This window comes from Ranitomeya imitator, chromosome 4 (genome assembly GCF_032444005.1).
Source record: "Ranitomeya imitator isolate aRanImi1 chromosome 4, aRanImi1.pri, whole genome shotgun sequence".
Classification (NCBI taxonomy): domain Eukaryota; kingdom Metazoa; phylum Chordata; class Amphibia; order Anura; family Dendrobatidae; genus Ranitomeya; species Ranitomeya imitator.
This window is the reverse complement of record NC_091285.1, coordinates 202552281-202624369: the sequence shown is the minus strand read 5'-3', so window position 1 is coordinate 202624369 and position 72089 is coordinate 202552281. Positions and strand designations below refer to the sequence as shown.

The following is a 72089-nucleotide window of genomic DNA, read 5'->3' as shown; positions in this document are numbered from 1 at the left end:
AATTTTCAAAATTTTCGCCAAATTTCCTTTTTTATCACAAATAAACGCAGAATTTATTGACCTAAATTTACCACTAACATGAAGCCCAATATGTCACGAAAAAACAATCTCAGAACCGCTAGGATCCGTTGAAGCGTTCCTGAGTTATTACCTCATAAAGGGACACTGGTCAGAATTGCAAAAAACGGCAAGGTCTTTAAGGTCAAAATAGGCTGGGTCATGAAGGGGTTAAAGGTTCCCTAGTTTAAAAGGGGCACATTACCAGCATTCTCTTCTCGGCCAGAAGCCGGTCACCTTTCCCAGAGTACTTAACAAATGAGCTCAGGAGCCCTCCGCTGCCGCCGATCCCGGCTCTTCCCAGAGTACCTAGTTCCCCTCAAGGGGCTTCACCTCTGGTGTAATCCTTGATAAATGCCCCGGTCTTAAAGGCACATGACCAGTATTCCTGGTCTTAAAGGCACATGACCAGTATACCCTGGTCTTAAAGGCACATGACCAGTTTTACCTGGTCTTAAAGGCACATGATCAGTATGCCCTGGTCTTAAAGGCACATGACCAGTAGGCCCTGGTCTTAAAGGCACATGACCAGTAGGCCCTGGTCTTAAAGGCACATGACCAGTAGGCCCTGGTTCTTAAAGGCACATGACCAGTAGGCCCTGGTTCTTAAAGGCACATGACCAGTATGCCCTGGTCTTAAAGGCACATGACCAGTAGGCCCTGCTTTTAAAGGCACACGACCAGTATTCCCTAGTCTTAAAGGCGCATGACCAGTATTTACTGGTCTTAAGAGCACATCATCAATCCGAAGCTGGTCACCCTAACTGAGCTCTGGAGCCTTCCGCCGCTGATCCCAGTTTCTTTGAGTACCTAGTCCCCCTCAGTGGACTTTGTCACTAACCGCAACCCATGGTTTCTCTGACCAAGAGATTGAATCCCTCTGTAAACACTCTTTGGCTCAGAGTGCTCGCAGGACCGATATACATGGTCTCTCTCCTACATGGGAGCCGTCGGCTAGCAGAGGCCGCAAGTACTCTAGAAAAATGTACAGGCGTCTAGAAAACGGAAGTTTTCATTTCCTGATCTCTCCCCTATGATTTGTTGAGAACAACGCTGAATATGGATCGGATATTGCCTTGGATTGCCAGAGCTTCAGAAAAAGAGGGACTCTCCTATTTATACCATCAACAAATTGACGAGCGATTCACTGGACAGAAGCCTCTAAGTGGGATGCCATACCTGGTCTGATTTTTATGGGCAACGGGTCCCTTAAAGGGCACCCCCACACCTTTAACAGACGAGCACATGCAGTGTCGCCTCCATGTATCCTCTTCTGCATCCAGGCCTAACGCCAGACAACCTGCCCTATCCACCCGGGGACATCAACTCTGGGGATGTACAGAGGCACACATTTTCGGCGTCAGAGCACCCCCCCTTTGTATCACCACTATTTAGCGGATGATGCAAGAAAGCGGACGATTCCTTTCCACGTCCCTGTTAAGAGGATGGTGGATCGAGGGTTCCTAATTTTCTTCTCTGTTTGACGATGGCAAGAGACCTGCTGGTTGCAGCCCCGCATTCTGCCACTTGGCAGACTAACCGGGTAGAATTTCTTGTGGTATACCTACCAGTATCCCTGCCCGATGTATCATCAATTAAAATACCTCCTTCCTTAGCAGCCACATGGGTTGCTTGACCAATAGTCTCCTGGTCAGAGACCTTAACTACTTCGATTCACACAAGTAACCTTTCCCCGAAGACAGTATAGCTGGCCAATCAAATCTGAGCGGGAGACTAACAAGGGATCGTATCTTTTCTACAGACCCAACCAGCAGTGGAAGCGTTGTCCAGGACAGTCTAGATCTAAGGGATCTTGGTTCCAAAAAGGAGGGTATGAAAAGTAAGACCATTCCTGGACCTCAAACTTCTAACAACCTTTGACAAGGTCCTCCTTTTTCAGATGGAGTTCCTCTGCTCAGCCATCTACAATAATCTCTTCGTCTTTCCACTCGTGAACAGCATTCTCAAGTCACGACCTTGCCCTTCGGCCTGGCTACCGCACCAGAGTGGTCGCAAGGGTCATGGCGGTTGTCATGTGCTTCTTGCACCCTAGAAGCATGGTTGTCCTGCCCTATTTGGTCGACTTTCTAGCCGCTCTTCAAGGACGACGCTGAGTCGTCTATATCACTTGCAATACCCTCTCACTTGGGCTAGCAGCTAAACTTAGACAAGTTTTTTCCTCATTCCCAGCCCAGCAGATCCTTTTTTGAGGATGATCTGCACAACAAGGATGGTAATTCTCTCTCGAGTCAAGGTCGTGGCCCTTCAACAGGGAGCTCGTGCACTTGATCACTCATTCCCTCGGTTCATTCAATTCGCTAGGAGGGTTCTGAGGAAAAAGATGTCAATGGAAGCAGTGTCTTTCGCTCCGCTCGTTTTCAGCAAGCCAATCAGGCTTTCAAAGGGTAGTCTCTGAGCTCCTTCCTCATCCAGAGCCTTCTCCTGGTCCAATGGTTATTAGGGAATACCAATGCCAGTCTTCTTCTCCCTATCATTGCTCTGGGGATCCGAACGGTACGGCTAATCCTACAGCAGGACCACTGCCTTTAGGCGGGTCAACCATCCGTCTTCAATTGGATAATGCCACGGCTGTGCCATACGTCAACCATCTAGCAAGTACCCACAGTCAAGCGCCATGGCCGAGGTACCTTGCACTCTCTGATGGGCCGAGATCTATCATTCGGTGATCTCAACAGTACATATCCCTGGAGTAGAACACTGGGCGGCTGACATTCAGCCGTCAGGGTTTCTCCTCAAGTGAGTGGGAACTTCACTCGGAAGTCTTCCATCAGATCTGCCTTCACTGGAGTACTCCAGATGTAGGTTGGATGGTGTCCAAGCTGAACGCCAATGTACTCCAGTTCATGGTTTGGCCTCGAGATCCAAGTCCATCGCAGTGCATGCTCTGTTCTTCCATGGTACCAATTTCCATAACTCTTCCACTATGACTGAGATCTTTTTGGAAGCAGGAAGGGCCCCAGTGATCCCGGGAGACCCGCACTGACCATGTCAGGTTTTCTCACTTGCGGTACTAGTATTTTGGCGACAAAACTCGAAATATGGACTTTCTCGCAGGGACCCTTCACCTGTAGTTCTTCCCTACTGTGTACCGTTAGATCTGTGGGACCTTAATGGTCCTGGGGATCTTACAGTAGACTCCTTTTTTGATCCGGACAGACTTTACTATCAGGGAAGGTCACTTCCCTTTTTTCTCTGCGTTCTTGTCATCCTAATGAGTCTTCAGAGCTCGCCGCTCTGTTCTTTCAGACTTTTTACCTTATTACCATTACGAGGGAAGGGGATGGCAAGGTTGTCCTCAAGCCATCCCCTTCCCTCGTTGCCAAGGGGGTATTGTATTCCCACTGTTGAAGGGGCTTCGTCCTCTCATCTCTTTCGGCTCCAGTCCACAAAACAGAATGGGTTCTCCATAATCTGGAAGAAGTGAGTGCTCCGAGTGGGTACATATCGAGGACGGCGTCCTTCCAAAGGTTGTACACTTTACTTGGGCTTCTCGATGGTAAGTAGGCTTCCTGACGGTCACAGGAAGGGTTTAGCCGTTTCATCGGCCATGTTAGCCTGGTGGATTCTTTTCACCATCCAGGAGTCCTTCCGTTCTAGATGTCAGCCTATCTCCCTGTCTGAGGGCTCTAGGCACCAGACGTCGGCAAGCACGACCGCAAGCTTGCGAATTCCTCCAGTCCGCATGCATTCTTGAAGCACTATAATTCACACACTTCCACAGATGTGAGTCTGGGCAGGCGGACTTTGCAGGCCGCGGTGGCGCACTTGTAAGTAGCGGCTACACGGCCTGATCTGATGTTGTCCCCACCCAGGGACTGCTTTGGGATGTCCCATGGTCTGTGTCCCCCAATGAGGCGAAGGAGAAATGGGGATTTTTGTGTACTCACCGTAAAACCCTTTTATCCGAGCCATTCATTGGGGGACACAGCTCCCTCCCTATTATTAGTTTGTGCTTGTTTTTATCATTTGGTATGTTATACTCTCATATATAATGTGACATGCTATACGCTTATATGTTGTTATTGATCTCCTACTGCTTTTGCACCGAACTGGTTAGCTGGGAGCCAGCAGGAGGGTGTATACTGCAGGGGAGGAGCTAACTTTCTTTGTATCACTTAGTGTCAGCCTCCTGGTGGCAGCAGCATACACCCACGGTCTGTATCCCCCAATGAATGGCTCGGAGAAAAGGATTTTACGGTGAGTACACAAAAATCCCTATTTTTATTGCAAAAACTAGTTTTTGCATCATCATATTTTGAGAACTATAATTTTTACATATTTTGTTCAGCACAGTCGCGTGAAGGCTTGTTTTTTGAGGGACAAGTTGATGTTTTTATTGGTAGCATTTTCGGACACCACATTTTTTGATCTATTTCTATTCTGATTTTTGAAGACAGAATGAACAAAAACCAGCAATTCAGGAATTGTGTTTTTTATGCCATTGTGTGTGTGATAAAAGGCAGTTTTATTCTTTGGGTCAGTACGATTAGTGATACAACATTTATATTTTTTTATATAAACTATTTTATAGAAAGTATGATTATTTTTGTATCGCTGTACTCTTTGAGCTATAACTTATTTTTAATCTGATGGAGCTGTATGGTGTTTTTTTTTTTTTTTGCGGGACAAGATAATGGTTTCAGAGATACCATTTGTATTTACATTTGTCTTCTTGATCGCCCTTTATTCCACTTTTTGTTTTGGCGATATGATGAAAAAGTATTTTTTTTTTTTTTACGTTTACTGAATAGGTTAACTAGTGGGACAGTTATATGGGGCAGGTCATTAGGGACGCAGCAATATCTAATGTTACCTTTTTCACTTTGTTTTACATAAAAATAGATTTCTTTATCGCTTCATTGGGGGACACAGGTAACCATGGGTGTATGCTGCTGTCGCTAGGAGGCTCACACTATGCAAATAAAGAAAAATAACTCCTCCCTGGCAGTATACACCCTCCGACAGGCACCAGGCAACTCCGTTTTTGCTTAGTGTCTGTAGGAGGCAGACTTGGATCTAACACCAGATCCGCATTTCTTTTTCTTTCCAGGATTGTGTGTGTTTATTAATCTTTTTCCCTTTCATTTCAGATACACTTCTGGGGGCTACAGGGTGCAGTTCTTCTCACCCTGAGTCTTCGCATTAAGCGACCGAGAGAGCTGTGGCATCACCCACATCGCACCCTCTCGGATCCGCTGGGCAGGACTTTGTTTCATGTCACCCTCAGGTGTTCATGTTTACTTTCGGTATTTCGGTGGCCAGTCCTTGCCTTTCACCCCTCCCCCCTCATCTCCCTCTCCTCGGAGTGGGCTGAGAGGAAGACGGTGGTCACCTGCGGTGACCTACCCCCTTTTAAGGGGTTGACGCCGTCTTCTGCGCCGGTTGATATAGCGTGAGGAGGACCACATCTCCCAGGACCCTTTCTGCTATCAAGGGATCCTATAGTAAATAAATAGCACGACAGACCTCAGCATTATATATCCTCATATATCAAATATGAACCACAAACTATACGCTGAGCCCGAAATGGGGGACTGTGACAAGACTAGTCGCTATATGACATAACTGAGCAACATTGGTCCACGGGGACCAAGAACAAACGACCAAACAGTCAATATATAAATATAAATGTAGAAAATCTTTATTCAATTTAAAACAAAGAACATGAAACAACAAAGAAACAAGTGGGAGGAAGTACCGCATGGTGTACACATCTACCTCACCGATGCATAAAACACCACAGGCGCACGGTACCAGGGAGGGAGGACATCCGCATAAATGGTAAATTAGTTGTAACAAGGAAGCTAAAAATATCCGCAGCCACAGGGGCCCAACATAAGTAACACTGCGGAGCAATGCTTAAGGGTAGACAGAGATCACCTATTCATACATAATTAAGCCCAAATTGGTGCATACAATGAAACTCCGCTACAGAAAGCAGCACCACAGTACATGCAGTATATTAACCCCTTTACCCCCAAGGGTGGTTTGCACGTCAATGACCAGGCCAATTTTTACAATTCTGACCACTGTCCCTTTATGAGGTTATAACTCCGAAACGCTTCAACGGATCCTGGTGATTCTGACATTGTTTTCTCGTGACATATTGTACTTCATGATAGTGGTAAAATTTCTTTGATAGTACCTGCGTTTATTTGTGAAAAAAATGGAAATTTGGCGAAAATTTTGAAAATTTCGCAATTTTCAAACTTTGAATTTTTATGCAATTAAATCACAGAGATATGTCACACAAAATACTTAATAAGTAACATTTCCCACATGTCTCCTTTACATCAACATAATTTTGGAACCAATTTTTTTTTTGTTAGGGAGTTATAAGGGTTAAAAGTTGACCAGCAATTTCTCATTTTTACAACACCATTTTTTTTTAGGGACCACGTCTCATTTGAAGTCATTTTGAGGGGTCTATATGATAGAAAATGCCCAAGTGTGACACCATTCTAAAAACTGCACCCCTCAAGGTGCTCAAAACCACATTCAAGAAGTTTATTAACCCTTCAGGTGTTTAATAGGAATTTTTGGAATGTTTAAATAAAAATGAACATTTAACTTTTTTACACAAAAAATTTACGTCAGCTCCAATTTGTTTTATTTTACCAAGGGTAACAGGAGAAATTGGACCCAAAAAGTTGTTGTCCAATTTGTCCTGAGTACGCTGATACCCCATATGTGGCAGTAAACCACTGTTTGGGCGCATGGGAGAGCTCGGAAGGGAAGGAGCGCCGTTTGACTTTTCAATGCAAAATTGACAGGAATTGAGATGGGACGCCATGTTGCGTTTGGAGAGCCACTGATGTGCCTAAACATTGAAACCCCCCACAAGTGACACCATTTTGGAAAGTAGACCCCCTAAGGAACTTATCTGGATGTGTGGTGAGCACTTTGACCCACCAAGTGCTTCACAGAAGTTTATAATGCAGAACCGTAAAAATAAAAAATCATATTTTTTCACAAAAATTATATTTTTGCCCCCAATTTTTTATTTTTCCAAGGGTAAGAGAAGAAATTGGACCTCAAAAGTTGTTGTCCAATTTGTCCTGAGTACGCTGATACCCCATATGTGGCAGTAAACCACTGTTTGGGCGCATGGGAGAGCTCGGAAGGGAAGGAGCGCAGTTTGACTTTTCAATGCAAAATTGACAGAAATTGAGATGGGACGCCATGTTGCGTTTGGAGAGCCACTGATGTGCCTAAACATTGAAACCCCCCACAAGTGACACCATTTTGGAAAGTAGACCCCCTAAGGAACTTATCTGGATGTGTGGTGAGCACTTTGACCCACCAAGGGCTTCACAGAAGTTTATAATGCAGAGCCATAAAAATAAAACAAAATTTTTTTCCCACAAAAATTATTTTTTAGCCCCCCAGTTTTGTATTTTCCTTAGGGTAACAGGAGAAATTGGACCCCAAAAGTTGTTGTCCAATTTGTCCTGAGTACACTGATACCCCATATGTGGGGGGGAACCACCGTTTGGGCGCATGGGAGGGCTCGGAAGGGAAGGAGCGCCATTTGGAATGCAGACTTAGATGGAATGGTCTGCAGGCGTCACATTGCGTTTGCAGAGCCCCTAATGTACCTAAACAGTAGAAACCCCCCACAAGTGACACCATTTTGGAAAGTAGACCCCCTAAGGAACTCATCTTGATGTGTTGTGAGAGCTTTGAACCCCCAAGTATTTCACTACAGTTTATAACGCAGAGCCATGCAAATAAAAAATATTTTTTTTTCCACAAAAATTATATTTTAGCCCCCAGTTTTGTATTTTTCCAAGGTTAGCAGGAGAAATTGGACCCTAAATGTTGTTGTCCAATTTGTCCTGAGTACGCTGATACCCGATATGTGGGGGGGAACCACCGTTTGGGCGCATGGGAGGGCTCGGAAGGGAAGGAGCATCATTTGGAATGCAGACTTAGATGGATTGGTCTGCAGGCGTCACATTGCGTTTGCAGAGCCCCTAATGTACCTAAACAGTAGAAACCCCCCACAAGTGACCCCATATTGGAAACTAGACCCCTCAATGAACTTATCTAGATGTGTTGTGAGAACTTTGAACCCCCAAGTGTTTCACTACAGTTTATAACGCAGAGCCGTGAAAATAAAAAATCTTTTTGTTTTCCCACAAAAATTATTTTTTAGCCCCCAGTTTTGTATTTTCCCAAGGGTAACAGGAGAAATTGGTCCACAAAAGTTGTTGTCCAATTTGTCCTGAGTACGCTGATACCCCATATGTTGGGGTAAACCCCTGTTTGGGCACACAGGAGAGCTCGGAAGGGAAGGAGCACTGTTTTACTTTTTCAACGCAGAATTGGCTGGAATTGAGATCGGACGCCATGTCGTGTTTGGAGAGCCCCTGATGTGCCGAAACAGTGGAAACCCCCCAATTATAACTGAAACCCTAATCTAAACACACCCCTAACCCTAATTCCAACGGTAACCCTAACCACACCTCTAACCCTGACACACCCCTAACCCTAATCCCAACCCTATTCCCAACTGTAAATGTAATCTAAACCCTAACCCTAACTTTAGCCCCAACCCTAACTGTAGCCCCAACCCTAACCCTAACCCTAGCCCTAACCCTAACCCTAGCCCTAACCCTAGCCCTAGCCCTAGCCCTAACCCTAGCCCTAGCCTTAGCCCTAATGGGAAAATGGAAATAAATACATTTTTTTTTTATTTTTCCCTAACTAAGGGGGTGATGAAGGGGGGTTTGATTTACTTTTATAGCGAGTTTTTTAGCGGATTTTTATGATTGGCAGCCGTCACACACTGAAAGACCCTTTTTATTGCAAAAAATATTTTTTGCAATACCACATTTTGAGAGCTATAATTTTTCCATATTTTGGTCCACAGAGTCATGTGAGGTCTTGTTTTTTGCGGGACGAGTTGACGTTTTTATTGAAAACATTTTTGGGCACGTGACATTTTTTGATCGCTTTTTATTCCGATTTTTGTGAGGAAGAATGACCAAAAGCCAGCTATTCATGAATTTCTATTGGGGGAGGCGTTTATACCGTTCCGCGTTTGGTAAAATTGATAAATCAGTTTTATTCTTCGGGTCAGTACAATTACAGCGACACCTCATTTATATCATTTTTTTATGGTTTGGCGCTTTTATACGATAAAAACTATTTTACAGAAAAAATAATTATTTTTGCATCGCTTTATTCTCAGGACTATAACTTTTTTATTTTTTTGCTGATGATGCTGTATGGCGGCTCTTTTTTTGCGGGACAATATGACGCTTTCAGCGGTACCATGGTTATTTATATCTGTCCTTTTGATCGCGTGTTATTCCACTTTTTGTTCGGCGGTATGATAATAAAGCGTTGTTTTTTGCCTCGTTTTTTTTTTTTTTTTCTTACGGTGTTTACTGAAGGGGTTAACTAGTGGGACAGTTTTATAGGTCGGGTCGTTACGGACGCGGCGATACTAAATATGTGTACTTTTATTGGGTTTTTTTTTTTATTTAGATGAAGAAATGTATTTATGGGAATAATATATATATTTTTTTTTTCATTATTTTGGAATATTTTTTTTTATTTTTTTTACACATTTGGAAATTTTTTTTTTACTTTTTTACTTTGTCCCAGGGGGGGACATCACAGATCAGTGATCTGACAGTTTGCACAGCACTCTGTCAGATCACTGATCTGACTTACAGTGCTGCATGCTTCACAGTGCCTGCTCTGAGCAGGCTCTGTGAAGCCACCTCCCTCCCTGCAGGACCCGGATCCGCGGCCATCTTGGATCCGGGGCTGGAGGGAGCAGGGAGGGAGGTGAGACCCTCGCAGCAACGCGATCACATCGCGTTGCTCCGGGGGTCTCAGGGAAGCCCGCAGGGAGCCCCCTCCCTGCGCGGTGCTTCCCTGCACCGCCGGCACATCGCGATCATCTTTGATCGCGGTGTGCCAGGGGTTAATGTGTCGGGGGCGGTCCGTGACCGCTCCTGGCACATAGTGCCGGATGTCAGCTGCGATAAGCAGCTGACACTCGGCCGCGCTCCCCCCGTGAGCGCGGCCGATCGGCTATGACGTACTATCCCGTCCAGGGTCAGATAAGCCCAGGGCACCTCGACGGGATAGTACGTCTAAGGTCACAGAGGGGTTAATAATGGCCATGGCGCGGCGCTTACCTCCCAGGGAGGAGTGCTCCGCTTCTTATATTCGAGGTAAGCGCCGCGCCATGGCCATTATTAATATACTGCATGTACTGTGGTGCTGCTTTCTGTAGCGGAGTTTCATTGTATGCACCAATTTGGGCTTAATTATGTATGAATAGGTGATCTCTGTCTACCCTTAAGCATTGCTCTGCAGTGTTACTTATGTTGGGCCCCTGTGGCTGCGGATATTTTTAGCTTCCTTGTTACAACTAATTTACCATTTATGCGGAAGTCCTCCCTCCCTGGTACCGTGCGCCTGTGGTGTTTTATGCATCGGTGAGGTAGATGTGTACACCATGCGGTACTTCCTCCCACTTGTTTCTTTGTTGTTTCATGTTCTTTGTTTTAAATTGAATAAAGATTTTCTACATTTATATTTATATATTGACTGGTCGTTTGTTCTTGGTCCCCGTGGACCAATGTTGCTCAGTTATATCAAGGGATCCTGATGCATTCCTCATCTTCAGGTAGGAAGATCTTCAAGCAACAGCATCCCCCCCCTCCCAGGCCCTGCATAGTCGCAATCTCCATGCAGGGGCACTTAACATTATCCAGCAGCACTCGCTGCTGCACGGGCGCTCCGTTACCGGGCTAGAGGATTCGGGGGCCATCGGGTCCCTTATGCTCAGTTCCACTCTCGCCCTCTCCAGCTGGCCCTTCTGTCAGTTTGGGACAGGAATCCACTCTCAGACTGCCCAGTTCGCCTCCCTCTCGATGTGAGACAGTCTCTCACTTGGTGGACGCTATCTACTTCCATTCTGCACGGGAGATCGTTTCTCCCCTCCGCTGGCAGGTCATCACCACCGATGCCAGTCTCATGGGGTGGGGTGCGGTCTTTCTCCACCGCAAAGCCCACAGGCGCTGGACTGCTCAAGAGGCACGCTTCCCGATCAATCTCTTGGAAATCAGAGATATTTTTCTAGCCCTCCTTCGCTGGCAGCCCCTCCTCTCGGGAAAACCGGTCCGCGTTCAGTCGCACAATGCCACAGCTGTGGCTTACATAAACTATCAGGGAGGTACTCGCAGCAAGCAAGTCATGACGGAGGTGGCAAAAATTCTGCGGTGGGCGGAGAACCACGTTCTCTCCATATCAGCTGTCCACATCCCAGGGGTGGACAATTGGGAAGCCGACTTTCTCAGCCGTCAGGAGCTCATGTCAGGCGAGTGGGCTCTTCTCCCCGCTGTCTTTGACCAGATTTGCCAAAGGTGGGGAGTGCCGGACGTCGACCTAATGGCTTCCCGAGCAAAGCACAAGGTTCCCCAGTACGTTTCCAGATCCCGTGATCTGAGGGCTGTCGGCTGCGACGCTCTCGTGATCTCGTGGGCCCAGTTTCAGATGCTTTACCTGTTCCTGCCTCTTCCCTTGCTTCCAAGGGTTGTAAAGATGATAGTCAGAGGGGTTTCCTGTTCTCTTAGTAGCTCCAGATTGGCCCCGCAGGGCCTGGAACGCGGAGCAAGTGAACATGTTATCGGATGTACCTTGGAGGCTCCCAGACCGTCCGGATCTTCTATCGCAGGGTCCCCTCTTCACCAGAGTTCTCGGTCTCTGAATTTAATGGTATGGCCATTGAGTCCGCGATCCTGAAGGACGCAGGTTTTTCTCAATGTGTCATACAAACCATGATAAGAGCTAGGAAACCGGCATCTTCCCATATCTACCATAGATGTTGGAAGACCTTTTTCCGATGGTGTGACATCAACGGTCTATCCCCTATGGTTTTTTCCCTTCCTTCGCTTCTCGGATTTCTTCAGTCGGGTCTAGAGTCGAACCTCTCCCTGAACACGTTAAAGGGTCAGGTTTCTGCCTTATCAATTCTCTTTCAAAGAGACCTTGCTTCTCTCCCCCATGTGAGAACCTTCCTTCAGGGGGTTGCTCATGTTGCACCTCCTTACTATCCTCCGGTCGCTCCTTGGGACCTCAACCTTGTGCTCGGCGCCCTCCAGTGTACACCTTGTGAACTGATTCGGGGCATCTTTTTCGTTTTTTTCCTGGAAAGTAGCTTTTTTGGTCACCATCACCTCGATCAGGAGAGTTTGCGAGTTGGCGTCGTCGTCCTGTCGTTCTCCCTTTCTGGTCCTTCATCAGGACAAAGTTGTCCTTTGGCCTGTCCCTTCTTTTCTACCAAAGGTGGTTTCGGCTTTTCACATGAATGAAGATATCGTCCTTCCTTCTTTGTGCCCTTCCCCAGTTCTTCCTTTGGAGAAATCTCTCCACAATTTGGATGTGGTCAGGGCTATCCGAGTCTACCATAACTGCTCCTTTTCGTCAGCCCGACCCTCTGTTTGTCATCTCGGAAGGTCGTCAGAAGGGGCTCCCCGCCTCAAAGTTCACAATTGCTCGGTGCATCCGTTTGGCGGTCCTGGAGGCATACCGTGTTCAAGACTGCCTCCCCCTGGGGTGAGGGCTTACTCTACCTGGGCTGTGGGAGCTTCTTGGGCAGTTCGTCACCAAGCTACGGCCTCGCAGGTTTGCAAGGCCTCAACTTGGTAGTCCATCCACACCTTTTGTGAAATTCTACAAGGTGCGCACTTGGGCTTCTGCGGATGCAGGCCTGGGTAGGAAGATACTGCAGGCGGCGGTTTCGCACCGGCCGACCTAGTTCTCTATTCTTATTATCCCGCCCTGGGGACTGCTTTTGGGCGTCCCATGGTTACCTGTGTCCCCAATGAAGTGAGAAAGAAAGAGGGATTTTTGGTTCTTACCGTAAAATCTTTCTTGGAGCCTTCATTGGGGGACACAGCACCCTCCCTTTATGTTGTACTGTATTGGCCAACGTGCCGTTGTTGTGGATTGGTACATAGGTTGAGTTGTTTACACTTGTTCCTACTACTGCTTTTGCACCAACTGAGTAGCCTGGTGCCTGTCGGAGGGTGTATACTGCCGGGGAGGAGTTATTTTTCTTTATTTGCATAGTGTCAGCTTTCTAGCGACAGCAGCATACACCCATGGTTACCTGTGTCCCCCAGTGAAGGCTCCAAGAAGGAGATCTTACGGTCAGAACCAAAGAAAAAAAAAAAAAAAAAAATAGAATATATATATATATATATATATATATATATATATATATATATATATATATATATATATATATATATATATATATATATATATATATCTCTATCTATATCTATCTTGTGTGTGTCCGTGCGTAATGGTGCGCTTTCGACCAGTCACTGGAAAGCAACAAAAAAACGATAGAAATGTGAAATCTGCTCCAAATAAAAGAAAAGCTCTCCCAGTTTCATACCTATTCAGTGCAGTTCGATGTGGGCTCCATTTGTTGCTTTACACACATCCAAATGATGGTGAAGTTCCTGCCACACACTGGTAAGGACTAGTGATGAGCGAGAGTACTCATTGCTCGGGTGGTCTCCGAATATTTGTTAGTGTTCGGAGATTTAGTTTTCATCGCGGCAGCTGAATGATTTTCAGCTACTAGCTATAAGTACATGTGGGGGTTGCCTGATTGCTAGGGAATCCCCACATGTAATCAAGCAGGCTAGTAGCTGTAAATCATTCAGCTGCCATGATGAAAACTAAATCTCCAAACACTAACAAATACTCGGAGGTCACCCGAGCGTGCTCGAGAAAACCCGAGTAACGAGTACACTCGCTCATCACTAGTAAGGACGTCTGGTGTAAGTGAATAACGTCTGTGATTCTATCAAGTGATTAATTTCGTTGATATGTACAATGTACACATGTTGCTTCACATAACCCCAAAAGTAAAAGTCTAAGGGCGTCAGATCCGGGGATTGTGGTGGCCATGGCTTGACAGAACCCCGGCCAATCCACCGCTGGGGGAATGTTCTATCCAGAAACTCATGAACAATGGTGGCGTAGTGTGAAGGAGCGTTCTGTTGAAAGATGACACCTTCTGGAAATTGTGGCACTGTATACAATTCCAACATGTCAAGATAAATGTTTGCTGTCACAGACCGCTCCGCAAAAAAAAAAAAATGGGCCTATCATGCCACACCACACGTTTACTTTATCGGTGTTACGTTCGTACTCAATGTAGGCATAAGGATGTTCAGCAGCCCATATTCGGACGCTATGGTGATGATCATGTCCACAGATATGGAAGGTCGCCTCATTGCTAAACACAATCTTCTACAAAAATCTTGCATCATTGTTGATCTCATTAAGCATATCTGTAGCAAATCTGCATCGTTTGGGTCTATCCACCGGTTTGCTAGCGTGCAACAGCCACAATTTGTACCCTGTAAAACAGAGACGTTTCTTTAACACCTTATGAACTGTAGTCTTGCTTAGGTGTAATTGTCGAGCACACACACACGCACTTATTTTTTAGGGCTCCTTAGGTAGCTATCCCATAGAGCCTCTACAGACTTGTCACTGACTGATGGCCTACCAGAACGGGGTTTCTCCACCAAGCTGCCGGTTTCCTTCAACTGCTTATCCCACCGAGTAATGCTATTCCTATGTGGTGGCGCTTTGTTATAAACGTGTCGATATTCACGTGGCACTTTGGTAGCGGATTCGAATTTAGCGAGCCACAGAGCACATTGAACTTTCCTCCAAAATGTAAACTATAAATAGATCCTGTGACTGGTCAAAAGTGCACCATGACTTTACAGACGCACTGTATGTATATATGTATGTATGTGTGTGTGTGTATATATATACACACACACATACTAGATGGTGGCCCGATTCTAACGCATCGGGTATTCTAGAATATGCATGCCCACGTAGTATACAGCACAGAGCCACGTATATATATATTGCCCAGCTACGTAGTATATTACCCAGCCACGTACAGTGGGGCAAAAAAGTATTTAGTCAGTCAGCAATAATGCAAGTTCCACCACTTAAAAAGATGAGAGGCGTCTGTAATTTACATCATAGGTAGACCTCAACTATGGGAGACAAACTGAGAAAAAAAATATCCAGAAAATCACATTGTCTGTTTTTTTAACATTTTATTTGCATATTATGGTGGGAAATAAGTATTTGGTCAGAAACAAAATTTCATATCAATACTTTGTAATATATCCTTTGTTGGCAATGACAGAGGTCAAACGTTTTCTGTAAGTCTTCACAAGGTTGCCACACACTGTTGTTGGTATGTTGGCCCATTCCTCCATGCAGATCTCCTCTAGAGCAGTGATGTTTTTGGCTTTTTGCTTGGCAACACGGACTTTCAACTCCCTCCAAAGGTTTTCTATAGGGTTGAGAGCTGGAGACTGGCTAGGCCACTCCAGGACCTTGAAATGCTTCTTACGAAGCCACTCCTTCGTTGCCCTGGCGGTGTGCTTTGGATCATTGTCATGTTGAAAGACCCAGCCACGTTTCATCTTCAATGCCCTTGCTGATGGAAGGAGGTTTGCACTCAAAATCTCAGGATACATGGCCCCATTCATTCTTTCATGTACCTGGATCAGTCGTCCTGGCCCCTTTGCAGAGAAACAGCCCCAAAGCATGATGTTTCCACCACCATGCTTTACAGTAGGTATGGTGTTTGATGGATGCAACTCAGTATTCTTTTTCCTCCAAACACAACAAGTTGTGTTTCTACCAAACAGTTCCAGTTTGGTTTCATCAGACCATAGGACATTCTCCCAAAACTCCTCTGGATCATCCAAATGCTCTCTAGCAAACTTCAGATGGGCCCGGACATGTACTGGCTTAAGCAGTGGGACACGTCTGGCACTGCAGGATCTGAGTCCATGGTGGCGTAGTGTGTTACTTATGGTAGGCCTTGTTACATTGGTCCCAGCTCTCTGCAGTTCATTCACTAGGTCCCCCCGCGTGGTTCTGGGATTTTTGCTCACCGTTCTTGTGATCATTCTGACCCCACGGGGTGGGATTTTGCGTGGAGCCCCAGATCGAGGGAGATTCAGTGGTCTTGTATGTCTTCCATTTTCTAATTATTGCTCCCACTGTTGATTTCTTCACTCCAAGTTAGTTGGCTATTGCAGATTCGGTCTTTCCAGCCTGGTGCAGGGCTACAATTTTGTTTCTGGTGTCCTTTGACAGCTCTTTGGTCTTCACCATAGTGGAGTTTGGAGTCACTGTTTGAGGGTGTGCACAGGTGTCTTTTTATACTGATAACAAGTTTAAACAGGTGCCATTACTACAGGTAATGAGTGGAGGAAAGAGGAGCCTCTTAAAGAAGAAGTTGCAGGTCTGTGAGAGCCAGAAATCTTGATTGTTTGTTTCTGACCAAATACTTATTTTCCACCATAATATGCAAAAAAAATGATAAAAAAAACAGACAGTGATTTTCTGGATTTTTTTTTCTCAGTTTGTCTCCCATAGTTGAGGTCTACCTCTGATGTAAATTACAGACGCCTCTCATCTTTTTAAGTGGTGGAACTTGCACTATTGCTGACTGACTAAATACTTTTTTGCCCCACTGTATGTCACAGGTTAAAAAATAAACATACTCACCTAACGATCCGAGGGCTCCTTGTAGTTGAACATACTCACCATTCTGGCCGTTGCTCCTCAGCGTCCCGTCTCTCCGCCTCCTGGGATCCAACGGCGCTGTGCCGATGGGCGCGCGGCTGCCGCCATCTTCCGTTCCCAGGATGCATTGCGAAATTACCCAGATGACTTAGCAGTCTCGCAAGACCGCTAGGTCTTCTGGGTAATTTCGCAATGCATCGCAGGGAAAGGAAGATGGCGGCCAGCGCGAGCAGCTCACCGGATAACGGAGGGTGAGTATAGCAGGTTTTTGGTTTTTTTTAACTATTTTTAACATTACTTTTATTTACTATCGATGCTGCATAGGCAGCATGAATAGTAAAAGGTTGGGGGCACACAGGGTTAATAGCGGCATAACACAGTCCGTTACCGCCGGCATTAAACCTATGTTAGAGGTGACTGGAGGGGAGTATGCGGGCGGACTGTGCCCGTCGCTGATTGGTCGCGGCAGCCATGACAGGCAGCTGGTGAGACCAATCAGCGAATGAATAACCGTGACAGACAGACGGTGATCCTTAGACAAATATATATATTTCCAATTTTTTTAGTTTGTCCTACTATTGGACATTCACTTTCAGCAGCCTGATTGCAGTTATACAGTGGGGAAAAAAAAGTATTTAGTCAGCGACCAATGGTGCAAGTTCTCCAACTTAAAAAGATGAGAGAGGCCTGTAGTTGACATCATAGGTAGACCACAACTACGAGAGTCAAAATGAGAAAACAAATCCAGAAAATCACCTTGTCTGATTTGGCAAGATTTATTTTGTCTGACTTGGCAAGATTTATTTTGCAAAATATGGTGGAAAATAAGTATTTGGTCAAATAAAAACATGCAAGATTTCTGGCTCTCACAGACCTGTAACTTCTTCTTTAAGAGGCTCCTCTGTTCTCCACTCATTACCTGTAGTAATGGCACTAGTGATGAGCGAATATACTCGTTGCTCGGGTTTTCCCGAGGCTCGGGTGATCTGAGTATTTGTTAGTGTTCGGAGATGTAAATCATTCAGCTGAGGCGATGAAAACTATACTAGCCTGCTTGATTACATGTGGGGATTCCCTAACAACTAGGCAACCCCCACATGTACTTAGCCTGGCTAGTAGCTGTAAATCATTCAGCTGAGGCAATAAAAACTATATCTCCGAACACTAATAAATACTCGGGGATCACCTAAACGTGCTTGGGAAAACCCGAGCCATGAGTACACACGCTCATCACTAAATGGCACCTGTTCGAACTTATGAGTATAAAAGACACCTGTCCACAACCTCAAACAATCACACTCCAAACTCCACTATGGTAAAGAGCTGTCGAAAGAAACCAGAAACAAAATTGTAGCCAAGCACCAGGCTGGGAAGACTGAATCTGCAATAGGCAAGCAGCTTGGTGTGATGAAATCAACTGTGGGAGCAATAATAAGAAAATGGAAGACATACAAGACCATTGATAATCTCCCTCGATCTGGGGCTCCACGCAAGATCTCACCCCATGGGGTCAAAATGATCACAAGAATGGTGAGCAAAATTCCCAGAACCACACAGGGGGACCTCGTGAATGACTGCATAGAGCTGGGACCACCGTAATAAAGGCTACCATCAGGAACACCCTACGCCGCCAGGGACTCAGATCCTGCAGTGTCAGACGTGTCCCCTGCTTAAGCCAGTACATGTACGGGCCTATCTGAAGTTTGCTAGAGAGCATTTGGATAATCCAGTACAGTATTGGGAGAATGTCATATGGTTTGAAGAAACCAAAGTAGAACTGTTTGTTAAAAACAAAATTAGTTATGTTTGTAGGAGACAGAATGTTGAGTTGCAACCAAAGAACACCATACCTACTGTGAAGCATGGGGGTGGCAACATCATACTTTGGGGCTGTTTCTCTGCAAAGTGAGCAGGACGACTGATCCGTGTACGTGAAAGAATGAATGGGGCCATGCATTGTGAGATTATAGTGCAAATCTCCTTGCATCAGCAAGGGCATTGAATAAGAAACGTGGATGGGTCTTGCAGTATGATGATGATACCAAGCACACCACCAGGACAACGGAGTGGCTTCGTAAGAAGCATATGAAAGTCCTGGAGTGGCCTAGCCAGTCTCCAGATCTCAACCCCATAGAAAACCTTTGGAGGGAGTTGAAAGTCTGTGTTGCCCAGCGACAGGCCCAAAACATCACTGCTCTAGAGCAGATCTTCATGGAGAAATGGGCAACATACCACCAACAGTGTGTGCCAACCTTGTGAAGACGTACAGAAAACTTTTGACCACTATCACTGCCAACAAAGAATATATAACAAAATATTGAGATTAACTTTTGTTAATGACCAAATACTTATTTTCCACCATAATTTGCAAAATAAATCTTGCCAAATCAGACAAGGTGATTTTCTAGATTTATTTTCTCATTTTGACTCTCATAGTTGTGGTCTACCTATGATGTCAATTATAGGCCTCGATCATCTTTTTAAGTTGGAGAACTTGCACAATTGGTCACTGAATAAATACTTTTTCTCCCCACTGTACTCCATTGCAATGCAGGAGCAATACAATGGATTATAACTGTCAGTGCCACACTGACTCAAGCACCTGAGACCGTACCTTGCCCATGGTCTGAGGGGCTTGACATAGCCTGGTGACCCGGATGTTGTCACAACGACATCGGGAAACCATGACAACGCTCGGACCCCTGTGATGATGCGGGGATGCCGATTGGAGTGCCAAATGTTTATGATCGCAGTAGTTAGGGTGTTACCAGCTGTCAGAATCAGCTGACACCCACTGGCGATTGCGAACGCACAGCCTCTGTACATCAAAAGCGGTAAGTACCAGCCAATAAAGCCGTACTGAGTACGTCCAAAGACGGTAAGGCGTTAATACATATTTATACAGTATCTTTTTGGGCATATCAAATAGATAACATCCAAAAATGTAAGCATTTCACCTACTGTCTCCTTCCCCATAATCCTGTAGAATGTAAGCCCGCAAGGGCAGGGTCCTCGCCCTTCTGTATCAGTCTGTCATTGTTAGTTTGTTTACTGTAAGAGATATCTGTAACTTGTATGTAACCCCTTCTCATGTAAAGCACCATGGAATCAATGGTGCTATATAAATTAATAATAATAATAATTGGTTTGTATTAGCATCTTACTACTGATTGGTTAATAACTCAATCCTCTAACTAATGTGTTATAGGCTTACATTTCAAGCTTCTAGGTTCAGCATATCCTTTGTCACTCATTGCAGCCATGGTTTACACACCTGGGTGAGAGCACTGGGTATTTAAATTTTTTTGAAACGTAGAAAAACAAGATAAAGCCAGCTCACCGAACAGCTACTGCAGGTGCACGGAACTCCGCGTTGATCAACGTAGTCACAGGTGAGAAAAGAAAAAAAACTTGTTCCAGCTCCATATCCGTAAAAATCAAACTCAATGCTTTATTAATTCATTAAAAGCAGTAGATGTGTTGCTCTCCAGATTCACAACAGGGAAAAGTGTGATGCGTTTCGATCACTAAAGATCTTTGTCAAAGCTGAACACAAAGACCACATTTAATTGACTAAGTGCACCAATGGAAAGACCTCCAAATGTCACATGATAAATTACAGGTCCTAAACATATTTAAACAAACAAAATATATATATATATATATATATATATATATATATATATATATATATATACACACACACACATCTCTTACATGTGCACAATAGACAAATCAATTTAAAAACACAATGTATAAATTAAGCTTGACATTAATAGTGATACATTAGTTCATTACGTTTGTTGAGGCCAACAGGAAATCTAGTATTGAGATAATATATCCAGAACACCTCATGTGTGAGGAGGAGCCGCTTAGTATCCCCACCACGTAAGGGCTTATTCACATGTTCTATGCCATATACACGAAAATACTTTGTACTACCGGTATGTTGCATAATGAAGTGCTTTGAAGCTGCCAAAACATTACGACCTGAATCACCGGTATTTCCTATGTCAAATGTTCGGTGATGCGAGTTTTGAGTTTACGTGATGTGCATCCAATATAGGATAATTGACATGCAGTACAATCTATTTTGTAAACCACTAATGTGGTGTTGCAATTGATATATTGTTTAATATTGAAGACATCTGTATTCTCAGAATTATTAAAGGTTTTTGTAATGAAAGCATGTTTGCAAGTTTTACAATTGTTGGACCCACATCTGAAAAAACACGTACAGTCTAACCCATGTTCTATTAATATTTCTATTCGTGGAAAACATGCTTGGCGATTATTTATTACCAATTGTTGGAGCTCTCCTGGCTACCACATTAACTCCCGATCTTAAGATATTGGCCAGATTTTCATCTTCATCCAAAACTGGGTGAAATTTATTTATGATTTTTTTTTTTGATCTCATGAAATTGGGGACTAAATAGAAAACATACAAAGGGTTTTCTGCCAATATCAATTTTGGAATCAGGAAGACCTGTTTTTGGTTTTGGTGCAATAAGATCCTCACGTTTTTTCTTATCAAGAATATTATGTGCTCTGTCTAAAGTCCATTGGGGATAATTATGGCGTTTTAACTTGCTGGCCACCATATCAATTTCTTTCTCTAGATCTTTATCGTTACTGCAGGTGCGTTATATTCTGGTGAATTCACCCAGAGGAACAGACCTCACTATGTTTAGGGTGACCACTTCTCGCATGCAATATAGTGTTCCCACTTAATGATTTGTGATTTGTCTTTGTATAAATTATTTGATTCACTGTACCAGTTAAATTTAGATCTAGAAAATTTATTTCACTGTAATCATGTCTGAGTAAATATAATATTATAGCTGTTAGAATTTAATTAATGGACAAAGTTAGGTATGGCAGACACATCAGCACCCCAAATAATGAGCGTGTCATCAATGTATCTGCCATACCACACCAAACAATGAAGAAAGGGAATTGAAACAGAAAAAATAAATTCATATTCCCAAAAGGCCATGACTAGATTTGCCAAAGAAGGTGAAAATTTAGCACCCATGGCCACACCAGATCTCTGTAAATAATAATTATCAAAACAGAAAAAGTTTTGTTTGTTTAAATATGTTTATGACATGTGATTTATCATGTGACATTTGGAGGTCTTTCCATTGGTGCACTTTGTCTATTAAATGTTGTCTTGACATTATCTGTTCAGCTTTGACAAAGATCTTTAGTGATCGAAACGCGTCGCTCTTTTCCCTCTTGTGCATCTGGAGAGCAACACATCTACTGCTTTTAATGAATTAATAAAGCATTGAGTTTGAATTTTATGGATATGGAGCTGGAACAAGTTTTTTTTCTTTTCTCATATTTACATTTTTTGACAATTTTTTTAATTTTTTAGTTATAGCAATTTGGGGTACTTACAAAACCCTGCTTACTACGCAAAAAAAAAAAGGGCCCCATAAAACAGCTCAATAAATGGAAAAATAAAAGCATTATGCATCAGCACCAATACTTCTACATTTTTTTTAACCACTTAAATAATTTAAATCTATGCAAGTTTGGTATCGCCATAATCATAGACTTGCAGAATCATATTTCCAGGTCACTTGTACCACAGAACCAATAGAGCAATGATAAAACCGAAAAAACCATGGCAGAATTGCTTGGTTTCGTCAGTGGAGAAAATCGCTTTAAGTTCATGCTCAAAACTTTTAACTCTTCACGCTCATGACATTCATTATCCGACAATCCAATCTGGCCATTTATTTCCTAGACAAAATCAACCATAACAGTCAGGACATTTTTGCATAGTCCTCGTGTCCTGTATCCCCATGCCTCCCGCATTCCAAGCTGACTTTCCATCTTCGAGCCTGTCACAGAAGAAGTTACCAGGCTCCATGCTTCTTCTAGCCCTACAACCTACTTCAGTGGCACTATTCCCCCACGTCTCCTCCAGTCCCTCTCCCGAGCTGTCACCACTCACCCAACTAAAATATTTAACCTTTTTTTTTCCCTTTGCCTCTTCATTTGAATATGCTGTCATAACCCCTTTACTTAAAACATTATTCCTTGACCAGAACTGCACTGCTAACTACAGATCTGTCTTTAAGCTCTCCTTTATCTATAAACTCCTGGAACGTTTGGATCACTCGGCTACTCTGCTATCTCTGAGATCACTCACTTGTTAACCCTTTACAATAGAGTTTCCTCTCTTTACCTACTGAAACTGCCCTCGTTAAAGTCTCTATTGACTTACTAGCAGCGAAATCTAATGGCCACTACTCCTACCTATCTGGCAACTCCTTCACTGTATCTTTTGCCGGCTCCTACTCTTCTAATCTTCCCCTTACTGTTGGGGTTCCCCAAGGCTCAGTCCTAGGCCCCCTTTTCTCCCTGTAAGCAAACTACCAGCAGATTTTGTTTCTGGTATCAACTCTATATTGATGAGACACAATTATACACCCCTTCTGACATTATCCCTACCTTAAGGGTATGTTTCCACGTTCAGGAAACGCTGCGTGTTTGACGCTGCATAGAGACGCAGCGTCCAGATGTCACAGCATAGTGGAGGGGATTTAATGAAATCCCGTCTCCACTATGCGTGGTAACACGCATCCGACGGCCCTGCAACTCCGGACATGCGGCGCGTCGCGTCTTTTTAGATCGCAGCATGTCCGTTTACCTTGCGGCGACGCTGCACCGCCGCAAGGTATAACACAGGGCCCTATGTGTGAGGTGCGATGATTCCGGATGTGTGCAATGAACACATCCGGCATCATCGCGTTTCCAGAAGGGGGCGGAGCGAGTTCACCGCTCCATCAAAACCGCCGGCCATCCTGAACGTGGACACGTACCCTAATAGAAAATACCAGGGATTGTCTGTCCACTGTCGCTAACATGTCCTCACTATCTGAAACTAAATCTCTCTAAAGTTAAACTTCTCATGGTTCCTCCCACTTCTAACCTACCTATAACCGATATTACAATTGCCTTGGATGATTCAGCCATAACTACCAAGTAGCAAACTCGCTGTCTTGGGGTTATGTTTGACACAAAACTTTCCTTTATTCCCTATATCCAATTTCTCCCTAGCTCATGTTACCTGCATGTAAAAACATCTCCAGAAACTGACCTTTTCTCACCTTTGAAACTGCAAAAACTCTGTCACACTCATCCATTCTCGTCTGGACTAGTGCAACTCCCTATTGATTGGTCTCCCCCCCCCCCCCAACCAAACTTTCCTCTCCAATCTATCCTGAATGTGGCAGCCAAGGTGGCATTTCTGGCTAGCCTCTACACAGATGCCTCTACCTTGTGCCAGTCATTGCACCAGTTGCCCATTCACTACAGAATACAATACAAAACTTATCTCGCTCACCCATGAAGCAACTGATCTAAGACAGACATCCTCCATAATCCAAACTTCCAACCAATGTCTCCAAGACATTTTTAAATGTGCTTTGAAAACAGGTTCCTTTAGACAGACCTATAATAATAATAATTTTTATATAGCGCCAACATATTCCGCAGCACTTTACAATTAAGCGGGGACATGTACAGACAATAAATTCAGTATAAGTTAAGACAATTTAAACAGTGACATTAGGGGTGAGGTCCCTGCTCGCAAGCTTACAATCTACAAGGAAATGGGACACAATAGGTGAAAAGTGCTTGTTATTTCAGGTCTGGCAATTATAATAAATAGGGATTTTCATATAAAGCTGCATGATCCGGTCATCAGCCCGTGTGTTTAAGTGCAATAGTCAAGTATCAAGTGCAGTTATTGTGTGCATGGAGGGTGTGGAGACAGATGAATAGTAGGGTGCAGATTCACATGCAGATAATATTTGGAAGGAGAGAACAGGACAAAGTTAGTTTACTGAGTAGTTGATGTGGTAGGCTTGTTTGAAGAGATGGGTTTTTAAAGCGCGCCTGAATAGGTCGGGACTAGGTATCAGTCTGATCGTCTGGGGAAGTGCATTCCAGAGAGCTGCAGGAGAGAACTCTTGGAGATGGAGGTGCGAGGTTCGGATTACGGGGGATGTTAGTCTTAGGTCATTTGTAGAACGGAGGGCACGTGTAGGGCGATAGATGGAGATGAGAGGAGATATAAGGCGGTGCAGAACTGTGGAGAGCTTTGTGGGTGAGAGATGAGATTATACTGGACCCTGTAGCAAATGGGTAGTGAGTGTAATGACTGGCACAAGATGGAGGCATCGGTGAAGCGGCTGTCAATCCACCTGAAGACCCTCGCTCTGTAACAAGGGAAAAATAAAAAAAATAATATATCATACCTTCCGATGATCTGTCACGTCCCACGATGTAAATCCATCTGAAGGGGTTAAAATATTTTACAGGCAGGAGCTCTGCTATAATGCAGCTGTGCTCGTGCCTGTAAAACCCCGGGGAATGAAGATAATATAGGTCAATGACCTGTAGTTACCTTCATTCGCGGTGATGCGCCCTCTGCTGGATGTCCTCATATGACCTCGACCCTGGGAACTTTTCTGAATATTTTCCCACACTCGAGGGACATCCAGCAGAGGGTGCATTACCGCGAATGAAGGTAACTACAGGTCATTAACCTACATTACCTTCATTCGCTGGGGTTTTACAGCCACCAGCTCAGCTGCATTAGCAGAGCTCCTGGGTGTAAAATTATTTAACCCCTTCAGATGGATTTACAGCGTGGGACGTGACAGATCGGAAGGTATGGGATATTGTTGTTTTTTTATTTTTCCTTTGTTACAGAGCGAGGGTCTTCAGGTGGATTAAGAGTCTAATAAAATATTACAACAACCTGTGTCTTTATTTCATTAAAAGACTTTGTAATAATGTGTGTGTTTTTTAACCATTTCATACAATTGGATTAATAATGGATAGGTGTCATAATTGATGCCTCTCCATTATTAATCTGGTTTAATGTCACCTTACAATAGCAAGGTGACATTAACCCTTCATTACCCCATATCCCACCGCTACACGGGAATGGGAAGAGAGTGGCCAAGTGCCAGAATAGGTGCATCTTCCAGATGTGCCTTTTCTGGGGTGGCTGGGGGCAGATGTTTTTAGCCAGGGGGGGGGGCCAATAACCATGGACCCTCTCCAGGCTATTAATATCTGCCCTCAGTCACTGGCTTTACTACTCTGGCGGAAAAAATTGCGCGGGAGCCCATACCAATTTTTTCCGCGATTTAACCCTTAAATTTAATAGCTACAGCGCCCAAATTTTGCACATACACACTACTAACATTAGTAGTGTGGAATATGCAAAAAAAATGGGGATATGACATGGTTTACTGTATGTAAACCATGTCTCATATCATGTCTGGTTTAGGAAGGAGAAATGAAAAGCTGGCAATTGAATTACCGGCTTTTCAACATTACCGCGCTGAAGTAAATATAAATATAGAGATTTCCCCAAGACTTGCATTGGGTTTCGTGTTTCGGCCGATCCCCCGACCCCGACTTTTCAAGATAATCGGCCGATTTCACTCGACTCGACTTTTGAGAAAGTCGGGTTTCGCGAAACCCGACTCGACCTCAAAAAATGAAAAGTCGCTCAACCCTAGTCATCACCAATCATTTATACAGGCCGACTGGACACCTGTTAGAGGTAGTGTTTGGCTTCAGTGGTGCGATTTACAGAGCAAGAGAAACACCGCTATTATATTTTACATCTACTCCAGAAAGATAGGCAGTGTTTATTCAAGTATACAAGATGATACAGAATAGGAACAAAACAATAGGAAATATACAATTACATAAAATATAAAAGGGATAATAAAAGAAACTTACTAATCCTGGTCACAGAAATGGCTCAGAGCTTAGTGAAGAGAAGCACTCCTGATATAGAAAATGGACACAAACACAGCAAACCAGGTCTTCCCAGAATGACAAAGATCCAAGCCCAAAATGCTCCCCTGACGTGGGGGCTATTTGTGGGATGTTTTCAAGTCCTTTAGGATTTTATGTGATCCCCAACTAACAAATTATGATTTAAAGGTCCAAGATATTGACTTCCTATTTTCTATCCTGATTTTACCTTCACATAGAGACCAAATATGACCTGGTTTACATAATCTATCTGACAGATATTAAGTTGGAGGGTTTCTAGTGGCCCAACGGCAATGTGAGTGACTGGCTCACTTCCATCCCTTCACTATGACTTTGAAAATCTACAGCTCTGGAACAAATTATGAGACCACCACATCAAAACCCTGTCATGGGCAGCCCAATCTCCAGACCTGAACCCCACTGAAAATCTCTGGAATGTAATCAAGAGAATGATGGATAGTCCTAAGCCATCAAAGAAGAACTGCTTTCATTTTCGCGCCAGAAGCAGTGAAAGACTGGTAGAAAGCATGCCAAGACGCATGAAAGCTGTGATTAAAAATCATGGTTATTCCACAAAATATTGATTTCTGAACTTTTCCTGAGCTAAAACATTAGTATTGTTGTTTCTAAATGATTATGAACTTGTTTTCTTTGCATTATTTGAGATCTGAAAGCACTGTTTTGTTTTTTTAATTTTGACTTTTTCTTTTACAGAAAAAAATACAAAATTTATTGCTTGGAAATACAAAGACTTGTCAGAAGTTTACAGAATAAAAGAACAAATTAAATTTTACTCAAAAATATACCTATAAAGAGAAAAATAAGAAACTGAACATTATACAGTGGTCTCCTAATTTTTTCCAGAGCTGTATATCCCATAAATATTGGATCGATACAAACCCCAATATTCCTATCTGGAGACAAGAGTGTCTACAAAAGATGCTTTGATGAGAACAAAAGTTACCCCTGTGTAAACAGATCTCATTTTGGTTTCCCAGAAAAGATTTTTCCTGTTTAATTACCTGGACACTGAAGGGAGACACTGCTTCATAGGAAATGAGGTGTTATGTCGCTCCATATTTCTCTTTTAATTAGTTACTCTCTCCCTAGCAATAGCTATAAGTAACTTTCCTTCTTCCCCATATGTTCCTTGTGGGGACCTACTTCAAAAGGAGTTTGAAGTGTCAGCTCTTCTCCCTTTAGATGTATTAAGGATTTTTTTCTATGACACCCCCCTATTTCTTTATAGATTGCAACCAGGACCCTCACTCATCCCGTAACCGGTGAACTGTGGGTTACTTTGTGATGTCTTTATTGTACAAACTTAATTGTAAAGTGTTGCAGAATATGTTGACGCTATATAAATAATTACTATTTTCACTATTTCAAGATTCTTTTGTGTCTTTTTTTTTTTTTTGGACATTTCCAACGGTTTTGGACAACGAATTATTATAGAGGGTTTTCCCGTGGTTTTGGTGAATTTCTTTTACTATAAATTTTCCAGTTGTTTTTTTCCACTACACTGAATATTGAAGAAACCGCTAGCATTTTTTTAAGAAAATATGAATGCAAAACAAGCCAAAAGGCATCCAGGTGTCTGGCCGAGTAAAAGGTTAATAGAATACTTGATGCTATTAAAACACAGTGCTAGACTAAGAAAAAAACAAAAAAAACACAAACATCTGCCCCAGTATTGGCGCCACTCACAAAATAGGAAGTACTGTAGAGAATACATGTAATTGCTGACATGTAAGAAGCACTTATAAGTTACCTACATAGCCCTTGCGACATCCCATTTAAAATTTATAGGCATTACTATGGAGTTGGTTCCGTTTTGCAGCTGAAACAACTTCCACTCTTCCAGGAAAGCTTTCTACAGGATTTTAAACTGTCTGTGTGAATGTTTTCCCATTGATCCTGAAGAGCATTTATGAGGTCAAACATTGATGCTAGAAGATAGGCTCACAATCTCTGTTCTAGTTCATTCCACAAGATTGGTGCAGTTCATATTGGTGCTCTGCCGGCAATCAAGTTCTTTCACACCAAACCATGCCTTAAATAAACTCTTCCCATAAAGTTGAAAGCATACAATTGTCTAAAATGTCTTGGCATGCGGACGCTTTAAGATTTACCTAAACTTGTAACTAAGAGGCCTAGGCTAATCCCTAAAAAACAACAGTTGCCACAATAAAGTCAGGCAGGTAATAACGTTCTGGCATTCACCAAACCCAGACTTGTCCATCAGACTGCAAGGTAGAGAAGTGTAATTTGTCATGTCTCCAGAGTCCAGTGGTGGCGTGCTTTACACCACTCCATCCGATACTTATAATAATAATTTTTATTTATAAATAGCGCCAACATATTCCGCAGCACTTGGTGATGTAAGGCTTGCATGCAGCCGATCGGCCATGGAAACCCATACCGTGAAGCTCCTGGTGAAGTTTTTGTGCTGAAAATAATGCACAAGGAGGTATGGACTCTTCAGTTATCGAGTCAGTAGAACGATGGCAACTTTTATACAGTCTCTACACGATGACCCCATTCTAACTTTAATATGTACTTCCAATTTTCAATAATACAGAATCACAGTTGATGATGGTATATTAAGTAGCGAAAAAATTTAATGGACTCACTTATTACAAAGGTAACGTCCTATTACAGGATAAAGCTTGATTTTAGACTGGCCTTTTCCATTTCTTTCACATATGTTAGAAAGACAGGCTAGAGTTGAGTTTTATATACACAGAAATTTTTTAAGTTTTTTTTCATTGTCCTATCAACTGCAGGCTATTACATCTCCTTAGAAAACTGGTTCCCTAATAATTTGCTGATCTTGTAAATTAAGACTAATGTTCCTCTTCCATCAAAGACCTCTTGTATTTATTTCCAAATAAAGAGTTTCACGGTCACTATTGAAGTCTTTTGGGACTCCAGATGGAGAGTATATTAGCCAGCTAAGAACTACAATAAGGGTGTTCCAGGAATATCAACAGGGGGATATATAACTAAGAGCGGTTTCCCTACATGTTATGGCATTTCTGATCTATGTTCAATTCTAATTTAGCATTGCGGCCTTTTCGCTCTTATTTTTCACTGCACGGTAGCTAAACGGAACCATGAAAGAACCATTAAACGGCAGAGCCTTCATACTCAAGATTGGTAGGGATCCTCCCCAATGGTAGGGGGAAAATGCTTTAATTAAATCACAGCAGCCAATATGAACACATCATAACGCTAAGTTCCAATACAAAAAAAAGAAACTGATAAATGAAGGTGTCACTGAAAGTTTCCTATAATAAATGTTTATTTTATACAGATGGATTTCAGAGTAGAGTCTTTACACAGCCGAAGGCCATTCTTCCAGATGGCCTCATAAAAATCAGGTTATTACATCTTGGAAAAAAAAAATCTTACATAAAGAGAAAAAGATATGTGATCTCAAAACTGAATTTTGCATTTCCCCAAATTGTAATTATCCTTATAAAACAGTCATAAATAAAGTTAAACTAGCCTACAGAACAGGTGTAAAAAGTAAGTTCAGTATGATACAGAGCGATTGGAGATGGGTAGAGATGTCAGACTCCCTGGCCAATCACTGTTGGAGCGTAGTGATGGTGCATATGTACATCTAGAGCCGTTCTTATAATGGGACAAAGAATAGAAAGGAATGTGCTGGGCAGGTTAGCATTACTGCCTGCTCTTCAGAGACTCCACTAGCCTGCAATACAAGGAAAACAAAGTCTCAAACTATAAAGTCACCAAAATTAAGCGTTACCTAGGTTATAGACATCCACAGCTAAAATATAGCAGTCAACATATTATACATTGTCCCTTAATATTTGGGTTAACCCATTAACAACTAATAAAGTGCAGTGTCCGTCATAAGGTGCCTCCCCACTGTTTGGTGCGATGAGCCTGCACCTTTTCCAACTCATGACAGCTGATCTGATCAGATGTCACGTACCCCTAACAGCCACAGGTGGAATCGTGATCCACCCGTGGCTGTTAACATGTTAAATACCACTGTAAATCTCTTGACAGCGCCTTTAACATGCACGCCTAGGAAGCGCGTCACAAAACATGTCCATTGGCGCCCGCGTCATGATTGCGGGTTGGTGGACAGTGATCGGCGCTCATAGCAAGTGAGCATTTCTGCTAGACACAGCAGGGCTTAAGCTTCAGCAAGTAAAAAAATATATATTTTTCTTTTAAAATATAGTAAAATATAAAAGTTTAAATCACCCCCCCCCATTTGCCCCATTCAAAATAAAACAAAAATGTTAAAATTATACATTTTTGGTTCAGAATCACCAAATCAATATTTTAAATAAATTAATCTGAACGGTTAAACGGCGTAACACGAAAAAAAACAAAAATGCCAGAATTAAATTTTTTTTGCTCGTCGCAACACTGCATTAAAATACAATATAGGGCGATTAAAACATCGTATCTACCCCAAATGGTATCAATAAAAATATCAGCTCGGCACGCAAAAAATAAGCCCACATCCAGCCCTGGATCCTGAAATAGAGGGATTTTTGGTACTTACCGTAAAATCTCTTTCTTGGAGCCATCATTGGGGGACACAGATAACCGTGGGTGTATGCTGCTGCTGCTAGAAGGCTGACACTATGCAAAAAGGGAAAAAGAGTAGCTCCTCCCTGACAGTATACACCCACCGACAAGTACCAAGCACCTCAGTTGGTGTAAAAAGCAGTAGGAGAAGCGACATAACTCAGAAAGTATAAGTACCAACTCAACTGGGGCACCAGGCCCCAAACACAGTCCCAGAACAAACAAGTAGCGAGGGTGCTGTGTCCCCCAATGAAGGCTCCAAGAAAGAGATTTTACGTTAAGTACCAAAAATCCCTCTTTCTTTATCGCTTCATTGGGGGACACACAACCGTGGAACGTCCAAAAGCAGTCCCAGAACAGGGTGACTAGAAAAAAAACTAAGAGAATGGCTCAGGTTGGCCGGTGCGCAACCGCCACCTGTAGCACCTTCCTACCAAAACCTGCATCAGACGAGGCTTGGGTATGAACCCTATAGAACCTCGTAAAAGTGTGCAAAGACGATCAGGTTGCGGCCTTGCAAACCTGCAAGGCGGAGGCCTAGTGACGAACAGCCCAAGAAGCTCCGACAGCTCTGGTGGAGTGCGCTCGCACCCCCGGAGGGGGCCGTGTCTCATGAACACGGTAGGATTCCGATATCACTGAGCGAATCCAAAGCAAGATCGTGGATTTTGACGCTTGAAGGCCTTTCCGACGACCCTCGGAAACAACAAGGAGAGAATCGGATTGACGGAAAGGGGCAGTTCTAGAAAGATAGACCCAAATGGCTCTGACAACATCCAGTTTGTGAAGAGACCTCTCCAGAGGATGAACTTATGAAGAATCTCAGGGACCGGTCTAAGAACGACCTTATCCTGATGAAGAAACGGGGATCAGCAGGGATAGGGCTGCCAACTCGGAGACCCTCCTAATAGATGTGATAGCAATGAGGAAGGCCACCTTCCAAGAAAGAAGGTAAAATGACACGTCCTGAAGAGGTTCAAAGGGAGCGGCCTGAAGAGCACCGAGAACCAGATTAAGGTCCCAAGGTTCCAACGGGGAACGGAAAGGAGGGGCAAGATGCGCAACTCGCTGTAGAATGGTCTTTACCTGAGAAATGGAAGACAAGTCCCTTTGGAAAAGAATGGACAAAGCGGAGACTTGACCCTTTAGGGTACTGAGGGACAAACCCGAGTCGAGACCTGACTGAAGAAAGTCAAGGAAGCCTGAAAGGGAAAAAGACATCAGAAAGACTTCATTTGTTTCGCACCACCGGAAGAAAGCCTTCCAGTACCTATGGTAAATGCGAGAAGACGCCGGCGTTCTGGCACTGATCATGGTCTGTATGACCTGTGGAGAAAGGCCGGACTCCTTTAGGACCGCGGCCTCAACAACCATGCCGTTAAACTCAGAGACTGAGAACTCTGGTGGAAGAGAGGGCCTTGCGAGAGAAGGTCTGGCCGATCTGGGAGATTCCAAGGGGTATCCGCGAGCATGTTTACTAGCTCTGCGTACCATGGACGCCTTGGCCAGGCTGGCGCTATCAGGATAACAGGAATCCCCTCTAGCTTTATCTTTTTTACTACCCTTGGGATTAGGGGAAGAGGGGGGAACAGGTAGAGAAATTAAAACTGGGACCACGGTATTACCAGAGCGTCGTGGCCGATGGCCAGAGGGTCCCGGGATCTGGCGACAAACTGAGGCACCTTGTGGTTCATCCGAGACGCCATAAGGTCGACGTCCGGAATGCCCCAGCGAAGACAAATTTGATCGAAGACTGCGGGATGGAGACCACTCGCCCACTGCCAGACCTTGGCGACTGAGGAAAATCGGCTGTCCAATTTCGACCCCTGGAATGTGAACGGCTAATATGGCCGGAACGTGACGTTCCGCCCACCGAAGAATCTTTGCTGATTCCGCCATTACTTGACTGCTGCGAGTCCCGCCCTGGTGGTTCAAGTACGCCACGGCCGTGGCATTGTCCGATTGTTGCCAGTGGAGTAGGGCAAGGAAGATTGCTCTGATCTCCAGAAGGTTGATGGGAAGAAGAGCCTCCTGGGTGGACCAGCGACCTTGCGCTGTGTGATGTCGGAAGACTGCCCCCCATCCGAGCAGACTGGCATCGGTGGTGATGACCTGCCACTGAAGGGGAAGAAAGGATCTTCCTCTCAGGACTGAGTAGGACAGAGTCCACCAGGTTAGGGACTGACGAACTTGGAGAGGAAGGCAAATGGGACGGTCCAGGGCATTCGTGGACCTGTTCCAGGTGGATAGAAGAAACAGCTAGAGAGGGCGCGTGTGGAACTGGGCGAAGGGTACGGCCTCCATGGAGGCAACCATCTTTCCCAGGACTCCAATGCAGAACCGAAGTGAGCGGGGAGCAGGGTGTTTCAGAGAACGGACCGCTTTGAGGAGAACGGTGAATTTGTCTTTTGGGAGAAAGACCCGAGCCAAGTTCGTGTCGAACTGCATGCCCAGGAAGGACAGGCGCTGGGAAGGAATCAGAGAGGACTTGTCTCGGTTGATAATCCAGCCGAGATGAGTCAGAGTGTCCAGACAGATTTGGAGACTTCGAGCACAGTCTCGATGAGATGACCCTTTGATCAACAGATCGTCCAGGTAGGGGATAATTAGAATCCCCCTGGAATGAAGAATGGCCATGACAGTCGCCATGATCTTGGTGGAAACCCTGGGGGCAGACGCCAGGCCGAAAGGAAGGGCCGTGAATTGGTAGTGATTGTCTTGAATTGCAAACCGAAGGAATTTCTGATGCAGTACACAAATGGGAACATGAAGGTACGCATCTTGAATGTCCACCGAGCAGAGAAACTCCCCGAGTTCCATGGCGACGATCACTGACCGCAGGGATTCCATCCTGAAGTGGCGGGGTCGGAAATGGCGGTTCAGAAGCTTTAAAGGGCCACTGTCACCCCCCTCCAGTCGTACATTCTAACAAGGTGGCTCTTTTAGTTTTAGGTTCAAGTATACCCCAAATAAAGCGTTTTTATACTTAGCCACAATTCCTGTCTCTAGTCAGGGAGGCGGGTCCTCACTCCCCAGCTCTAACCGCTCCTCTGCCGTCACTCCAATCTTCCTGCGCTTTCGGCGCCACCCCCTCAGCGCTGTGTACGTTTCAAAACCGGCGCCTGTGCAGTGTACTGCGCAGACGCAGTAAGCTCTGGCCGTCTGATGTCCCAGCCAGGCTTGCAGACTGCGCGGGCATTGCGGCTAGCCAACTTTGGAATCCCCGCCCCGCACTGTGTTATGCATTATGCACAGTGCGGGGCGGGGATTCCAAAAGGTGGCTGGCCGCAATGCCAGGCTAGAGACAGGAATTGTGGCTAAGAATAAAAACGCTTTACGTGGGGTATACTTGAACCTAAAACTAAAAGCCACCGTGTTAGAATGCAGCATTACTGCTGCACAAGGTGGCTTTTTTAGTTTATAACGGCTGGAGGGGGGTGACAGTGGCCCTTTAAATCCAGAATCGGACTGAGAGAACCATCCTTCTTCAGGACTACAAAGAGGTTAGAGTAGAACCCGGAAAACCTCTCGTTGGAAGGAACGCAGACGACTACTCCAGCAGCAACCAGGGACGCCACGGCCTGAAGCAAACCGGGTAATTGGGACGGTTGTTTGGGTGGACGAGAGAGAAAAAAGCGATTTTCCGGGAGGGAGGAAAATTCGATTTTGTAGCCGGAGGTAATATTCTCTGACACAGGCGTCACTGACCACTGACAACCAGACGTTCTTGAAGAAAAGAAGCCTGCCTCCCACCCTGGAAAGACTCCCAGGTGGGGGCGACCCGTCACTTAGAACGGTATCTGTTGGAACGGAAACCAGAGGACCTGGAAGGTGGACCCCTGGGCCTCCAACTGGGGGCTTGTTTGTAAGAAGGTTTTCAGCGTTCTCCCGAGGCCGCGGGGCGCTCTTGTTGTGATGAGTCTGAGGCGGCGAAAGGGACGAAAAGGCCGAGGGCCTTTTCTGTTGAAAAAGCATTTTAGCTTGGACTGAGGAAGGGATGTGCTCTTGCCTCCAGTTGCGTCTGAAATAATCTGGTCCAACCGAGCTCCAAAAAGCCTGGAACCCTGAAAGGCTAAGTTGGTGAGGGACTTCTTAGAAGTAGTATCAGCATTCCATGCCTTCAGCCAAACAATGCGGCGAATAGCGACGATGTTGCTACTCGCCCTGGCCGCACAGGCTGCTGCATCCAATGAGGCACTGAGAAGATATTTGCCAGTGTGGGTAATCTGGTCTGCAAGTTCAGCTAGCTCGTTTGGAGAAGCTGAAGCCAAAATGCCCCAGCGAAGAATTTTGGCCCAGGCAGAGACAGTCTTCGCCACCCAGGTGGAGGCGAAACTGGGACAGAGGGAAGCGCCCGTTGCCTCGAAGGCTGATTTGGCTAGTGCCTCAATTTGTCTGTCCGTTGTGTCCTTAAGAGACGCACCATCCGGTAAGGACAGAACCGTCTTAGAAGAAAGACGAGATACTGGCGGGTCCACTTTGGGGGACCCTGCCCACTTAGAAAGAAGATTGGCAAAAAAAAAAAAAAGGATATAGAACGTCCAGATGTTTTCTGCCCGAAAAATGCTTTTCGGGATGCTGCCAGTGCTTAGACAGGGTAGACTCAAACTCCTCGTGGTTGGGAAAGGAGCGAGAGGGACGTTTGACCCGCTTAAAGGAAACGGAAGGGTCCTGGGGAGGAGCCTCGTCCTCTTTTAGTTTGAGTGTTTGAGAGATAGCTGACATGAGGCTATCCACGATAGCCTGCATACTAGAAGTCTAGTCTGAAACGGAGTCAGACCCGGACTGGGAATCCACATCAGACCCAAGGTCCTCCTCCGAAGAGGGGAATTGGGAAGAGGAGAGCAGCTTGAATGCTGCGGAGGGACCTGGAGAGCTGGACGAAGAGCCAGAGTCCTCTTTCTATAACGGCTGGCTGGTTTGTCTCTCTGAGGGTCGTTATCAGGTGCGTGCGAATCGCCATGAGAGATGTTCGGAGCACTGGTGGCTGCAGATAGCTGTGGAAGTCGTTCAAGCGCCTGGACCAGAGACTGGGAAACCTTAGTCAAATCAGATACTGACTGGGACACAGCCACGGCCCGCTCTGGGGGAGGGGGAGTGCACTCATCCCGAGAGTTGGAAGCTTCCTGCGGTGCAGACATGGTAGGAGGACTGCAGGACTGGCAGAAAGGCGACGATTGGCCTACTGACCACTTTTTCTTGCAGCGAGCGCAGGTGTAATGAGTTATGGTAGGTTTGGAGAGGGAGGCTCCAGAAGAGTTGGACATAAGGAGATTCTGAAAACGCTATACTAATAATAACAGGCTTAGGTGAACCTGTAGCAGTATAAGGGAGATACCGAGGAGAGGAGCAGAGATAGCGCCGAAAAACAAGCCTACCGTACCGCAGACAGCAGAGTTATCTGTGTCCCCCAACACCACGATCCCTCCATGCATGGAGTTGCAGAAGCAGGAGTCTCTGCGGTGAAGAGGAGGAGCGTGCCTAAAGATTGACCGCTGAGGTGAGTGAGCCAAAGCTCCTGATAGGGCCGTGCAATAAAGTGGGCGTGCCACATTTGAAAGAGCAGTCTTGAGTGGAGGAAAAAGAACGCAGAGAAAGCGCGCCTGAGGCAGGGGGCGTGGCCAGCCAGGGCGGCGAAAGTAAGACGTCAGGAAGAAAGAGACCCGGTAATCTTAGAATGTACTGCTGCGGGGAGCGGGAGGAGTCTATAAGGGAACAAACCCCCCGAGCGCTGCGGAGTTAAGGGACAATGATCCATTACCTTCCTTGAAATCCGGCTCTACATGATATGAGGATCGTCCAGGGGCCCATGATAGAGAGGGTCGCTGGATCAGAAATCCTTCATCCAGAAGACGCCATCAACCCCTATAGCGCAGGGGGAAGGTCACCACCGTCTTCCTCTCGGCCCTCTCCGAGGAGAGGGGTGAGGGGGACATTTTTGGCTAGGACCGCCACCAGTTAGACTCTGGAGCACCTGTGAGGGTGACAGGGGATAATGTCCTGCCGGCGGTCTGAGAGTTGCGATGTGGGCAACACCACACTGCTCGCTCAGCCGCCTCTCCTGGGAAGGCAGAGTGATAATACCCTGTTTCCCTGAAATGCTGTATCTGAAAGACAAAAAGAGAATGTTACTAAAAACAATAAAACATGTAAAGGAACAAAAGGTAAGCAGCGGATCTGACGATCCAGGTCTGCCTCCTACAGACACTAAGCACAAACTGAGGTGCTTGGTGCCTGTCGGTGGGTGTATACTGTCCCTTTTTGCATAGTGTCAGCATCCTAGCAGCAGCAGCACACCCACGGTTGTCTGTGTCCCCCAATGAAGCGATAAAGAAATGGAGACGCTACGGGTATTGGAAAAAGTAACTTTTTTCTTTTTTTACAAACTCTGGATTTTTTGTCACCACTTAAATAAAAATGAACCTATGCATGTTTGGTGTCTATAAACCCGCAATGACCTGGAGAATCCTAATGGCCCGTCAGGTTTAGCATTAAAGGGAACCTGTCACCCCGTTTTTTCAGATTGAGATAAAAAATACTGTTAAATAGGGCCTGCGCTGTGCGTTACAATAGTGTATGTAGTGTACCCTGATTCCCCACCTATGCTGCGAAATACATTACCAAAGTCGCCGTTTTCGCCTATCAATCAGGCTGGTCAGGTCAGGTGGGCGTGGTGACATCGCTGTTTCTTCCCCAGCTTTCCGTTGGTGGCGTATTGGTGTGCGCATGTCCAAGTGCCCGAATCCACTGCGCGCAGGTGAAGAAAAAGCGCGCGATCTGCGCTATTACCCTTGGCATCGGTGGGGGCGGCCATCTTCCTGAGGCCGCGCGTGCGCAGATGGAGTGCTCTGCTGCACGGGGCTTCAGGAAAATGGCCGCGGGATGCCGCGCGTGCGCAGATGGAGATCGCGGCGGCCATTTTCCTGAAGCCGAGATGCAAACTCGGCTTTGGGAAAATGGCCGCCGCGATCTCCATCTGCGCACGCGCGTCATCCCGCGGCCATTTTCCTGAAGCCCCGTGCAGCAGAGCACTCCATCTGCGCACGCGCGGCCTCAGGAAGATGGCCGCCCCCACCGATGCCAAGGGTAATAGCGCAGATCGCGCGCTTTTTCTTCACCTGCGCGCAGTGGATTCGGGCACTTGGACATGCGCACACCACTACGCAACCAACGGAAAGCTGGGGAAGAAACAGCGATGTCACCACGCCCACCTGACCTGACCAGCCTGATCGACAGGCGAAAACGGCGACTTTGGTAATGTATTTCGCAGCATAGGTGGGGAATCAGAGTACACTACATACACTATTGTAACGCACAGCGCAGGCCCTATTTAACAGTATTTTTATCTCAATCTGAAAAAACGGGGGTGACAGGTTCCCTTTAAGTAAATGTGGTTACAAAAAAAAAAAAAATTGTGGAATTGCACTTTTTTGCAATTTCACCACACTTTGAATTTTTTTCACGTTCTCCAGTAGACTATTTGGTAAAACCAATCATGTTGTTCCGAAGTACAACTCATCTTGCAAAAAACAAGCCCTCACATGGCCATATTGACCGCAAAATACAAAACGTTATGGCTCTGGGAAGAAGGGGAGCAAAAAAAGGAGATGCAAAAACAGAAATACCCCTGGCCTCTAAGGGTTAAAAGAAATCTGTCAGATCCCCTAAGGACCCCAAAATTTTACCAGTATGTTTCAGAGCCATATTACTGCACTACAGTGTGTTGTGTTCCAAGACTGTTGATATGAGCAGTAAATAACACCTTTAAGGTATGTGCACACGTCCGGATTTTTAGCGTTTTTTTTGCGGAATTTCGCTATAAAAACGCTATAAAAAACGCTAACATTATGCATCCTATCTTTTAGAATGCATTCCGCATTTTTTGTGCATATGTTAGCGTTTTTTTCCGCAAAAAAAACGCATTCCGCAAAAAGAACGGACATGCTCATTCTTTTTGCGGATTTTTTGCGGATTCCATAGCAAAAATAACATTCAGGGAAAAAAAAAAAAAAAAAACGCAAAAAATCCGCAAAAATTCCGCGCAAATTCCGCGAGAAATCCGCGCGAAAAAAACGCGAATTTCTGGCAGAATTCTCAGGATTTTGTCAGGAAAAAAATCCTGACGTGTGCACATACCCTTACATTGCTCCAAATTCCCTAATTAGCCATGAGGAGTCTACTCCCCAGTTTACTCCTGCCTCAGGTGCTGTAATCACGACACCCAAGTGTGACATCTTCACCGTTCACTGCACCTGCCATAGCTTCAGTGCAGAACTTCACATGCTGGTGCAAGAACTTTTGCACTGTAAGGCTGTGTGCACACGTTGCGTTTTTTTTGCGGTTTTTCCCGATAAAAACGCTATAAAACCGCAAAAAAAACGCATACAATAAGCATCCCATCATTTAGAATGAATTCCGCATGTTTTGTGCACATGATGCGTTTTTTCCGCGAAAACAACGCATCGCGGCAAAAAACGCAGCATGTTCATTAATTTTCCGTTTTTTTTGCGGATTTCCCACTCCAAAATGCATTGGGAAGTGTCCGGAAAAAAACGCGTCAAAACCACGGCAAAAACGCATGCGGTTTTCTTGCGGATTTCTTGCAGAAAATGTCCGGAATTCTCAGGAATTTTCTGCGAGAAATCCTGAACGTGTGCACATAGCCTAAAATTTATACATTGACTCGCTTACCATTCCATCGCTTCATCGAGGCCAGTGCCTTTTGTAGCTGAAGTCTTGAAAATTTGCCATTTGCGATCTTTCAGAGCGGGTAAACCTAGTGAATTTGCTACCTCTGTAGGGGTCATTGCTTGTTCCATGTCTTGTTTATTTGCAAAAACCACTAGAATGGCCTTTTTCAGCTCTTCTTCCTAAAAGAAAATGAAATTGCAGTGTGATTTGTTTTTTAGGTATGTGCAATAAGAAGATATTTAGTCTTCCAGACTTCAGATTTTGCACTTTAAAAGGGTTGTCCAGAACTACATTAATTTTTTTACTATGGGCCCAAGAACTAACAGGAATATAGTTGCTAACTACTTGTATGTTCTGCCCAGGGCAGATCTTTGCCAGCACAAAGGGGGTCACCGCTTCTGCTGACATCATGTCGACAGAGCAGCGGCTTCTTTTCTGCTCTGATGGTGGGGCATTTCTAACTATGTAATGCTGATTGACAGCCAACTCCCTGCTGCATAACTGCGGGGAGCCCGACTGCAAATCAGCACGTTGGCAGTCCCGCCCCGTGGACAGAGCAGCCCGGAAAAGGAAGAGCTGCTCTGTTGACGTGCAGCAGCTGAATTAATTAATTATTTTTTTTTACTATGAGCCAAAAAATGTAGTCCTGGATAACCCAGTTAACATTTTTAAGGGAAATGACCAAACTAACAACTGATTATTTTACTATATATAGTGACTTGGGAAATTATTCACCCCCCATGGCATTTATTATGCTTTGCTACCTCACAACCTGGAATTCCAGTTCATGTAAAGAACATGCCTACAACTGTGACATTTTGGGTTTGCGCATTCCTCAAGGCAAAACTGCTGCAGCTCCTTAAAGTTTGATAGTTTCCTCTGGTGAGCAGCAATCTTCAAGTCTGACCACAGATTCTCAATAGGATTAAGGTCTGGACTTTGACTAAAGGTACCGTCACACTGAACGATATCGCTAGCGATCCGTGACGTTGCAGCGTCCTGGCTAGCGATATCGTTGAGTTTGACATGCAGCAGCGATCTGGATCCTGCTGTGACATCGTTGGTCGGAGCAGAAAGTCCAGAACTTTATTTGGTCGCTGGCTCTCCCGCAGACATCGCTGAATCGGCGCGTGTGTGACGCCGATTCAGCGATGTCTTCACTGGTAACCAGGGTAAACATTGGGTTACTAAGCGCAGGGCCACGCTTAGTAACCCGATGTTTACCCTGGTTACCAGCGTAAACGTAAAAAAAAAACAAACACTACATACTTACATTCCGGCGTCTGTCCCCCGGCGCTGTGCTTCTCTGCACTGTGTAAGCGCCAGCCGGAAAGCAGATTACAGTGGTGACGTCACCGCTGTGCTTTCCGGCTGGCGCTCACAGAGTGCAGAGAAGCACAGCGCCGGGGGACGGACACCGGAATGTAAGTATGTAGTGTTTGGTTTTTTTTTACGTTTACGCTGGTAACCAGGGTAAACATCGGGTTACTAAGCGCGGCCCTGTTCTTAGTAACCTGATGTTTACCCTGGTTACCAGGGGACTTCACATAGTTGGTCACTGGAGAGCTGTCTGTGTGACAGCTCTCCAGCGACCACACAGCGACGCTGCAGCGATCGGGATCATTGTCTAGATCGCTGCAGCGTCGCTAAATGTGACGGTACCTTAACCCCTTAGCGACCGCTGATACGCCTTTTAACGGCGGCCGCTAAGGGTACTTAAACCACAGCGCCGTTAATTAACGGCGCTGTGGAAAAAGTAAATAGCGCCCCCCAGAGTCGGATTTTCTCCGGGGTCTCGGCTGCCGGGGGTAGCCGAGACCCCAGAGAACATGATTTGGGGGGTTTTTAACCCACCCCGCATTTGCGATCGCCGGTAATTAACCGTTTACCGGCGATCGCAAAAAAAAAAAAAAACGCGATCTCTTTTTAATTTCTCTATCCTCCGATGTGATCGCACATCGGAGGATAGAGAAAAGGGGTCCCAGGTAGCCCCCCAATACTTACCTATCTCCCCCGATGCTCCTCGTGGCTCCCGGTGGGCGCCGCCATCTTGAAAATGGCTGGCGCATGCGCAGTGCGCCCGCCAGCCGGCCCCGCGAGAATCTTTGGGGTCTCGGCTGCCGGGGGTAGCCAAGACCCCAAAGAGCATGATCGGGGGTCGGTTTTAGCGACCCCTGTTTTGCGATCGCCGGTAATTGACTGTTTACCGGCGACCGCAAAAAAAAAAAAAGCTAAGTGTAATTCTCTGTCCTCTGATGTGATCGCACATCAGAGGACAGAGAAATAGGGGGATTCGGGGACCCTATCATACTCACCTGTGTCCCTGGATCCTCCTGCTGCTCCTCCTGGCCGCCGGCATCTTCTGGGCAAAAGAAAATGGCGGGCGCATGAGCAGTGCGCCCGCCATCTGTCTCCATCTGCCGGCCGGCAGGAGAAGAGAAGTTGGGGCTAAAATTAGGGTTAGGGGTAGGGTTAGGGCTAGGGTTAGGGCTAGGGGTAGGGTTAGGGGTAGGGTTAGGGTTAGGGTTGGGGCTAAATTTAGAGTTAGGCTTCTTTCACACTTACATCGGTACGGGGCTGTCGCAATGCATCGGCCCGACATACCGACGCACGTTGTGAAAATTGTGCACAACGTGGGCAGCGGATGTAGTTTTTCAACGCATCCGCTGCCCAATCTATGTCCTGGGGAGGAGGGGGCGGAGTTACGGCCACGCATGCGCGGTCAGAAATGGCGGATGCGACGTACAAAAAAACGTTACATTGAACTTTTTTTGTGCTGACGGTCCGCCAAAACACTGATCCAGTGCACGACGGACGCGACGTGTGGCCATCCGTCACGATCCGTCGGCAATACAAGTATATGGGCAAAAAACGCATCCTGCGGGCACATTTGCAGGATCCGTTTCTTGTCCAAAATGACGGATTGCGATGGATGCCAAACGACGCAAGTGTGAAAGTAGCCTTAGGGCTAGGGTTAGGGTTGGGATTAGGGTTGGTATTAGGGTTAGGGTTGGCATTAGGGTTACGCCTGGGATTAGGGTTAGGTTTGGGATTAGGGTTAAGGTTGTGATTAGGGGTGTATTGGGATTAGGGTTAGGTTTGAGGTTAGTGTTGAGATTAGGATTAGGGGTGTGTTGGATTTAGGGTTTTGATTAGGGTTATGGTTAGGGTTGACATTAGGGTTGTTTTGGGGTAAGGGTTGGGATTATCGTTAGGGTTAGTGATTAGGATTATGGATCGGGTTGGGATTAGGGTTAGGGGTGTGTTGGAGTTGGGTTGGAGCTAGAATTGGGGGGTTTCCACTGTTTAGGTACATCAGGGGGTCTCCAAACACGACAGCCAATTTTGCGCTCAAAAAGTCAAATGGTGCTCCCTCCCTTCTGAGCTCTGCCGTGCGCCCAAACAGTGGGTTACCCCCACATATTTGGCATCAGCATACTCGGGATAAATTGGACAACAACTTCTGGGTTCCAATTTCTCTTGTTACCCTTGTGAAAATAAAAACTTGGGGTATATATATATATTTTTTTTATGACTCTGCATCATAAACTTCTGTGAAGCACTTGGGCATTCAAAGTTCTCACCACACATCTAGATAAGTTCCTTGGGGGGGTCTAGTTTCCAAAATGGGGTCACTTGTGGGGGGTTACTACAGTTTAGGTACATCAGGGGCTCTGCAATCGCAACATAATGCCCACAGACCATTCTATCAAAGTCTGCATTCCAAAAAAGCGCTCCTTCCCTTCCGAGCTCTGCCGTGCGCCCAAACAGTGGTTTACCCCCACATATGGCGCATCAGCGTACTCGGGATAAATTGGACAACAACTTTTGTGGTCTAATTTCTCCTGTTACCCTTGTGAAAATAAAAATTTGTGGGCAAAAAGATCATTTTTGTAGAAAAAATGCGATTTTTTTTTTTCCCACAACTCTACATTATAAACTTCTGTGAAGCACATGGGGGTTCAAAGTGCTCACCACACATCTAGATAAGTTCCTTAAGGGGTCTAGTTTCCAAAATGGGGTCACTTGTGGGGGGTTTCTACTGTTTAGGCACATCAGGGGCTCTCCAAACGCGACATGGCGTCCAATCTCAATTCCAGCCAATTCTACATTGAAAAAGTAAAACGGCACTCCTTCTCTTCCAAGCTCTGCGGTGCGCCCAAACAGTGGTTTACCCCCACATATTGGGTATCAGCGTACTCAGGAGAAATTGCACAACAACTTTTGTGGTCTAATTTCTCCTGTTACCCTTGTGAAAATAAAAATTTGTGGGCAAAAAGATCATTTTTGTGTAAACAAAAGCGATTTTTTATTTTCACGGCACTACGTTATAAACTTCTGTGAAGCACTTGGGGGTTCAAAGTGCTCACCACACATCTAGATAAGTTCCTTAAGGGGTCTAGTTTCCAAAATGGTGTCACTTGTGGGGGGTTTCCACTGTTTAGGCACATCAGGGGCTCTCTAAACGTGACATGGTGTCCGATCTCAATTCCAGCCAATTCTGCATTGAAAAAGTCAAACAGCGCTCCTTCACTTCTAAGTTCTGCGGTGCGCCCAAAAAGTGGTTTACCCCCACATATGGGGTATTGGCGTATTCAAGAGAAATTGCATAACAACATTTATGGTTACATTTCTGTTTTTACACTTGTGAAAATAAAAAAAATGGTTCTGAATTAAGATGTTTGCAAAAAAAAGTTAAATGTTCATTTTTTCCTTCCACATTGTTTCAGTTCCTGTGAAGCACGTAAAGGGTTAATAAACTTCTTGAATGTGGTTTTGAGAACCTTGAGGGGTGTAGTTTTTAGAATGGTGTCACACTTCGTTATTTTCTATCATATAGACCCCTCAAAATGACTTCAAATGTGATGTGGTCCCTAAAAAAAAAGGTGTTGTAAAAATGAGAAATTGCTGGTCAACTTTTAACCCTTATAACTCCCTAACAAAAAAAAATTTTGTTTCCAAAATTGTGCTGATGTAAAGTAGACATGTGGGAAATGTTATTAACTATTTTTCATGACATATCTCTCTGATTTAAGGGCATAAAAATACAAAGTTTGAAAATTGCAAAATTTTAAAAATTTTCGCCATATTTCCATTTTTTTCATAAATAATCGCAAGTAATATCGAAGAAATGTTACCACTAACATGAAGTACAATATGTCACGAAAAAACAATCTCAGAATCAGCGGGATCCATTGAAGCGTTCCAGAGTTATACCCTCAAAGTGACAGTGGTCAGAATTGCAAAAATTGGCCCGGTCATTAAGTACCAAATTGGCTCTGTCACTAAGGGGTTAAGCCATTCCAAAACATTTGTATGTTTGTACTTAAACCCACTCGACTGTTGCTTTAGCAGTATGATTTGGGTCATTGTCTTGTTGAAATAATGTAGAGAGCAATGACCAACAATCTGATATAAAGGTATGAACAGCAGGGTGCAACTAATAAGTTAAAATGTAACTTTTAATAATTAGATTTGCGTAAAATGGTGCTAAATACACAAACAAAAAAAGACTCACAAGTGACACTCAGCAATAGGCTGACACAAAAATAAATCCACAATATATCCTTATACAAGGACAGGTCAAGGAGTGGATTTACAAAGATTGGTTCCTAGTAATCCTCAAATGAAACACTCATTTTAAAACCAACATTTAGAGGATCAATAGTAAGGACAAAATGCTCTGTAAATTGCTTATGTAAAAAATTCAAAGCAGACCAGTAGTTTGTCCAATCGATTAATAAAGGAACGATCTCACCTCATATGCTTTTGTTCGTCAGATCATAAAGGGACGATGAATTCTGGTATCCTAAACGTGGGGGAGGCACTTTTTTCTCCATACAATACCCCATAAGAAAAAAAAAACAGTTCGGACCCTTTATAACGTGATCCCAATAACCTTTGCTTTCCAACGCGTTTCGTTTTCCATACTCATCAGGGGAAGGTGGAGATATTAACCCCTTAAGCCCCAAAGGTGGTTTGCACGTTAATGACCGGGCCAATTTTTACAATTCTGACCACTGTCCCTTTATGAGGTTATAACTCTGGAACGCTTCAACGGATCTTGGCGATTCCGACATTTTTTTCTTGTGACATATTGTACTTCATGATAGTGGTAACATTTCTTAGATATAACGTGCGTTTATTTGTGAAAAAAACGGAAATTTGGAGAAAATTTTGAAAATTTTGCAATTTTCATGCCCCTAAATCACAGAGATATGCCACACAAAATAATTAATAAGTAACATTTCCCACATGGCTACTTTACATCAGCACAATTTTGGAACCAAAATGTTTTTTTGTTAGGGAGTTATAAGGGTTAAAAGATGACCAGCAATTTCTCATTTTTACAACACCAATATTTTTTAGGGACCACATCACATTTGAAGTCACTTTTGAGGGGTCTATATGATAGAAAGTACCCAAGTGTGACACCATTCTAAAAACTGCACCCCTCAAGGTGCTCAAAACCACATCAAGAAGTTTATTAACACTTCAGGTGTTTTACAGGAATTTTTGGAATGTTTAAAAAAAAAAAAATGAACATTTAACTTTTTTTCACAAAAAATTTACTTCAGCTCCAATTTGTTTTATTTTACCAAGGGTAACAGGAGAAAATGGACCCCACAAGTTGTTGTACAATTTGTTCTGAGTACGCTGATACTCCATATGTGGGGACAAACCACTGTTTGGGTGCATGGCAGAGCTCGGAAGGGAAGGAGCGCCGTTTGACTTTTCAATGCAAAATTGACTGGAATGGAGATGGTACGCCAAGTTGCGTTTGGAGAGCCCCTGATGTGCCTAAACATTGAAACCCCCCACAAGTGACACCATTTTGGAAAGTAGACCCCCTAAGGAACTTATCTAGATGTGTTTGACAGCTTTGAACCCCCAAGTGTTTCACTACAGTTTATAACGCAGAGCCGTGAAAATAATTATTTTTTTTGTCCACAAAAATTATTTTTTAGCCCCCAGTTTTGTATTTTCCCAAGGGTAACAGGAGAAATTGGACCCCAAAAGTTGTTGTCCAATTTGTCCTGAGTACGCTGATACCCCATATGTGGGAGGGAACCACTGTTTGGGTGCATGGCAGAGCTCGAAAGGGAAGGAGCGCCATTTGGAATGCAGACTTAGATGGATTGGTCTGCAGGCGTCACGTTGCATTTGCAGAGCCCCTGATGCACCTACACAGTAGAAATCCCCCACAAGTGACCCCATATTGGAAACTAGACCCCCCAAGGAACTTATCTAGATGTGTTGCGAGAACTTTGAACCCCCAAGTGTTTCACTACAGTTTATAACGCAGAGTCGTGAAAATAAAAAATTTCCACAAAAATGTTTTTTAACCCCCCAAATTTTTACTTTCCCAAGGGCAACAAGAGAAATTGGACCCCAATAGTTGTTGTCCAATTTGTCCTGAGTATGATGATACCCCATATGTTGGGGTAAACCCCTGTTTTGGCGCACGGGAGAGCACTGTTTTACTTTTTCAGCGCAGAATTGGCTGGAATTGAGATCGGACGCCATGTCGCGTTTGGAGAACCCTGATGTGCCTAAACTGTGGAAACCCCCAATTCTAACTGAAAACCTATCCCAAACACACCCGTAACCCTAATCCCAACCATAACCCTAACCACATCGCCAAACGCTGACACACCCCTAATCTCAACCGTAAATGTAATCCAAACCCTAATTTTAGCCCCAACCCTAACCCCAACCCTAGCCCTAACCCTAGCCCCAACCCTAACCCTAATGGGAAAATGGAAATAACAGGATTTTTGGTTGCTTACCGTAAAATCTGTTTCTCGGAGCCTTCATTGGGGGACACAGGAACCATGGGTGTATGCTGCTGCCACTAGGAGGCTGACACTATGCAAATAAAAAAGTTAGCTCCTCCTCTGCAGTGTACACCCCACCGACAGGAAGTAGGATATTCAGTTAGTGAGAAAGCAGTAGGAGAAGCAACGTGTAAAAGAAAAAATAATAATATAATAATAATAAACTTTATTTATATAGCGCCAACAAATTCCACGGCGCTCCACAGATTAACAGTTTCAAACACTCAAAGAGTGTTCAAAGAACTCAAACATACACAGTAAACAGAGCTGTTCAACTTGGGAGGGTGCTGTGTCCCCCAATGAAGGCTCCGAGAAACAGATTTTACGGTAAGCAACCAAAAATCCTGTTTTCTCTATCGCCTTTCATTGGGGGACACAGGAACCATGGGACGTCCCAAAGCAGTCCCTGGGGTGGGAAAAACATACTTCCATCAGGTCCGAGGACTCACCACTGCCGCCTGCAGGATCCTTCTGCCCAGGCTGGAGTCCACCGAAGCATAGGTATGGACCTTGTAGTTCGGTGAAACGTGTGGATGGAAGACCACGTTGCCGCTTTGCAAAGCCGTCGGCGAAAGCCCTGTCACGTACCGCACTGGATGCGCCGACTACCCGGGTAGAGTGAGCCTTTATCTCAGGAGGGGGCACTCTGTTCTTGACCCGGTAAGCTTCCAAAATTGCCGTTCTAATCGTGCGAGCAATAGTCGCCTTGGGAGCCGGCAGGCCTCTACGCACGCCATCAGGGATGGCGAAAAGAGAATCCATCTTTTGGAAAGCGGCCGTGCTAGCCAGGGAGATCCTCACTGCCGTGACGAGGTCCAGCCTGTTCAACGATCGCTCCAGAGGATGAGTCGGAGCTGGACAAAAGGAAGGTAGAACGATGTCCTCGTTGAGGTGGAAAGATGAAAACCACCTCGTGAAAGGAAGGAAGGAAGGAAGGAAGGAAGGCGGAGGCCTGAGACCACCTTGTCCTGGTGGAAATCAAGAAAGGAGGTCGGCAAGAAATGGCCGCCAACTCAAAAACGCGGCGGATCGAAGAGATGGACCTGAGATAAGCCACCTTCCGAGATAGAACTGACAGAGAAAAACTCCCTGAGAGGCTCAAAGGGGGGAACCCCTAGAACAACCAGCACAACCTTTAAATCCCATGAATCCACAGAGGCCAAAACTGTGCAGCTAATTATAGACCTGTCTCTAATCTTCCCTTCATCTCTAAACTCCTCGAACGCCTGGTCCACTCCCGTCTTACCCGCTATCTCTCAGATAACTCTCTTCTCGACCCTCTTCAATCTGGCTTCCGCTCTTTACACTCTACTGAAACTGCCCTCACTAAAGTCTGTAATGACCTACTAACAGCTAAATCTAATGGTCACTACTCCATGCTAATTCTCTTGGATCTCTCTGCAGCATTCGACACTGTGGATCATCAGCTCCTCCTCACTATGCTTCACTCCATCGGCCTCAAGGACACTGTTCTCTCCTGGTTCTCCTCCTATCTCTCTGACCGATCCTCCACTGTATGTTTTGCTGGTTCCTCCTCCTCTCACCTTCCCCTTACTGTTGGGGTTCCTCAAGGATCAGTCCTAGGCCCCCTCCTTTTCTCTTTGTACACTGCCCCTATTGGACAAACAATCAGTAGATTTGGTTTCCAGTACCATCTCTATGCTGACGACACCCAATTATACACTTCTTCTCCTGATCTCACGCCTGCCTTATTAGAAAACACCAGTGATTGTCTTACCGCTGTCTCTAGCATCATGTCCTCCCTCTATCTGAAACTAAACCTGTCAAAAACTGAACTCCTCGTGTTCTCTCCCTCTACTAACCTACCTTTGCCTGACATTGCCATCTCCGTGTGCGGTTCCACCATTACTCCAAAGCAACATGCCCGCTGCCTTGGGGTCATCCTTGATTCTAACCTTTCATTCACCCCCCACATCCGATCACTGGCTCGCTCTTTTTACCTGCATCTCAAAAACATTTCTAGAATTCGCCCTTTTCTTACTTTCGACTCTGCAAAAACTCTTACTGTTTCACTTATTCATTCTCGTCTGGACTATTGTAACTCTCTACTAATCGGCCTCCCTCTTACCAAACTTTCCCCGCTCCAATCTGTCCTGAATGCTGCTGCCAGGATCATATTCCTCACCAACCGTTACACCAATGCCTCTACCTTGTGCCAGTCATTACACTGGCTACCCATCCACTCCAGAATCCAGTACAAAACTACTACCCTCATCCACAAAGCGCTCCATGGCTCAGCACCACCCTACATCTCCTCTCTGGTCTCAGTCTACCACCCTTCCCGTGCCCTCCGCTCCGCTGATGACCTCAGGTTAGCATCCTCAATAATCAGAACCTCCCACTCCCGTCTCCAAGACTTTACACGTGCTGCGCCGATTCTTTGGAATGCACTACCTAGGTTAATACGATTATTTCCCAATCCCCACAGTTTTAAGCGTGCCCTAAAAACTCATTTGTTCAGACTGGCCTACCGCCTCAATGCATTAACCTAACGATCCCTGTGTGGCCTATTTTAAAAACAAAACAAAACAAAAAACAGATTCCTTGCACTATGTTCTCATTCACTTTATGCAGTTAATAGCCCTCTGTGTCTGTACTGCTGCATACTTAGGCAGTTAACTGGTTCATGCAGCTTTACATGAACACCCGAGCCTTACACTATGGCCGGTCCGAATAACTAAAGCAATTGTTACCATCCACCTCTCGTGTCTCCCCTTTTCCTCATAGTTTGTAAGCTTGCGAGCAGGGCCCTCATTCCTCCTGGTATCTGTTTTGAACTGTATTTCTGTTATGCTGTAATGTCTATTGTATGTACAAGTCCCCTCTATAATTTGTAAAGCGCTGCGGAATATGTTGGCGCTATATAAATAAAAATTATTATTATTATTATTATTAACCTGTGGCTAAGAAGAAAACGTCTTCTTAAAGGGAAGAAGAGCGCAGGAACCTGGCACTTTAGGGAACTGAGAGCGAAGCCCGAATCCAGTCCTGCCTGAAGGAAACCCAAATGGAAGGCAGGGAAAAGGACATAGGTGAAAAGCGGTTGGACTCGCATCAACGAAAGTAAGCCTTCCAGGTACGATAGAAGATCCTTGAAGAAGACGAAGGCTTCCTAGCCTGGATTATAGTGTGACTCATCCGGGCCGAAAGGCCGGACGCTCTTAGAACTGTGGAGTCCACAGCCACGCCGTTAAACAGAGCGACCGATAATTCGGGTGGCAAATCGGACCCTGAGACAGCAGATCGGGTCTGTTTGGAAGGCACCAGGGGTGTGCGCGAGGAGATTGACGATGTCTGCAAACCAAGACCTCCTGGGCCAATCCGGGACGATCAGAATGATCGGCACCCATCCCGCCTTGATCTTTTTTGACAGCTTGGAAAGCAAGGGAAGGGGAGGGAAACGATAGGGGAGCACGAACTGCGACCAAGGAATGGCCAGAGTGTCAACACCACTGTGAGAGGATCACGGAACCTTGGGCCGACCCGAGGGACCTTCCTGTTCAATCGGGACGCCATGAGGTCCACCTCTGGAGTCCCCCATTGAAGAACAATCCGATAGGAAACCTCCTGAAGTACCATTCCCCTGCCGCGAGGCCCTCGCGGCCGAGGAAGTCGGCGGCCTAAATGTCCACGCCGGGGACATGCACTGCAGAGCTCACCAGGACCGTTGCCTCTGTCCAAAGGAGGATCCTGGAATCTCGGCCGATGCCAGAGAACGCCGAGTCCACCCCTGGTGGTAGACATATGCCACAGCTGTGTCATTATCTGTCTGGATTCGAATTGGCAGGCTGCCGAGAATCCTTGCCCAGTGAAGGAAAGACAGAAAGATCCGGAACTCGAGGACATTGATCGGCAAAGAGGACTCCTGCGCCGACCAAACAACCCTGAAAAGAACAGGTGACAAAGTCCCGCGCCTCCGCCGAGCGGGCTGGCGTCCGTCGTCACCACCTGCCAGGGAACTGGAAGGAAGGATATGCAGGATCTACTCCGGGATAAGAGAAGCGACCTCGGCCACCAGTCGAGGAACCGTTTGACCCGGGAGAAAGCCGGATCGGACGATGCAGGAGACGAGAGACCTGTCCCCCTGTTATAGAATAGCCTGCTGAAGAAGTCTTGAATGAAACGGGCAAAGGGAAAATTGCTTCCGATGTTGCAACCAACCTCCTTAGGACCTTTAAGGCCCATCGGAAAGGAGGGGAGCCGAAAACCCTGGAGCAAGCGAACTTCCTGACAAAGGAGGGATATCCTGTCTTCGGGAAGGAAGACTCTGGTCCGACAAGTGTCGAAGAACATGCCCGGAGATACGAGGCACTGAACAAGACTGAACTTCTTCCTGTTGACGAGCCACCCGCAACGGCTAGAGTGTCGGGAAAGATGGATAGACTTTCGGGAGCCTGAAACCGAAGTTCCTGAGCCTCCCTGGAAGCGATTACTGAACGAGGGAATATCATCCTGAAGTGTCTCCGACGAAAACTTCCTGTTCAGCAATTTGAGATCCGGACTGGGACGAACCTTGTCGTCCTCTGTCAGTACAAAAAGATTCTAAGAGAAGCCTGTGAACCGTTGAACCGTTCCTGTTCTGGGACGGGAACGATTACCCCGGATTTAAGGAGGGAAAGAATGGCTGTAAAGAAACACGGGACCAGAGCGGGGTCTCTTGGAAGTTGGGATTCGAAGAAAACGATCCCAGGGCCGAGAAATGAAGATTTTGTATCTAGAGGATACAAGTGCCCTGGCCCAAGCGTCCTCTACTGAGGAGACCCAGACGTCCCTGAGGAACAGGAGACGGCTGCCCAGCCTGAGAAACGGGCTGGGGTCTAGTCGTGGGTCCTGCCTAGGTGGAACTTCCAGACCGGGACCTGGAGAATCCACCTTAGGAGTAGCGGGAACACCAGGAAGGAGTGAGTCGAAGAATACCTTCTTCCCTTAACGTGCCTGTGGCCTCTGTTGCGAAAAGGAAACTGATGTCACAAAACGACGAAAAAAAGGCCGAAAGGACCGAAGTTGCCGCCTAAGAAGAGAACTGGTGCCGCCAGTGGCGTTTTTAATAATTTGGTCCAGCTTGGAACCGAAAAGACATGATCCTTGAAGAAGGCAGGCTCGTAAGGGACTTCTTTGATGACTCGTGTGCCAAGCAGAGCGACGGCTGGCAACATTACTGGGTGTCTGAGCGGCAGAAGACGCGACATGCAGGGAACAAATTATTCCCCGGCGTGAGTAATCTGGGTGGCAACTTCCGCCAGCCAGACTGGTGGAGCTCCGGCTTGAATGCCCCAACGGAGTTGTTTTAGCCCCTTCGGATACAGACTTCGAAACCCAAGTGGAAGCGAAAGCCGGGCATAGGGATGATGCGGCAGGTTCGAGAGCCGAATTCACGAAGGATTCCATGATCCTATAGATGGAATCTGTCAGAGTCGCCCCACCGGACCGCATGAGGACTGTGTTAGTGGCAAGTCTAGCAGCCGGCGGATCCACCGAGGAGAGGTCGTTCTCCATCGCCTCTCATTCCGGTTGGCGATGAGATCCAGAGGAAAGAGATATGAGTCTCCAAGACGCTTTCCTCTTTGAGAAACGTCTGGTCGAATTCTCTCTCTGGCCAGAAGCTCCTCGATTCAGGATGAGGAGCGCATCCCTTGGGAGGAAGTTTAGACCGTCTAAACGAAACCGCCTGATCTGCGGGTTCCGTAGAGGTATCTTTGATGCCACAGGTCAGATTGGACGCTCCAATAAGGCTTTGAACCATATCCCTCATGTTAAGATATGGTTCGACTCCGGTCCCAAATTATCCTCCGAAGGCACATCAGAGAAAGCCTCGCCTGTTTCCGGGGGGGGGGAGGGGTGGGGGGGGGAGAGGGGGGGGGGCGGGAGAGGGTGGGGGGAGGGAGGGTGGGGGGGGGAGAGAGGGTGGGGGGGGGGGAGAGAGGGTGGGGGGGGGGGAGAGAGGGTGGGGGGGGAGGATAAGGGGGAGCTCGTCCACAGAGAAGGACCGTGAGATGGATCGAGAAGAGAACCCAGACCGGCGTTCCCGTCTGGATCTTGCGCGGCCTGTATTGGAAGTCTCGGACAGAGCTTCTTGCGACCCGCTGGCTACTACGGAAGTCTGCAGGGGCAACCGATCGAGCACGGACACAAGGGTCTGGGAAACCGGAGTGAGATCCGCTACTGATAGAGACAGAGGGGAGACCCAGCCTGTGGTGGGGACTTCGCTCTGAGGCGGAGCTGAACATAATGTGGGTTGCTGCAGGCCTGTCTGAGGGGAGCTTGCGGGTACAAGGCGAACCCTGAAAGTGTTTCACTAAGACACAGGAAAAGGTAGGAGGCCGGGAGCAACCTCCCTTAAAATTAGACCGAATGGGCCCCTGAGGGAAATGTCAGAAGATTAGGGAACAGGGGCAGGGGATTGAGTGAAACTGCGGTGCAGAGGTACTAACGGCAGACGCTGCAGTGTCCAGATGGAAGGCTGCACGGCTTGGAAGATGCTCCTCTGGAACGATAGCCCCTAGGAGAACAGGTAGACACATCTGGGGCACTCTTGTCCGGAACTTTCTGCAGGCCTGAAGAACAGCAGTGGAACAGAAGGATGGCGCTGCTGCCCTGCGGCCTCTGTTGCAACGATGTGCTGTGCCCCCAGGTGAAAATGCGGGCACGAGTGAAATCTCCTGCCCTGTGCTCAGCAGCGACGTGGAGGAAGGGGCGGAGTCAGCCCAGATGGCGCCGGTGGGCGGAGATTGCAGGGCAGTTTGTCGGGCGGGAGAAAGCCAGCCCGAAGAAACAGGAAGTGGAGGAGCGCGGTACCGGTAGTAGGCCCCGGCGGAAGCCGGGACCTAAATTAGAGGCCGGCGCCGCTGGAAAAGAGACTGCGGCCCCGGAACAGTGCGCCGCAGAGCAGCGCGGCAACCTGCCAGGGCCGCAGGGTGAGGCGGAGCTGAGGGACGCGACGCCGAAGTAGGCCCCGGCAGAAGCCGGGACCTAAATTAGAGGCCGGCGCCGCCGGAAAGAGGAACGCGCCGCCGAAGCCCGCAGAGCGGCCACAGGGGAAAGCAGTGCCGGCGCCGCCAGAAAAGTGACAGTGCGGCCGCAGGGAGGACACTGCGGCCCTGATGAAGGGGATAGCCAATAGTGCAGAGCTACTGCTCGTCTTGGTGCCCCAGGGATCCCTTTTAAAATAAGATCAGCGCCGCCCTAGAAGATAGTGCAGCGCGCATTTAGGGACTTCTACTCCCCCACACTGCGAGAGTAAGGGGAAGATCTGGAAACTTAGGGGAAATACTCACCTAAACATCCCACGCAGTTACTAACCTGAGGGGATTGAGACGTCCACGGAGCTGTGATGGACGTCCTCGTCTCCTCCAACCGACAGGCTCTGGTGGGTGAGTGGGTGGGGGACGGAGCCAGGACCGGACTTCTGAGCACGCTTGTGTGCTAGGATCTTGGTCCTGGTGAGGGATCTATGAGGATACGGGGTGGCAGTACACGCCGTACTCATAGTCCGCATTGTGGGATTACAGGTGTGACTATTCACCCTGTATCCCTCCGGAAAAACCTGAAAAGGAACGACGCACATTGAGGTAGATAAGGGTCTAATGAAAGACCCGTGTCCACCTCCTACTGACACTAAGCTAAACTGAATATCCTACTTCCTGTCGGTGGGGTGTACACTGCAGAGGAGGAGCTAACTTTTTTATTTGCATAGTGTCAGTCTCCTAGTGGCAGCAGCATACACCCATGGTTCCTGTGTCCCCCAATGAAAGGCGATAGAGAAAAATACATTTTTTTAATTGTTTTAGGTTTCCCTAACTAAGGGGGTGATGAAGGGGGGGTTTGATTTACTTTTATAGCGGGTTTTTAGCGGATTTTTATGATTGGCAGCCATCACACACTAAAAGACGCTTTTTATTGCAAAAAATATTTTTTGCATTACCACATTTTGAGACCTATAATTTTTCCATATTTTGGTCCACAGAGTCATGTGAGGTCTTGTTTTTTGCGGGACGAGTTGACGTTTTTATTGGTACCATTTTTGGGCATGTGACATACTTTGATCGCTTTTTATTCCGATTTTTGTGAGGCAGAGTTACAAAAAAACAGCTATTCATGAATTTCTTTTGGGGGGGGGGGGGCCGTTTATACCATTCCACGTTTGGTAAAATGGATAAAGCAGTTTTATTCTTCGGGTCAGTACGATTACAGCGATACCTCATTTAGATTATTTTTTTATATTTTGGCGCTTTTATATGATAAAAACTATTTTATAGAAAAAATAATTATTTTTGCATCGCTTTATTCTCAGGACTATAACTTATTTTTTTGCTGATAATGCTGTATGGCGGCACGTTTTTTGCGGGACAAGATGACGTTTTCAGCGGTACCATGGTTATTTATATCCGTCTTTTTGATCGCGTGTTATTCCACTTTTTGTTCGGCGGTATGATAATAATGTGTTGTTTTTTGCCTCGTTTTTTTTTTTAAAACATTTTTACGTTGTTCACTGAAGGGGTTAACTAGTGGGCAAGTTTTATAGGTCGGGTCATTACAGACGCGGCGATACTAAATATGTGTACTTTTATTGTTTTTTTTAAATTTAGATAAAGAAATGTATTTATGTGAACAAAATATATTTTTTTCTCTTTATTTAGGAATTTTGTTTTTTTAAACACATTTAATTTTTTTTTTTTTTTTTTACTTTGTTCCAGGGGGGACATCGCTGTATAGTGACAGATCGCTGATCTGACACTTTGCAGAGCACTGTGTCATATCAGCGATCTGACGTGCACTGCTCCTGGCTTACCAGCGCCTGCTCTGAGCAGGCACTTGGTAAGCCACCTCCCTGCAAGACCCGGAAGTAGCCCCGTGGCCATTTTGGATCCGGGACCTGCAGGGAGGAGACGTTTGGTACAAGGTGAGCACATCGCCTTGTACCGATCGTCTCAGGGAAGCACGCAGGGAGCCCCCTCCCTGCGCGATGCTTCCCTGTACCGCAGGAACACTGCGATCATGTTTGATCGCAGTGTGTCGGGGGTTAATGTGCCGGGGCGGTCCGTGACCGCTCCTGGCAATAGTCAGCTGACACCTGGCCGCGATCGGCCACACTTACCCCCCCCCCGAGAGCGCGGCCGATCGCGTATGACGTACTATCCTGTCACTGGGAATTAAGTCCCAGGTCACCTTGACGGGATAGTACGTCATATGGGATTAATAAAGAAACCAAGGGTTATCTGTCTATCCATTCAAGAACCCATTATAGAAAAGGTGGATGAAAACGGCGTGTCACGTCGGCTATATGCTGCAGATAAATAAGCCGCCAAATGATCCTCATGTACACTGTGTACTGACGTCAGTTCCTGTGCGCGCTCTCATGGAACGCATCCGTGAACCGCGTAAGTCATTTCCGGTTGCCAGGGTTTGCATGTAGTCATGTGATTTCCGGTATGGAGACAGCTGGAACGCAGCGTCGGACCGCAAACATCATATCCGCCGCCTCGTCTCAGGTACATTTAACCCCTTAATGCATAAGTACCTTTTATGCTAGAGGGGAAAAATGAAAACAGATCCTAACTATACCTCCATATTGGAGGGAGGATCTCAAGTCAAGGCATATGCTAATTAAATTAAAAAAAAAAAAAAAACTCAGACATGAGCTGTCAGATTTATGTGGTAATTCTTGGTGAACTCAACTCCTGGAAGGGGGGAATTCAAAAGATGTTAATTTAATGGATATATTGGAAACATCTGAGAAATGGTATGGGGGATCAATTAATCGGGCAAACACCCCATTGATCTACAATATTTATAGTCACATTTACGAGCAAGAAAAAAAATAAGAATGGAGGGATAGGGATGTATGTGGTGTATAATATTCCCTACAATATTCCTGGTAGCTGTCCCCTACCTATCAATGGAGACTGGCACCCTAGGGATAGAAAATAAGAGATGGCGCCCCCATTCCCATTCATTGTCTTGTTGGAAGGTGATCCTCCACTCCAGTCTCAAACTGTCAAACTGATACAGGTTTTGCAGAAGAAGATCCCTGTATTTCGCACCATCCATCTTCCCCTCGAAAAACCATTTTCCCTGTCCCTACTGCCTTGAAACATCCTCACAGTATGATGCTGCCACCATGTTTCACTGTTGGAATGGTATTCTTGGAGATGATGAGCAATGTTGGTTTGGTGCCAGAGTTTATTTTGGTGGCCAAAAAGTTTAAATTTTGGTCTCATCTGACCACAGCACCTATCGCAATACATTTGGGGAGTCTCATGTCTTCTGGCAAACTAAAAACGAGCCTTACACACAAAAATTGTAAGTAAAGGCTTTTTTCTGCCCATTCTTCCATAAAGGCCACCTCTATGAAGTATACAGCTATTTGTGGTGGTATGGACAGATACTCCAGTCTCAGCTTGAGAACCTTGTAGCTCCTTCAGAGTTACCTTTGGTCTCTGTGTTGCCTCTCTGATTAATGCCCTCCTTGCCTGGGCTGAGGGCTTTGGTGGGTGGCCCTCTCTGTTTCTTGTGGTAGCATGTTCTTTCCATTTGATCATAATGGATTTGATGGTGCTCCAGGGAATCATCAGAGATTGGGATATTTTTTTTTTTTTTTTTTTTATAACTAGTGATGAGCGAGTATACTCGTTACTCGAGATTTCCCGAGCAGGCTTGGGTGGTCTCCGAGTATTTCGGCATGCTCAGAGATTTAGTTTATGTCAACGCAGCTGCATGATTTGTGGCTGCTAGACAGCCTGAATACATGTGGGGATTACCTAACAAACAGGCAATCCCCACATGTATTCAAGCTGTCTAGCAGCCGCAAATCATGCAGCTGCATCGACATAAACTAAATCTCCGAGCACACCGAAATACTCGGAGACCACCTGAGCGTGCTCGCTCATCGCTATTTATAACCCAACCCTGACTTGTACTTCTCAACAAATTTGTCCCTGACTTGTTTGGAGATCTCCTTGGTCTTCATAGTGTTTGGTTAGTGGTGCCTCTTGCTTAATGGTGTTGCAGCCTCTGTGGTCTTGCAGAAAAGGTAAAGTGTATATACCGACAGGCCATGTAACACTTAGGAAGTCCCCCTGTGTGCAATCTGTCACCAAGCATGTGACGTACAAAGGTAATTACTTACACCAGAAATATTTTAGGGACTTAATAGTAAAAGGGTGTTAATACATACGCACATACCAATTTTTAGTTATAAGCATAAATTAAATTTATGGGATTATATTTTTTCTCACTTCACCAATTTAGACTATTTAGTGCTGTTGCGTCTCACACAAATCAGATTACAAAACTATTTAAACACAGGCTGTAATGTAACAAAATAGGTAAAAAGCCAGGGGGTGAATACTTTTGCAAACCACTGTACATGGGAAATGCGGCAAAATGCTTTATATGACTATGATGTACACCCACGTCTTGTAGCAGTTGCCCTCTACCCTAAACGCATGCTAATATGGTTTTAAATGCTTGTCAATGTGCATATGTTTTTTATGAGTATATATATCTGTACTAACAAAAAAAATCTGGGTATTAAGCCATATATTTATAGCGGTTGTGCACATTTACCATTTGAAATGGGTGCTGGCTGTATTATACAGGCGGCCAGAGCAGCTGCTGCAATTACGCTAGCTATGGTTCCAATCAGGGCCGTGGAGTCAGTAACACTGCGTTCCATGTGTCCGTTAGACGGACTACGTTACACCGCGGTGTAACGTAGTCCGTTAACGCCGCCATTGAATACAATGTCGGACGCATCGCTAGCGCACGCCCACAATGGGCGTGCGCTAGCCATGTGCCGTCATTGAGTGACAGACCCCGAGACGCGGGCTGCAGCGTTTCCGGGTCGTCACCGCTAGTGCAGATAGAGCTAGCAGATGCTCTATCTGCGCTAGCGTTCTGCCATACCGGCACTTGCTTTTACAGCGGCCCGTTAACGTACGTGTTGAACGGGCTGCTGTAAACGCAATGTGAACCTGGCCTAAGCCAAACCAAAGACTCCGACTCCACAGAACGGTGTCACTACTTTAAAATTCAAAATTATTCACAATGTTTCTTCAAATTATTGTTACCTCTAACATCGCAACCAGTTCAGATTTGGAAATCCCAATCCTGTCTCTGTCACAGCTGTCCACCACATAAATAACAGCATCTGTATTGGAATAGTAGCAGCGCCAATATGGCCTAGCATAAAACATAAAAGGTACAAGACACATTAATACTAGAGCTACTGAAATAGCAAGAAAACAGAAGATCCTTATCAATGTTTCAGCTCGTTTCACCTACATAAAGTGGAAAGATGAAGAGGTGCAATTACATTTGAAGGGAACAAGTCAGCTTCCCCAGGCCCCCTAATCCACCTCCATGTCTTCAATTCAACCATTAATATACTTTCAATCAAGATCCTTTATGTGGCTTATTGCTTTTTCCATTACCATAAAATTCATTTCTCTATCCTGGCCTGTGATACGCTAATTAGTGGGCACCTGGTAAAGGGGGTGTTGTGTTCCCCACACTAATTGTCCCACTAATCATGTTATCACTCATCTCTGGGGAGAAGACAGGTTCCCTTTAAAGAGTAACTACACAATTTCATTTTTTTTTTTTTTAGATTATTTTTTTCTCTTAATTACAGATTAGTGAGACCCCCCAACTGATCACTCAAAAACCCTGTGGTCCCTAGCTTAGGAGACAGGTCTGTCTGTGCATTCACTCAGAGCCGAGTGCAGATACAATAAAGAGCAGAACATTCTGATTGAATCTGCACTCCATTTTGTGTGTGCCGAGCTGCACACTTCACAGAGGATTTTTTTTACTTATTATTTTGAATCTCAAGACCTGGACCATCACCAACCTGATTGTAATTAAGAAGATTAAAAAAGAAAATCTACATAGTGCTATCAAAAGGTTTACTCTTTAAGCCCTCCCCGCACCTTAAAGGGGTTGTCCCACAAACAAAGTACATTTTAATGAATAGATCTTGGAATAAAAATAAGTTCCACAATTGGATGTTTAAATAAAATGTTCCTGTGCTGAGATAATCTTATAAATGTTCCCCTGCTGTGTACTGTGTAATGGCCGTGTCTGACCGTACAGGGACATGGGCTGATCATCATAACACAGCTCCTGGGCAGGGGAGAGGCAAAAGAGAGTATACAGACTGCGCATCCCTGATGTTGCCAGCATCGCAAATAGCTGGCAACATCAGGACAGATGAGTGATAAGTTACAGTACAGATTACTGAGAAGGAAATCTAAAATTCCCCTTCTAAATATACACAAAATATCATCAATATTGGGCGGCACGGTGGCGCAGTGGTTAGCACAGCAGCCTTGCAGCGCTGGGGTCCTGGGTTCTAATCCCACCCAGGACAACATCTGCAAAGAGTTTGTATGTTCTCTCCGTGTTTGCGTGGGTTTCCTCCGGGCACTCCGGTTTCCTCCCACATTCCAAAGACATACTGATAGGGATTCTAGATTGTGAGCCCCATTGGGGGACAGTGATGATAATGTGTGCAAAACTGTAAAGCGCTGCGTAATATGTTAGCGCTATATAAAAATAAAGATTATTATTATTATTATTATTATCATCAATATTACCTGATACTGGTTTGTCCCCCAAGGTCCCACACTTGAAATTTCAGATTCTTGTAGGTTACCGTCTCAACATTGAAACCAATGGCTGGAGAAGACAAGAGAACATCACTAGTTGCACTCAGCAGGGTCAGGTTTACATGTTGCAAAAATAAAATATCACTTTAAGGCTATGTGCACACGTTCAAGATTTTCTGCAGAATTTTCGTGAACAAAACCGGACTTTTTCTGCAGGAAATCTGCATGCGTATTTTTTCGCGTTTTCGTGCGTTTTGACGCGTTTTTTCCAAAGCTTCCCAATGCATTAAATAGCGGGAAAAATGCAAAAAATCCGCAAAATTAATGAACATGCTACGTTTTTTTCGCGGACAAAAACGCATCATGTGCACAAAAATTGCATAATGCATTAAAAATGATGGGATGCTTAATGTATGCGTTTTCTAAGCGTTTTTATAGCGAAAAAACGCGAATAATCCTGATCGTGTGCACACAGCCAAACTCCTGCCTTGACTACTGTAACCTCCTACTCTCTGGCCTCCCCCCTCTAGCACTCTGGCACCCCTCCAATCTATCCTACACTCTGCTGCCCGACTAATCTACCTGTCTCCCCGCTATTCCCCAGCCTCTCCCCTATGCCAAGCCCTTCAAAACCCTCACAATGACATACAAAGCCATCCACAACCTGTCTCCTCCATACATCTGTGACATGGTCTCCCGGTACCTACCTACACGCAACCTCCGATCCTCACAAGATCTCCTTCTCTACTCCCCTCTCATCTCTTATTATTATTATTTATTTATATAGCACCATTAATTCCATGGTGCTGTACATGAGAAAGGGGTTACATATAGAGTTATAGATATCGTTTACAGTAAACAAATTTACAGTGACAGACTGGTACAGAGGGGAGAGGACCCTGTCCTTGCGGACTTACATTCTATGGGATAGTGGGGAAGAGACAGAAGGTAGGGGCGAGGTGGCGGCTCTGGCGATGGCAGAATGGTTATTGCATCTCTTCTTCCCACAACCGCATCCAAGACTTCTCCCGTGCTTCCCCCATACTCTGGAACTCTCAACCCCAACACATCAGACTCTCGTCTACCATAGAAACCTTCAAAAAGAACCTGAAGACCCACCTCTTGCGACAAGCCTACAACCTGCAGTGATCCTCAACTTACTGAACCGCCGCACAACCAGCTCTACCCTCTCCTAGTGTATCCTCACCCACCCCCTGCAGACTGTGAGCCCTCGCGGGCAGGGTCCTCCCTTCTTATGTACCTGTGTGCCTGTTATCTGCTCATGTTTAATGTATTTGTCTATATTTGCCCCGTATTCACATGTAAAGCGCCATGGAATAAATGGCGCTATAAAAATGTATAATAATAAAATAAAAATGGCATGACAGAGCAGAAAGCACCTACTATGCTTATGTACTACATTAGTATGACTGCAGCATGCAACACCCTTTAGAAAAAAAACCTTTCCAAAACCCAGGACAGCTCAGAGCAGTCACTAAATAGCCAGTGTCCATGTACAAATTCACCAAACCGGCCTCTGAAACAGTGCCTCAGGAGGTGTCCTGTAGTGTCTGGCACAAAGATATTAGAAGCAGGCACAATAAAAGTAGTCCAGGAGGAAAAACATGGCTGCTTTCTTTAACCACTGACGTATTTTGGGCATTTGTAAAGAATCTTTTGTTTTTTGCGCTGCCGCATTCAGAGAGCAGCAACGCTTTTCATTTTCTTTCAATGTAACTGTATGAGTGCTTACATTTTACAGGGTGAGTTGTATTCTTCAGTCGCACCATTTTCGGTACATGTAAATTATTTAACTTTTATAAACTAGAAATAGAATATGATTACGGTGATACTCAATTTATGATTTTTTTTTATATGTTACCATTCATGCAGCAAAAAATCTCTTTTTACAATTAATTTTTTAAAATTCTTTTTCGGGTGGGGTGGCATGAGTGGGATGTTGTTGGTACCAGTCATTATTGATGCAGTGATACTATATTGTGGATCTTTTAGGTTTTTTTTTTTTTTTACAAAACTTCAATCCCACTGAAGCGAAAGAAGCCACATACAACCCTTGGCTAGGGCTCAAGCAGACATCTGTGTAAGGCCGGTTTCACACGTCAGTGGCTCCCGTACGTGAGGTGACAGTTTCCTCACGTACCGGAGACACTGACACACGTAGACACATTAAAATCAATATGTCTCTGCAGATGTCAGTGATTTTTCGCGGATCGTGTGTCCGTGTGCAAAACACGGAGACATGTCAGTGTTCGTGGGAGCGCTCGGATCACACAGACCCATTAAAGTCAATGGGTCCGTGTAAACACGTACCGCACACAGATGCTGTCCGTGTGCCATCCGTGTGCGTTTTTCCTGTCATAGAAATTGTAAAAATTGTTGCAATACACGGACACACGTACAGCACACGGACCCTAAAAACGTACTCACGGACATCACACGGATCCCACACGGATGGCCTACGTGAGCACACGGACAACTCCGGTACTGTTTTCTCCGGTACCAGAATTATCTGGATGTGTGAGACTGGCCTAACATGGCACGTGCCGCAATGCATGGACTGGCCGCGGGACTCCCGACATGAGAGTGACAGCTTCGTATAATGCTATGAGATTGTGACACTCCGGTCAGTAGACCAGTAGTCAGTCCGTGCTCAGACCATGCTGCACAGAGTTCTATACGAGCTTTTAGAACTTGGGCAGTTTCCGAAAGAAAGCAGCTTTGTTTCTCTAATCCTGGAAAACCCCTTTAAGTCCTGCGAGTTGTAAGCTGTAGCTGCCCCGGATCAGACTTGCATACCATGGTCAGAGCATCTCACTACCTCGGCAAGCTTGCCTTCTTCACATGGTGCATCTTAGCGCCATTTTTTTCCCAGGTGAGACATGTAAAGAACTCATCGCACACCTTCCTTCATTGTAGGCACCTCTGACCCTCACATGCTTCCCTGCTTGTCTTTACTTGGACAACTGGTGATAGGTATTAGCCACTGCTAACCTGGACCAACACACAAGATCTGCCATTTTGGAGATGCTCTGCCCCAGTCTTCAAGAACGTATTCATCCGTCAGTCGTATTAGTGTTATAGATATATATAATACAGGACTATGAATACTGATGGAGTTATTGGTGGTACATACTGGGAATAGTGGTGACAACTTCTCCCACTTGTAATCGGTAAAGTATTGTAGTCTTTCCAGCTCCATCTAAACCCAGAATCAAAATCCTCATCTCTCTGGTTCCAAACAAGCTGGAGAAGATGCTGGAAAAGAAACCCCCTAAAAGAAGACAGAGAGGTACAGTCATTAGGAGAGCATGGATTATCAAGTAACCGTCATGTATGAACAAGCCATGTCTTATATAATCCCAATTAGGAGTCTTTATCTGGCTGTTAAAGCTATGTGGAAACAGGTAACATCTTGCTTTATGCTTCCATCAGAGCACTCTTCTATGTAAACCTCCCGCAGAAGCCTCCAATACAGAGCACTGCGTTGTTCACTCCCACTCACTAGATTTACTGCGTCCCTCCATATAGGAAAATTCAGCAGACTATGTATTCTTATATGGTGGAACCAAAAAGGAATCCCTAGCATAAGCCAAAGACCCCTATGGACATGGTTGGCACTTGTGCCTGTATGCTGAGCATAAACAAAAGCTGACACATACAGGGTAAATGCTGGGTTGTTGATAAGCAGGAGGTACAGAACAGCTCCACAAGACCAGGTGATTTTGCAGGAGAAATGGCCGTTTCCTTGTAAACAGTAAAGATTTGTGTGTGCGTGTAGCCTCAGCCTGGACTCAGACGGGCGTATTTCACAGTCTGTATACAGAGCACAATAACCGGACCTCACAGCTGGTCCGCGGGCAGTCTGAGCCTTGTGGTCCGCATTCCCTGCCTGCAGTACATCAGCAATGCTGCCCGTGCAGTGTTCAGGTGCTGAGGACCCGATTCACTTTCCATGTCATCACTGGCATTTCCACAGCACGGCCGCCACAGGAGAAGCTCTTCCAATGGAAATCCTGCAGGTAAAACCACCTATCTGGTGACGTGTCGGGATAACGAGATGTCCCATGAGGCGGCACCAGTAATTCGTGTGTAACCGGCAGAGCTGGGGACCGTGCAGGGTTTTTCCGCTCCACATCACAATCTGTGTGCGAAGCCTAAAGCCAAAACCAGGAGTGGGTGATAATGCAGAAGTGGTGCATATGTTTCTATTATACTTTTCCTCTATTTGTTCCACTCCTGGTTTTGGCTTACAAATACTGAGGTAAAATACTGACCAAATACTGATAGTGTGACCATGACCTAACAAGGCCTCGTCGGGTGGCACCTGACGCCGGCAGCCATACAATGCAGGGTGCCAGGACCAGATCTGACCAATCACAGGCAGATAACCATGGCATCTACCCTACACAACCAGAGCAGATCGTGTGGCTCTGCGGTATACCAGGGCGAAGCTGCTATGATGATAGCCACTGATATCTGATTGTGGTCACATCACCGTCCCTTTAAGGGCTAACCTAGCGCCCACCACCCGGCCCCGCTGCAGACCCCCATGGCTCCATATTGAGGAGGGCACTCACCCATGGTGCTCGGAGAAGCGCTCGGCACACACTGCGGATGCTGCTCTGCAGTCACGATCACTCCCGGAAGCGCAGCTCGCAGTCCACGTCACACACAACACTGACGGTCACACCCGGCACATTCGAGACAAAATTATTCGGCAGAAAAAAAAAAACATCTAAATATAGAATAATAATGGCGGAGGTAGCACGTTTACTGGGGACCGAAGAGAAAAGCAGCAACACGTCCGGCAGCCTGTAGTATGTGCTCCGCATAGCTGGCGAAACTGCGTTACGGTTACCCAGTCCAGCGCATGCGCAGTGCTCTGCTGTGCTAAGACCAGTTAGTTGCCGGACTGGTAGAGCCTGTGTCCCCGGAGCGCGCTGGCTGCAGGACACTTTCCCCTACATACTGTGTGTATTGTCTTGTGACAAGTGACAGTCACTGTTTCCTGCCTCGGTATCTAAGGAAAGTGCAGAGATGCTGGAACACAGAAGGATATATATGTATAGTCAAACCTTCATTTATTTCATCCACTAAAAACACAGGGGTTGTTTTTAATTTATGAAAAAAAAATGGAAATTTTATCATTTAACCCCTTAAGCCCCAAGGGTGGTTTGCACGTTAATGACCGAGCCAATTTTTACAATTCTGACCACTGTCCCTTTATGAGGTTATAACTCTGGAACGCTTCAACGGATCCCAATGATTCTGACATTGTTTTCTCGTGACATATTGTACTTCATGACAGTGGTAAAATTTCTTTGATAGTACCTGCGTTTATTTGTGAAAAAAATGGAAATTTGGCGAAAATTTTGAAAATTTCGCAATTTTCCATGTTTGAATTTTTATGCCCTTAAATCACAGAGATATGTCACACAAAATACTTAATAAGTAACATTTCACACATGTCTACTTTACATCAGCACAATTTTGGAACTAAATTTTTTTTTTGTTAGGGAGTTATAAGGGTTAAAAGTTGACCAGCAATTTCTCATTTTTACACCATTTTTTTTAGGGACCACATCTCATTTGAAGTCATTTTGAGGGGTCTATATGATAGAAAATAACCAAGTGTGACACCATTCTAAACACTACACTCCTCAAGGTGCTCAAAACCATATTCAAGAAGTTTATTAACCCTTCTGGTGCTTCACAGGAATTTTTGGAATGTTTAATAAAAAAAAAATGAACATTTAATTTTTACTTTACTTCAGCTCCAATTTGTTTTATTTTCCCAAGGGTAATAGGAGAAAATGGACCCCAAAAGTTGTACAATTTGTCCTGAGTACGCTGATACCCCATATGTGGGGGTAAACCACTGTTTGGGCGCATGGCAGAGCTCGGAAGGGAAGGAGCGCCGTTTCACTTTTCAATGCAAAATTGACAGGAATTGAGATGGGACGCCATGTTGCGTTTGGAGAGCCACTGATGTGCCTAAATATTGAAATCCCCCACAATGACAACATTTTGGAAAGTAGACCCCCTAAGGAACTTATCTAGATGTGTGGTGAGCACTTTGACCCACCAAATGCTTCACAGAAGTTTATAATTACACCTATAAGCTGATCAAGAGCATAGTTCAGAAGTTTATAATGTAGAGCCGTAAAAATAAAAAAATATTTTTTCACAAAAATGATGTTTTCGCCCCCAATTTTTTATTTTCCCAAGGTTATCAGAAGAAATTGTACCCCAAACGTTGTTGTGCAATTTGTCCTGAGTACGCTGATACCCCATATGTGTGGGTAAACCACTATTTGGGTGCATGGCAGAGCTCAGAAGGGAAGGAGCGCCGTTTGACTTTTCAATGTAAAATTGGCTGGAATTGTGATGGGATGCCATGTTGCATTGGGGAGTGTTATGTTTGCTAATGACAGGTGTTATGAAGGCAATCCAGAAACACAGTGTGCTTAGCGATCAGAGCGCACACAGTGATCTGACAAATACCCAAAAATACAAGAACGAGCTCTGAGACGTGGAAACTCTGTAGACTGCACACCTGATCCTATCCTAAACACAACTAAAAGCGGCTGTGGATTGCGCCTAACAACTACCTAGGCAACTCGGCACAGCCTAAGAAACTAGCTAGCCTGAAGATAGAAAAATAGGCCTGACTTGCCCCAGAGAAATTCCCCAAAGGAAAAGGCAGCCCCCCACATATAATGACTGTGAGTAAGATGAAAAGACAAAACGTAGGGATGAAATAGATTCAGCAAAGTGGGACCCGATATTCTAGGACAGAGCGAGGACAGTAAAGCGAACTTTGCAGTCTACAAAAAACCCTAAAGCAAAACCACGCAAAGGGGGCAAAAAAAAAACCCACCGTGCCGAACTAACGGCACGGCGGTACACCCTTTGCGTCTCAGAGCTTCCAGCAAAACAAAAGACAAGCTGGACAGAAAAAAAGCAACAAAAAAGCAAAAGGCACTTAGCTATACAGAGCAGCAGGTCACAGGAACAATCAGGAGAAGCTCAGATCCAACACTGAAACATTGACAAGGAGCAAGGATAGCAGCATCAGGCGGAGTTAAGTAATGAAGCAGTTAACGAGCTCACCAGAACACCTGAGGGAGGAAGCTCAGAAGCTGCAGTACCACTCGTGACCACAGGAGTGAATTCAGCCACAGAACTCACAACAGTACCCCCCCCTTGAGGAGGGGTCACCGAACCCTCACCAGAGCCCCCAGGCCGACCAGGATGAGCCGCATGAAAGGCACGAACAAGATCGGAAGCATGAACATCAGAGGCAAAAACCCAGGAATTATCTTCCTGAGCATAACCCTTCCATTTAACCAGATACTGGAGTTTCCGTCTAGAAACACGAGAATCCAAAATCTTCTCCACAATATACTCCAATTCCCCCTCCACCAAAACCGGGGCAGGAGGCTCAACAGATGGAACCATAGGTGCCACGTATCTCCGCAACAACGACCTATGGAATACATTATGTATGGAAAAGGAGTCTGGGAGGGTCAAACGAAAAGACACAGGATTGAGAACCTCAGAAATCCTATACGGACCAATAAAACGAGGTTTAAATTTAGGAGAGGAAACCTTCATAGGAATATGACGAGAAGATAACCAAACCAGATCCCCAACACGAAGTCGGGGACCCACACGGCGTCTGCGATTAGCGAAAAGTTGAGCTTTCTCCTGGGACAAGATCAAATTGTCCACTACCTGAGTCCAGATCTGCTGCAACCTATCCACCACAGAATCCACACCAGGACAGTCCGAAGACTCAACCTGTCCTGAAGAGAAACGAGGATGGAACCCAGAATTGCAAAAAAATGGAGAAACCAAGGTAGCCGAGCTGGCCCGATTATTAAGGGCGAACTCAGCCAACGGCAAAAAGGACATCCAATCATCCTGGTCTGCAGAAACAAAACATCTCAGATATGTTTCCAAGGTCTGATTGGTTCGTTCGGTCTGGCCATTAGTCTGAGGATGGAAAGCCGAGGAAAAGGATAGGTCAATGCCCATCCTACCACAAAAGGCTCGCCAAAACCTTGAAACAAACTGGGAACCTCTGTCAGAAACAATATTCTCAGGAATGCCATGCAACCGAACCACATGCTGAAAGAACAAAGGTACCAAATCAGAGGAGGAAGGCAATTTAGCCAAGGGCACCAGATGGACCATTTTAGAAAAGCGATCACAGACCACCCAAATGACTGACATCTTTTGAGAAACGGGAAGGTCAGAAATGAAATCCATCGAAATATGTGTCCAAGGCCTCTTTGGGACCGGCAAGGGCAAAAGCAACCCACTGGCACGAGAACAGCAGGGCTTAGCCCTAGCACAAATCCCACAGGACTGCACAAAAGTACGTACATCCCGTGACAGAGATGGCCACCAGAAGGATCTAGCCACTAACTCTCTGGTACCAAAGATTCCAGGATGACCAGCCAACACCGAACAATGAAGTTCAGAGATAAGTTTATTAGTCCACCTATCAGGGACGAACAGTTTCTCTGCTGGACAACGATCAGGTTTATTCGCCTGAAATTTTTGCAGCACCCGCCGCAAATCAGGGGAGATGGCAGACACAATGACTCCTTCCTTGAGGATACCCGCTGGCTCAGATAAACCCCGGAGAGTCGGGCACAAAACTCCTAGACAGAGCATCCGCCTTCACATTTTTAGAGCCCAGAAGGTACGAAATCACAAAGTCGAAGCGGGCAAAAAATAACGACCAACGGGCCTGTCTAGGATTCAAGCGCTTGGCAGACTCGAGATAAGTCAAGTTCTTATGATCAGTCAATACCACCACGCGATGCTTAGCTCCTTCAAGCCAATGACGCCACTCCTCGAATGCCCACTTCATGGCCAGCAACTCTCGATTGCCCACATCATAATTACGCTCAGCGGGCGAAAACTTCCTGGAAAAGAAAGCACATGGTTTCATCACTGAGCAATCAGAACCTCTCTGTGACAAAACCGCCCCTGCTCCAATCTCAGAAGCATCAACCTCGACCTGGAACGGAAGAGAAACATCTGGCTGACACAACACAGGGGCAGAACAAAAACGACGCTTCAACTCCTGAAAAGCTTCCACAGCAGCAGAAGACCAATTAACCAAATCAGCACCCTTCTTGGTCAAATCGGTCAATGGTTTGGCAATGCTAGAAAAATTACAGATGAAGCGACGATAAAAATTAGCAAAGCCCAGGAACTTTTGCAGACTTTTCAGAGATGTCGGCTGAATCCAATCCTGGATGGCTTGGACCTTAACTGGATCCATCTCGATAGTAGAAGGGGTAAAGATGAACCCTAAAAATGAAACTTTCTGCACACCGAAGAGACACTTTGATCCTTTCACAAACAAAGAGTTAGCACGCAGGACCTGAAAAACCATTCTGACCTGCTTCACATGAGACTCCCAATCATCTGAGAAGATCAAAATGTCATCCAAGTAAACAATCAGGAATTTATCCAGATACTCACGGAAGATGTCATGCATAAAAGACTGAAACACAGATGGAGCATTGGCAAGTCCGAACGGCATCACTAGATACTCAAAATGACCCTCGGGCGTATTGAATGCAGTTTTCCATTCATCTCCTTGCCTGATTCTCACCAGATTATACGCACCACGAAGATCTATCTTAGTGAACCAACTAGCCCCCTTAATCCGAGCAAACAAGTCAGATAACAATGGCAAGGGATACTGAAATTTAACAGTGATCTTATTAAGAAGGCGGTAATCAATACACGGTCTCAGCGAACCATCCTTCTTGGCTACAAAGAAGAACCCTGCTCCCAGTGGTGATGACGATGGGCGAATAGGTCCCTTCTCCAGGGATTCCTTCACATAACTGCGCATAGCGGCGTGTTCGGGCACGGATAAATTAAATAATCGACCTTTAGGGAATTTACTACCAGGAATCAAATTGATAGCACAATCACAATCCCTATGCGGAGGTAGAGCATCGGACTTGGGCTCTTCAAATACATCCTGATAATCAGACAAGAACTCTGGGACCTCAGAAGGGGTGGATGACGAAATCGACAAAAATGGAACATCACCATGTACCCCCTGACAACCCCAGCTGGATACCGACATGGAATTCCAATCCAATACTGGATTATGGGTTTGTAGCCATGGCAACCCCAACACCACCACATCATGCAGATTATGCAACACCAGAAAGCGAATAACTTCCTGATGTGCAGGAGCCATGCACATGGTCAGCTGGGCCCAGTATTGAGGTTTATTCTTGGCCAAAGGTGTAGCATCAATTCCTCTCAATGGAATAGGACACCGCAAAGGCTCCAAGAAAAACCCACAACGTTTAGCATAATCCAAATCCATCAGATTCAGGGCAGCGCCCGAATCCACAAACGCCATGACAGAAAACGACGACAAAGAGCATATCAAGGTAATGGACAGAAGGAATTTGGACTGTACAGTACCAATGACGGCAGACCTAGCGGACCGCTTAGTGCGCTTAGGACAATCAGAAATAGCATGAGTGGAATCACCACAGTAGAAACACAGACCATTCAGACGTCTGTATTCCTGCCGTTCAACTCTAGTCATAGTCCTATCGCACTGCATAGGCTCAGGTTTAACCTCAGGCAGTACCGCCAAATGGTGCACAGATTTACGCTCGCGCAAGCGTCGACCGATCTGAATGGCCAAAGACAAAGACTCATTCAAACCAGCAGGCATAGGAAATCCCACCATGACATCCTTAAGAGCCTCAGAGAGACCCTTTCTGAACAAAGCTGCCAGCGCAGATTCATTCCACTGAGT

General features: G+C 45.6%; 1 protein-coding gene across 1 annotated transcript; it reads right to left on the bottom strand.

Moving 5' to 3' along the window:
* Nucleotides 1–29806: 29806 nt before the first annotated feature.
* ARL1 (ARF like GTPase 1) lies at nucleotides 29807–66157 on the bottom strand. Its single transcript, XM_069764292.1, has 6 exons — nucleotides 65851–66157; nucleotides 64407–64544; nucleotides 61241–61322; nucleotides 59714–59825; nucleotides 39787–39965; nucleotides 29807–30238 (listed from the first exon to the last, which is right to left on the bottom strand). Exons 1-6 carry the CDS (start codon nucleotides 65852–65854, stop codon nucleotides 30208–30210), a joined length of 546 nt encoding a protein of 181 aa, XP_069620393.1. The 5' UTR covers nucleotides 65855–66157; the 3' UTR covers nucleotides 29807–30207.
* Nucleotides 66158–72089: the final 5932 nt, after the last annotated feature.

Coding starts and splice junctions, on each gene's coding strand:
- ARL1 (XM_069764292.1), bottom strand. Junction 59,826..61,240: donor GGGGGACAAACCAGTATCAG/GTAATATTGATG, acceptor GTTTTATGCTAG/GCCATATTGGCGCTGCTACT. Junction 39,966..59,713: donor AACTGGTTGCGATGTTAGAG/GTAACAATAATT, acceptor ATTTTCTTTTAG/GAAGAAGAGCTGAAAAAGGC.